The sequence below is a fragment of the Eleutherodactylus coqui genome, chromosome 10 (genome assembly GCF_035609145.1).
Source record: "Eleutherodactylus coqui strain aEleCoq1 chromosome 10, aEleCoq1.hap1, whole genome shotgun sequence".
NCBI lineage: Eukaryota > Metazoa > Chordata > Amphibia > Anura > Eleutherodactylidae > Eleutherodactylus > Eleutherodactylus coqui.
This window is the reverse complement of record NC_089846.1, coordinates 117,696,297-117,768,385: the sequence shown is the minus strand read 5'-3', so window position 1 is coordinate 117,768,385 and position 72,089 is coordinate 117,696,297. Positions and strand designations below refer to the sequence as shown.

General features: G+C 45.7%; 1 protein-coding gene across 1 annotated transcript; it reads left to right on the top strand.

Moving 5' to 3' along the window:
* The first annotated feature begins 59,831 nt into the window (after positions 1 to 59,831).
* Positions 59,832 to 70,636, top strand: VMA21 (vacuolar ATPase assembly factor VMA21). The gene is made up of 3 exons (XM_066579881.1): positions 59,832 to 60,034; positions 68,290 to 68,399; positions 70,143 to 70,636. The coding sequence occupies exons 1-3, from the start codon at positions 59,973 to 59,975 to the stop codon at positions 70,283 to 70,285; spliced, it is 315 nt and encodes a 104-aa protein (XP_066435978.1). The 5' UTR covers positions 59,832 to 59,972; the 3' UTR covers positions 70,286 to 70,636.
* Positions 70,637 to 72,089: the final 1,453 nt, after the last annotated feature.

The following is a 72,089-nucleotide window of genomic DNA, read 5'->3' as shown; positions in this document are numbered from 1 at the left end:
ATGAATCAAAAATTTCAAGATGACAAGTTTTCAATAGACTAAGCAGCCGCTTTGACTCAAGGGGTACACCCAGCAGCAGTACGTTGATGAATTAATGAACAAATTGTACCCATTCTTGATATTACTGCATCGAACATAATTGCCATGATGACTACCACGCTCTTGTCACAGCCACTGATCAACAAGACATCGATTGTTCAGCATATTGTGGGCAGGGATGATATTGTTGGATTAGTTACCCATGACAATTCTCTATTGGCGATGTAATCGAGTAACTGTGGGGTTCCTCCCATGGATAAACCACACTTTAGATCCCCTAGTGAACCTGTCATCTACTCAGTACTTCTTGAATCCATATACGTTGAGCCTGTATTCTGCATCTTCCTCTTTGGCAGGCGGTGTGTGTTAATAAAGATATCTGACTATGCTCCTCTGTGCCACTGGCTCTCAACTTATTCCTAAGCCTGTTGCTTCCCACGGCTATTTTCTCAACATAACTGCGTCATTCCCTACCTTAGATGCACTTAATGATTTCAGAACCCACATCCACTTGACTGATCCAACCTCTATGGCGGTAGGGGCACAATTTGACAAAGTTTCATTAAAACATGAACTGTCAATCCAAGCGAATGAGATATCTACATTACATTCTATTGGGTTTGGGTATGTGACTGGATTTAACCCTTGGACTGTCTTAAAACGAAGTCCACCTCAAGCTGTCCCAGATAGGAGGGTTCTCTTCTCTTTAACAAAGCTTATAGTACCGTAGTTAAGGTGCAGAACTTCCGCATAACAAAGATTCGCTGCAGACCCACCCCAATTCTACCTATAGTAACCCCTTAAGGACATGTCCTATTTTGGGCAAAAAGATACAACAATTTGGGGGGGGGGGGGGATTTTGATCTCCAGTTTTCAAAAGCTATCTTTTTTGCTTCCATCAACACAGCTGTATGAGGGCTTGTTTTTTGCGTGGCAAACTGTAGTTTTTATTTGTGGGTACATAGACTATTGTAAAACGTTAATTTTTTTATGATAGCAGGGAGAGAAAACACATCAATTCTGCCATTTTCTGGTTTCTTTTTTTACAGCGGTAAACATTAGAGATGAGCGAACGTACTCGGTAAGGCCGATTTCGCAATCGAGCACCATGATTTTCGAGTACTTCACTACTCGGGTGAAAAGTACTCGGGGGCGCTGTGGGTGAGCGGGGGGTTGCAGAGGGGAGTGGGGGGGAGAGGGAGAGAGCTCCCACCTGTTCCGCGCTGCTCCCCCCCCCACTCCACCACGCCACGCCCCCCCCACACAGCGCCCCCGAGTACTTTTCACCCGAGTAGTGAAGTACTCGAAAATCGCGGTGCTCGATTGCGAAATCGGCCTTACCGAGTACGTTCGCTCATCTCTAGTAAGCATGCAGCATAAATACATTTTCTGGGGGTCTGAAGCAAACAAAAAAACTTTAAAATTTGTTGACCAGTGTTCTCTTTTGAGTAAACAAATTCTAGAACTCAAATATTTTTGTTTCTCTTTGTGAACACTTCCCAGTATATTGGGGGGGGGGGGGGAAGAATTACTTCTGTTCACTGTTTAGCATAAGTGCTGCATATCCCTTTTTTGCATATAATAGCTGCTGGTTGTGAGCAGAATTGTATACATATATCAAATTCTTCCCCCCCTATATACTTTGCACCCTGCATTGCATCATTTGTTGTTTTTTGAGCAATTTACATTTTATTAGTTTTCATTTCATATTACTTTAGCAATAAACCAACATCAACAACTATCATTTGTCTTGCTGCAATAAAAAGATCTCAGTCTACCAGGAAGACCAATCATGCCAGGTATTAATTGACTCAAAATCAACCTTTCACATTATGTAGATCTATTTTCACAGTGATATGTTCACCCCTTGATTCACATCTGAAAAGACAGTTCTGCTCTAAACTATCACTCAGAATCTAAGATGAAACCCTCTTATAGATTGCAACACTTGATGTTACAGCTCTGCACTTTAATATGCCCTATGAGACTGGCTTTGAAACCATAATATCTGTTCTAAACCCTTTACAGATATAGATGTTAAAACTAGTATTTTTTATTAAATAATTCTAAAAACATGGGCTCACATATAACACTCACAAACGTTGGGACAATACACAAAAATAACAAAAATTGTAGAAGATCGGCCCTGGTTAGTGGCCACAACCAAAACTGGCTTTGCTGCTTCTAGATTGTTTCAAATCCTCTAGGATGTAACAGGTCTTGGAATACCTAAAAAAACAAAACTGGCTTTGCTGCTTCTAGATTGCAATCTGGTACCGCATGAATATAGAAAATGGGTATGTCACTGTTTTACTAGCGGCAAAGCTAATTATCACTAGAAAATGGAAATCCAAAAGCCCTCCTAGCTCCAAAGACTTGATTGAAATACTTATAGATCACTAGGAGTACGAAAAAATCATTGCCAACAATAATGGTGAGCAACATAAATTCAACTCCAGGTGGGCGTTTTGGCTGCTTTTTCTAACAAAATAACACTTGTTTCTCTTTTTTTTCTACGTTCTATTTTGTTTTAGTTAAATAGTTTAATGACCTCTAAATTTTCGACGTAACAATATGTAAAGCAAACAATATTGTTTGTATGAATACATAACTGTATTTCTTTGTATCAATAGTCGCTATACATGCACTTGTATTTGTATGGTATATGTGGAAAACAAAAACTAATAAAAAACAACTTGAACTATTTCATGAAAAACTAAGATTATTATAAAGGGAGGGTCTGAGGTTGAGAGTTATTACCAAAAAAGAAACAAAATATCTGTCTCCGGAACACCAAAGTTACAAGAAAAAAATCTTTCCACCTCCAATGCGCCTCATAACAGCGGGCATGGGGTCATTAAATGAAAGGCTCAGTGAATGGGTGGACAGGGCCCTTCAACATTTGCTTCTTAGAGCCCCTGGCCATTTAAAAGACAGCAAAGATGTTGTCATGCAATTGAGTGGATTTGTATGGGGGGAAAAATTATAAATGGATGACATCATAAATTTATATTATTCATGCATACCACACCACATAGCAATACAAGCAGTCTCACATTTGCATAGTTATAGTAACTTTAGTTTTGAACTGAAGGAATTTATTGCTATGTCCATAGAGTTTGTATTGGAACATAATTATTTTTCTTTCGATGGAAATTAATATTTACAGACTATAGGAACGCCCATGGGCTCCGAATTCTGTCCGCAATTCACTTAGATTTAACCCACAGCACACCTCAGGATTCTTCAAACCAATAAAGAAATGACTAATAAGTCCAAGGGATGCACGCCAACAATTACGGGGTCAGAGCCTCCAGAGACCCCACAAAGATATCTCACAATCTCTCACAAAAAGGTAGTGGCAGCATCCAGGGCGTAGTGCAAAAAATATTTTATTCCTCCAAAAACATGCTACGTTTCGACCCTCATGGGGTCTTTATCAAGCATAAGGATAACATACATAAAACACCACTATATAACAAAACAGTAGTTGTGCCACCACCAATCACCTTTACAGATTCTCATATGTGTGCAATCATCATTACCTTATGGCTCAGCCTCCTGGTCTGGTAACTTTCCGTTAATAGTAGCATGGGGCACATTCTCCACGGCTGTCTCCATGTGCGGTATCTGTTATGCTGGTGGCCGGCGTTTTCACTGACCTACTGCGCATGCGCGGGATATATCAAGTCCCGCGGGCGTTTCTTATGCCCTCAGTACAACGGGACTCATACGTCTCAGTGCTTCTGTGCGAATCTTGATGAGAAATATCGCGAGGGCTCCTTATCCCTAATGGACAAACTCACGGAGCGCTGCACTCTCAAAGCTCTGAGTCCCGTGCAAATGGGCGGAGCTAAGGATCCCTGCTCCAAGTCATAGGGCCATAACAGTGTAAATGTAAGAGCTATGTGTCTCAAGACCGGGAGTGTATTCACAAACGGCACAGATTACATGTCAAGCACAATTGAATTGCATAGGAGCACCCAACTCTCACAGTAGTAAGAAACCTGTTTAAATTAACCCTTTTGTTCTCCTTACACGGTGCAAAAGAATATCAACTATATTTTCAATGCATAATTCAATTTATTCAAGGGAATTTTTATATTGTATAACCATATCCCATTTACATTAAAGTCAAAAACATATCACACCATGAAAGAGAGGTAAAAAGAAACAGGCAAAGAGAACAGAATGGGGGGAAAAAAAGAAATTAAAGGGGACCTTCAGATTTACTCAAAAACAATTCCGGATGTAAGGGAGTATATTTCACATCTTCCCAAAAGGCAGTATCTTTAATCCTACATCGGCCAGGGAATTTTTTTTCCCCTCCTACGTTGAATCATAATACACATGGAGAGAGTCGAAGAAATGCCCCCGTCTGTATCCGACATATTCAAGACCTATGAAGGGAGCCATGGCATTCTGCACTATGGAATCTGTAACGAATAAAACAATATTAATTAAAAACAATCAAATGGCGACGTGGTAGATGTAATAATAATGTCCACTATCCCATATTCCTAAAACCGAGACAGAAGTTAGATGTGTGGCATATAATCATAATCCAAATTGAGGCCTTTCGGTGAAATTGTGTCCAATAGAAAAATCCAACGCAGTTCACATCTCTGCAGCAGAAGAGTTCTGTCACCGCCTCTCTGAAGAGGTGGGACTGAGTCTATGACCCTGAATCTCAGTTGGCTCACTGAATGTTTATGTTCAAAGAAATGTTTAGGAACAGGAAGTTCCTTATTGTGAGTCCGAATTGTACTTTTGTGTTCGTTAATTCTTTCACGAACTTCTCTCGTGGTATGCCCCACGTAACCCAACCCGCATGGGCAGGTAAGTAGGTATACCACGAATGTAGAGCGACAGGAGTACCTCCCTTTAATCTTGAACTTCTTCCCTGTCAAGGGACGTGAAAACTCATCGCCTTTTATCAGATTACTACAACACGCGCATGACAAACACGGAAAGTTGCCTTTTTTAAAAAGGAGCCAAGATTTGTTGGTTCGAGCTTTCTTTCTGTGGAACAAAAGGTTTCACCAGGTAGTCCCTCAAATTCCGGCCTCTGCGATAGGCCATAATTGGGGGGGGATGCAAATTCCCTGATGTCACACCCTGCTTCTATAATGGGCCAGTGTTTTTTTATTATTTTTCTGACTCTTTCGCTGTCGGGGCCAAAGGTGGAGATTAAAGGGATCCTATTATTCTCTCGGCGAATCCTAGTTCTGCGTACTTCTGATCTTGATGTAGCTTTAATCTTCTCGACCGTACTCCTGATAAGGGGTCTAGGGTATCCTCGATCTAGGAATTTTTTTGCCATTTGTTGTAGGCGAGTGTCAATGAATTCGTCATCAGTTACTTTCCGAACTCTCAGGCACTGACTCCAAGGGAGAGACTCGAGGGTCCTTCTGGGATGATTGCTCTCATACCTAAGAATATTATTCCTGTCTGTCGTTTTAACAAATAAGTCAGTACATAATCTTCCTGCTCTCTTAATTACCATAACATCCAGAAATTGGATGCTAGTAATTGAGTAATTCACCGTGAATTTAAGGTCAGTGTCTAAGCTATTGATCTCTTCACAAAATTTTTTTAGCTGCTCGTCATTACCAGTCCATATTAGGAAAATGTCGTCAATGTACCTGTACCATTTGCTGACTAACGGCCAGAGATCGAGTGTACATAATAGTTCCTCTTCAAAAGATCTCATATACGCATTAGTGTATGTTGGCGCGACATACGCGCCCATTGCAGTGCCCTGTCGCTGCCGGTAGTACACCCCCCCGAAACAAAAATAGTTATTGGTGAGGATGTACTCCAGCAGCGACAGGGCAAATGAAACACATTCTGGGGCCCAATCCATCTTTTGTAAAAATCTGTTGATTACATCCAATCCCTTCCCATGGTTAATGGAAGTGTAGAGGGAGACTACATCTAGAGTCACCAAGAGAGCTGACTCACTGATTTCTAGGCCCTCAACTTTATCAAGAAAGTCACCCGTGTCTTTCAAATATGAATTTGCTCCTTCTGCTAGATTTCTAAAAATCTTATCCAAGAATCTGGATATGTTGCAAAAGATGGAGTTACAGCTAGCCACTATAGGTCGGCCCGGTGGATTGGTCAGATCTTAATGTACCTTGGGGAGAACATAAAAGTTTGGGATCTTAGGGTGTTCGATAATGAGGTATTTTGCCAGGCTTGCATCAATTATACCATCTGTCAGTGCTTCATAAATTTTTTTTCTCAGTTCAGTCTGAAATTTAAGCGTTGGATTACCTGATAATTTCTCATAAATAGCTACGTCATCTAATTGTCTATGGACTTCCATTAGATATTTTTCCAGATCCCAAACGACTAGTGCTCCCCCCTTATCTGCGGGTTTAATAATGATTGTATCGTCCTCTATAAGATTTTTCAGTGTCATATATTCTTTTTTGGACAAATTATTTCTTTTAATTCTGGTTTTCCGTTGGGACAAAGCCCTTAGTCTCTGTATGTCCTTCCGTACAAAATCTATAAAGGTTTCGATACAATGATTAGTGACTGGGGGTTGAAAGTAACCTTTATTTCTCAAGCCAGTTTGACTGAGGGTGAACCTTTTGTGAGGCATTGATTGAGTATTGGCTTGTTCAGAGGAGTCCTGTGTAGAAAAATAATATTTAAGTCTGAGGTTTCTATAACATTTCTCCAGATCTAGGTCCAATTGGAACCAGTCCATGTTATTATCTGGGCAAAACGACAGACCCTTTGAAAGCAGTTTGACTTCTAATTCAGTTAGTGACCGAGAAGAGATATTGATTACCAAGTTCTCATCTGGTGTTTCCGGTATTGGTGTGGGGGGCCCTGCCGCGTTGTCGACCTGGTTGTCATCGTCCTTTCGTCCCTTCTTGGATCTCCCATGTTTGATGCCGCCTCTCCGTTTCCGGGTTCTTCTCCTGTTTTTCGTCTGGTTCTTGGCTCCCTCATCTGTTCCAGAAAAGAGGTATCCCGTCTGCCAGTACCTCTAGCGGATTCATCCGTGGAACAGGAGCCTGCTGGAGAAGGGCCATAACGGCGTCTATGTTGTTGCTGGCGTCTGCGTGGGCGTCCCCGATGACTGCCTGTTGCCGGACCTGTAGAGACAACTTGTGGCTTATGCCAATTAAAGATCATACCGCTTGAGTAATCATGTAGATCTCTAAACCATTTTGCCCTCTTTATATCCTCCAGTTCTGTCCTGTATGCTTTCAATGGTGTCTCCAATTTTTCATATTGGGTCTCCCACTCCAAACGTGTTATTTTGTTTAGAATCTCATTCTCAGTGGCCACTAAATGTCTCTTTGCTTTTTCTAATTCCTCATGTAAAAATTAAATATTCAGTAGAATGACGTCAAATGCAAATTTATTTATTATAGCCTCAAATTTATTACAATAAGCTTGATTGCCCTCCATCAGTGTGGGTCTTATATGGGGTCGAAGCCCTCGTGGAATTCTTTTCACCTTAAAGTATTCCTTTAACGTAATTAAATGCAGAGACAGGGTAATTATGCGTCGGCTTTCGACTTCCCATCTACGTATCAGCAAGTACATTGGGGGAGTGCTTAAAAAAGTACCCTCAGCCGATGGAATTGACATCACCCTTTCTGTATCCGCCTCGGAATAGGAAAAGAAAGTGGAGGCTCCAGGTACGCCCTCATCCTGGAAGAAATTCATGCTGTTTCCTGGTCCCTGGGGTGCTCGCAAGTTGTGGCTCTTCATATACCGCAATTCACTTAGATTTAACCCACAGCACACCTCAGGATTCTTCAAACCAATAAAGAAATGACTAATAAGTCCAAGGGATGCACGCCAACAATTACGGGGTCAGAGCCTCCAGAGACCCCACAAAGATATCTCACAATCTCTCACAAAAAGGTAGTGGCAGCATCCAGGGCGTAGTGCAAAAAATATTTTATTCCTCCAAAAACATGCTACGTTTCGACCCTCATGCGGTCTTTATCAAGCATAAGGATAACATACATAAAACACCACTATATAACAAAACAGTAGTTGTGCCACCACCAATCACCTTTACAGATTCTCATATGTGTGCAATCATCATTACCTTATGGCTCAGCCTCCTGGTCTGGTAACTTTCCGTTAATAGTAGCATGGGGCACATTCTCCACGGCTGTCTCCATGTGCGGTATCTGTTATGCTGGTGGCCGGCGTTTTCGCTGACCTACTGCGCATGCGCGGGATATATCAAGTCCCGCGGGCGTTTCTTATGCCCTCAGTACAACGAATTCTGTCCCACATTAGCCAATCTTGTTATGGCATGGTTGGAAGAGAAATATATTTTTTCTGTAAGCAATCCATTTAAGTGTGGTGTGGTATGCACGGTACATAGATGACACCATTATGGTATGGAACACTAAGACTGGAGATGAGTTTTTTTTTTCTAATGATCAGTGTAGTTGGTGTTTTACGAGTAATCGAAACAATATGGAAATCCCATTTTTGGATCTGTGCTTGGTAGGTGACTGTGTAACCAAAAATGTAACCATTTTCCTATACAGAAAAACGAATGCTGGAAACACAAGTTTGCATGCACATAGTTGTCATCCCACAGAGACGATCAAAGCAATACCACTGGGTGAACTAATAAGAGTGAAGCGCACTTGTACCACTCAGGATGATCTCAAGTGTGAAAGTGAGATTTGTGGAAGATTAAAAGATAGAGGGTACAGTAAAAAGTATTGGAAAGAGCTACATATAAAGTATATAAAATCAATAGAGCAGATCTACTAGCAGACATAAAAATAAGAGTTTGAGTGTTTTTTTTTTCAATACCATTCTGCTGTGATTTCTATAACATTAAAAATATCTTTTTTTTATCTTCCTATGTTAAAACAGGATGAAATATTAAGATCAGCTTTGGATAGTGGCACATTAACCCTTTCCAATCCACAGTCTGAGCTCTGAAGACATTATCATTTAAGGTTGTACAGCTCCGATGTTGGAAGACGTCCGTCGGGGTTCTCTTACTGTATATTGCCAGCCTCTCTGCTGTCGGAGCCTATCCAACATGTCACCTCATACAGTACTGGCTTTAGCCAGCAGATAGCGCCGTTGTGTAACAGCAGAAAAAGAGTAAGCCCCTCTAGGAAAACCAGGATACAAATTGGATTGGAAAGGGTTAAGTGTAGGGCCGCGAAAGACGATGTTGATTTTCAGAGGAGGGGGTTTTTTTTTGCTATGGAAGCGCAAGACGCAATTTATGTAAATTTGCCATTAAAACAAACAATGATAGAGTCTAAAATAAAAAAAAATGCATTAACTGTGATACAAAGAATGTAATTTATGCCATCTTATGCATACATTGTCAAAGAAGCTATATAGGATGTACTACAAGAAAATTAAAAAATAGCTGAACATATTCGAGAGATTAATATTTAATAACTTAAGTGGCGCTGGAGCTGTTAGACATTTATTGGAGAATCTTTACGGAAAGTTAGATACCTTCAGGTTTCAAGGTATAGAGTTATTCTATATACCAAAAAGAGGTTATATAAAGAAAAAATTCCCGAATATGGAGGCTTATTGGACACTTAATTTAGACACAAGCAGACCAAGGGGCAAGAATCCTAGAACTGATCTGATGTATATTACATTCAAATGAAATTTAATGTAGGCCAAATATAAGATGGGAATGTTCTGTGTTTGTATAACATTTCTAAGATGTTGTGTGCATATGTATTTGTAGGGTAGAATGTGTCTTTCATATACATATGATACGTTACATGTGCTTTGTGAATGGATGGACATGCACACGTTTGTGTAAAATTACGCATGGAGATAAGAAATTGCACGATATATGTGAGGTTAACCCCTTCCCTCCCCATGACGTAAGGGTACGTCATGGGAGCAGGGTACTTCCTGCAAAATGACGTACCCTTACGTCATAGGGATAGCGCGAGATCATGGCAGTCACTACTAGTCGGCCTCCCCCTGCAACAGAGGGGGTGCGCGCCCCCACTGTTAACCCCTTACCTGCTGCGATCAAAGTCCCTCTGACTTCAGCTGGCTCTCGTGATGTTATCACAGAGAGCCCGGCTGGTTGCTATGGCAACAGGATGCCAGATACGGGTGTCCTGAATTGCCATTACCTAATATGTGATGTCTATATAATTTTCAACAAAAACATCACAAGAAAACACTAGTAATAATTAGTACGATATATGCACTAAAATCAATGTTTGTCTATAGATGATATTTATGCGACACATCTGATAGGGTTTTTTTTGCTATTTTTCTGCGATTCTATACTCACCTGTACCTGACCAGGCCGTTCACCAGACACCACCTCATCTTCCCATGTCTGTCCTGCAGGCTGTATAAGGCAGTGCAGAAGCCGGCAAAGTTCCAGCTTCCGCAACTGCCCCGACCATTGCTGGGCGGCAAGTACAGCCGCAGGGGTCAGCGGTCGACGCGTGACGCCTCACTCCTATGCCGGCTGCGTCTAACCTCCAGAGTCAACGGTGAGTGCGCATGCATCCCCCTGCCCAGCACGCTTGCGCACTCGCAGTCAACTTTCCTTCATATTACTGGGCATCCCTGGCCAGGTCAATTTGTGATATGTCACTAGTGACATAGGCACATTGCCTAGCTGGAGTGCGCATGCGTGCCGGGAAGGGGGAGGCGGGCACATTAAAAATGGGCGGGACTACATTGCTCCCCTCACATTGCTCCAAGACCAGGAAGTACAGTATGTCAGCGCTGTGAGACCGGCGCTGACAGGAACACAGCTAGAAGATTCAACGCGCAGGTGCCAATGGGAGATGAACCCCACAAGCGGGAAGTAAACAAGAAAGGGAAGAAATACAACGGAATTAGCTGAGTTTACTTTGTTTTTTTTAACTATTTTCTTTACACGGGTTAGCATGTACAGCGAGGCAGAACAGGATGCAGGGCACATTTAAAATATGGATTTTGCTGACAGAACCCCTTTAAGTAGATTCTATTTACCATTATGCACTGAAATCTGAAACCAATGTGTGTCTATATATGGTGTTGGAGTAGGGCGGTGGTAGAAGGTGTGTGCGTATGTAATTAATGAATTCATTGAAGGGGGACATGCATTTGATTTTAAAAGCTTTTAACTTGCATTTGTGATGGTGCTATTAAGTTGTGAGAAAAGCAGTTTATCGGCCCGAAACGCGTCTAGCTGTTATCTGTGTGCCCCACTATGTAAAAGAAGAAAATAATCAAGGAAGAAAAATCTTTTGCACTGAGAAATCCGACTTGTTTGTTATGGAGAAAGTGTGTTTATCCACCCTGGGCTGTAAATGGGTAGTCCTTCTTTTAAAAACATTTCATTGGTTTGTCACCCCTTTTTGCCTGCCACAAGTAGGCAGGCAGTGTGTGCAGCCCCTGACTGTAGCAGCCAACATAATGGCCCTTTTGGTGGCCTTTCAACTTGCCTCGGGCAAATGGTGGCAATCTCCATGCCCTCTTCTTTTCCCTTTCCAATATGCTAGACTTTTAGTATTTGCTGCAAGTTGCTGAATAGAGAATCACCATTGACAATCCTGTAAGTGTAAAGCCCTACATTGTCACGGCCCCTTCCTCTGCAAACTATGCAAGTATGGTTTTTATAGAAGCTGTGTGTGCTTTGAGCCTCAGTCAATACATAGTCAAAAGATACATGGTCCAAGCAATGCCATTATTTGGGACCACAACCAAACTGGCCGTGCACAATGGAGCCGGCATACTGGACATCACTAATTTTCGAGGCCCAATTTGGCTACCTAATAAAATAGTATACAATATGTGATATGAAATAGTAGAAAATTGGGCCACAGCTATGCTCTGCCCTTTTATATAACAAGTTGTCTGGAGTACTAGATCACACGGTAGTAGTCATGCTAAATTTCGTGTTATCGCATAATGGTCTGTCACACATGGTGAGCTCGGAGTGCACACTTCATGGGGAGATGCTGATAATTGGCTGAGGCCAATAGTTAACCTCATGTAATGGTTATGGGCATGGCCTACTAGATGATTTTACTTGCCCAATCACAATACGGATGAGAGATTAGTTAATGCAAGATACCGATTGTCTAAATTATAAATTTTTCTGAATATTAGGGCTAACTAGCCAACGAATGCAATTCAAGATTAATTTTTGTTGTTAACTATCCAATGTACAATAGTGCTAGTATGTTTTGTTACATTTAGGTATTCTTGTGCATCAAACACCTGACTACAATTCAGAGCTATAGGAAATCCTGTGTACTGATTGAAGCCTGTGATAGACCTTCCACACTGCGGAGTAATAGTGAAGTAATAGCTCTGGGAGCATCGCTAGTGGGGGTCTGGGGACTAGCAATAACTAGTGGCAGGGTAATAAATGGTATATCATTTGATTTAGCGAGAGCACTTAATGCACATTGTGATAACTGACTCGGAATTTCATGCAACACAGGTGGACACAATATCAAATGAAAAAATCTATAGAAAAATAGATTAATCCAACTAAGAACTGTCTGGAAGGTCTGAAGAAATTATTGGATTGCGGGTAGAAAAAGGGTGTATTGAGTAAAAAGGAAGGCCTATTTCTATGTCCAATGAATCCTGCATTAACCATTTTTTATGGGATACCAAAGCTTCATAAAGTGTAATTTCCCCCACCACTACGCCCCATTGTTGCAGAGATCGATTCACCCTGTGAACGCCTTAGTTCGTGGGTGTATCAATCCCTGCAACCGTTGGTGAGGAGAGTACTGGGCTTCCTGCTGGATAACTGTTCTGTGATACAGCAGTTGTGATATATTAGGTGGCATAAAAATTGTTTTTGGGGGACCTGTGATGTGGTGGATCTGTATTCAAGTATTCCACATTGTGTGGCCATATAGGCAATGGAATACCATCTAGCCCAACATAGTGATTATAGTAGTAATCTAAAAGAGTTATGTGTTTTACCTGTTAAATTTTTGACAGAATTTCTTTTCTTTTAATTAGAGATATTTTGTACAGGTTCCAGGAGTCCCGATGGGCTCCCGCTTCTCGCCAACGGTAGTGAATCTCACAATGAGTTGGTGTATATCAAAGTATATCTTCAATGAGATTAATCCCATGTATGGCCACACAATGTGGTACAGACGATTTATTGATGACATCATCATGACATGCGAAAAAAATATGGAAGAGCATATATTGATGAGAATAGAACAAGTTTCAAAATTCATCAATGCAAACCCGTTTAATTTAAAATTCATATGTACGTATAAAGAAAAGGATACCTCATCTCTGGATTTATGGTTACATGGTAATGAAATGAAGGGAATCATAGAAACAAAATTGTATAGAAAGAGCACAGCAGGTAACACAATTCTTCATGCAGAAAGTGCTCATCCAGAATATGTAATTGAAGCAATACCAATAGGGGAAATGATTATGGCCAAATGGGCGTGTACGACAAAAACCGATTGTAATATAATGAAAAAAGAAATTGAATAAAGACTGAAGGAAAGAGGATATAAAATATTAGAAAATAAAGTAAAGGTTAAACAGAGAAACACTCATAGAAGGGAGTAGAAGTACATGTAATAAGAAGGTAAAACATTTGGTATTCTCCACAGCGTATAGTAACAACTTTAATGAAATTAAAGGGGTTGTCCCGCGAAAGCAAGTGGGGTTATACACTTCTGTATGGCCATATTAATGCACTTTGTAATGTACATTGTGCATTAATTATGAGCCATACAGAAGTCATTCACTTACCTGTTCCGTTGCTAGCGTCCTCCTCTCCATGGTGCCGTCTAATTTCAGCGTCTAATCGCCCGATTAGACGCGCTTGCGCAGTCCGGTCTTCTCCCTGGTGAATGGGGCCGCTCATGCCGGAGAGCTGGTCCTCGTAGCTCCGCCCCGTCACGTGTGCCGATTCCAGCCAATCAGGAGGCTGGAATCGGCAATGGACCGCACAGAGCCCACGGTGCACCATGGGAGAAGACCCGCGGTGCATCGTGGGTGAAGATCCCGGCGGCCATCTTAGTAAGGTAAGTAAGAAGTCGCCGCAGCGCGGGGATTCGGGTAAGTACTAAACGTTTTGTTTTTTTTAACACATGCATCGGGTTTGTCTCGCGCCGAACGGGGGGGCTATTGAATAAAAAAAAAACCTGTTTCGGCGCGGGACAACCCCTTTAAAAGATTAGTTTACAAGTACCTTCCTGTATTATTTCAAGACCAAACGACGGACAACATCTTAAGTGAGGGACTGATGGTTGTGGCAAAAAAGGGAAGAAATCTTGGAAACATTATCTCCAAGCGTCTTCTCACAAAATAATTTAAAAAACAGTCGCTAAAGCATAGGGGTTTTGTGAAATGTGGTGGTACACGATGCAGCGTTTGCCATTTGGCAAAGAAATGTGATAAGTTTGTAGATAGTAGAGGAGAAAAAGAATATGATATCAAAGATTCCGTAAATTGTGACTCTGAAAATGTAGTATATTTAATCTCTTGCTCCTACATTGCTTTTAATATCCAATTGATTCTGGCTTTTAAATAGTCGACTCTGAAATTTTTCTGGCTGGCACTTCCACTTTTTAAAAGCGCATGTTTTGTGACTGACTGCAGAAGTCCAACATTAAAACGATGATCCAGGACAGCTAGTTTAGTTCGTGCAACCATTACATTGTAGAAAAAAAATGTATTCTTTTTGGTCTATATTTTAAAACACTTGCATGGTAGATTTCTAAATCTCCATTATGGACGAAATTGGCCAATTTACGTAAATTTTGGATGAAATTTTTAGTTAAAACTACTGCTTTGATTTTAACATGTGCTGCCCTGTCAGATGCTAAGCAAGCGGTATTATTTGCAAGTGATTCATGATTACAGTGGTGAGAATGGATCTGGTCTTCCCACTCGTCAACGTTCACAATGTGGCTGCATTGTGATGTCTATTTTTCAATAAGTAATTCTGGATTTCCTTTACTGGTTCCAGAACACCACCATAAATGGTATTTAATGCTAGGAACCCAAGGTAAAAATATATAAAATTAAAATCAAGAATGCGCCTCAGGCAATTTGTAATGTACATGCAGACTCTCTTAAAGGTGAAAGGTAGACTCACCTGGTGCTCATAGGCTTCACCTGTTTTGGGGAAATAACTAGAGATGAGCGAACGTACTCGTCCGAGCTTGATATTCGTGCGAATATTAGGGTGTTCGGGATGCTCGTTACTAGAAGCGAGTACCACGCGGTGTTCTGGTTACTTTCACTTTCCTCTCTGAGACGTTAGCGCACTTTTCTGGCCAATTGAAAGACAGGGAAGGCATTACAACTTCCCCCTGTGACGTTCAAGCCCTATACCACCCCCCTGCTGTGAGTGGCTGGGGCGATCAGATGTCACCCGAGTATAAAAATCGGCCCCTCCCGCGGCTCGCCACACATGCCTTGTGACTTAGCTGAGGGAAAGTGCTGCTGCTGGTGCTGCTGTAGGGAAAGCGTTAGGAGTCAGTGTAGGCTTCAAGAACCCCAACGGCCCTTCTCAGGGCCACATCTACTAGTGTGCAGTACTGTGTTAGCACAGTATTTTTTATTTTTTTTGTCCAAAATTGGATCTGCAGAGCATTGCGCCCTGCAATAGGGACAGAAGTGGGGGTTAGGCAGAGAGAGTGTTAGCAGTGAGTGTAGGCTTCAAGAACCCCAACGGTCCTTTCTAGGGCCACTTCTATCCGTGTGCAGTACTGTCCAGGCTGCTGTTAGCAGTGTTGCATATTTTTTTTTTTCTCAAAACCGGCTGTGCAGAGCATTGCACCCTCCATTGATACTACAGGGACAGAATTGTGTAGGCAGGGCCAGAAGACATTTATTATTCATTGAATATACGCAGTGGGTGCTTCCCTTTTCAAAAAAAGAAAAGAAATTATATTTGGCCAGCCTGTGTCAGTCCTAAGGTCTCCGTGTACGTGTGTGCTGCATGGACAACGTACAAAAATCAGACGCAACCAGCTACGCTTTACTGCAGCCTAGCGCCATTGTCTTTCCTGACTGGCAAATACCTGCTCTGCTAGAGTTAATAACTCTGCTACACTATACTTGTGTGACACTTTTTGAGGGCCACACCACAGATATTAAACTTCTTGTTTTTCATTGAATACACGCAGTGGGGTCTTCCCTAGGCTAAAAAGGAAAAAAATTATATTTGGCCTGCCTGTGTCAGTCCTAAGGTCTCCGTGTACGTGTGTGCTGCGTGTACAACGTACAAAAATCAGACGCAACCAGCTACGCTTTACTGCAGCCTAGCGCCATTGTCTTTCCTGACTGGCAAATACCTGCTCTGCTAGAGTTAATAACTCTGCTACACTATACTTGTGTGACACTTTTTGAGGGCCACACCACAGATATTAAACTTCTTGTTTTTCATTGAATATACGCAGTGGGGTCTTACCTTTGCAAAAAAGCGAAAACATTATATTTGGCCTGCAGGCTTGCGCCAATTTATTTCCTGCCTGGGAAATCAAATCACTGGTAATACAGCATGCTGAGGGGTAGGGGTAGGCCTAGAGGACGTGGACGTGGCCGAGGACGCGGAGGGCCAAGTGAGGGTGTGGGCACAGGCCGAGCTCCTGATCCAGGTGTGTCGCAGCCGACTGCTGCGCGATTAGGAGAGAGGCACGTTTCTGGCGTCCCCACATTCATCGCCCAATTAATGGGTCCACGCGGTAGACCTTTATTAGAAAATGAGCAGTGTGAGCAGGTCCTGTCCTGGATGGCAGAAAGTGCTTCGAGTAAGCTATCGTCCACCCAGAGTTCTGCGCCGTCCAGTGCTGAAAATCCGAATCCTCTGTCTGCTGCTCCTCCTTCCTCCCAGCCTCCTCACTCCACTACAATGACACATGCTCAGGAGCGGGAACACTCCCAGGAACTGTTCTCGGGCCCCTGCTTAGATTGGGCAGCAGTGGTTCCTCTCTCACCACAGGAGTTTATCGTCACTGATGCCCAACCATTGGAAAGTTCCCGGGGTCCGGGGGAAGAGGCTGGGGACTTCTGCCAACTGTCTCAAGAACTTTCTGTGGGTGAGGAGGACGATGACGATGAGACACAGTTGTCTTGCAGTGAGGTAGTAGTAAGGGCAGTAAGTCCAAGGGAGCAGCGCACAGAGGATTCGGAGGAAGAGCAGCAGGACGATGAGGTGACTGACCCCACCTGGTGTGCAACGCCTACTCAGGACAGGTCTTCAGAGGGGGAGGCAAGGGCATCAGCAGGGCAGGTTGCAAGAGGCAGTGCGGTGGCCAGGGGTAGAGGCAGGGCCAGACCGAATAATCCACCAAGTGTTTCCCAAAGCACACCCTCGCGCCATGCCACCCTGCAGAGGCCGAGGTGCTCTAAGGTCTGGCAGTTTTTCACAGAGACGCCTGACGACCGACGAACAGTGGTGTGCAACCTTTGTCGCGCCAAGATCAGCCGGGGAGCCACCACCAACAGCCTGACCACCACCAGCATGCGCAGACATATGATGGCCAAGCACCCCACAAGGTGAGACGAAGGCCGTTCACCGCCTCCGGTTTGCACCGCTGCCTCTCCCCCTGTGCCCCAACCTGCCACTGAGATCCAACCTCCCTCTCAGGACACAGGCACAACCGTCTCATGGCCTGCACCCACAGCCTCACCTGCGCTGTCCTCGGCCCCATCCACCAATGTCTCGCACCGCACAGTCCAGCCGTCGCTAGCGCAAGTGTTGGAGCGCAAGCGCAAGTACGCCACCACGCACCCGCACGCTCAATCGTTAACCGTCCACATAGCCAAATTTATCAGCCTTGAGATGCTGCCGTATAGGGTTGTGGAAACGGAGTCCTTCAAAGCTATGATGGTGGCGGCGGCCCCGCGCTACTCAGTTCCCAGTCGCCACTACTTTTCCCGATGTGCCGTCCCAGCCCTGCACGACCACGTCTCCCGCAACATTGTACGCGCCCTCACCAATGCGGTTAGTGGCAAGGTCCACTTAACTACGGACACGTGGACAAGCACAGGCGGGCAGGGCCACTACATCTCCCTGACGGCACATTGGGTGAATTTAGTGGAGGCTGGGACAGAGTCAGAGCCTGGGACCGCTCACGTCCTACCCACCCCCAGAATTGCGGGCCCCAGCTCGGTGGTGGTATCTGCGGCGGTGTATGCTTCTTCCACTAAAGCACCCTCCTCCTCCTCCTCCTCCTCCTCAACCTCTGTCTCGCAATCTAGATGTGTCAGCAGCAGCAGGACGTCGCCAGCAGTCGGTGTCGCGCGGCGTGGCAGCACAGCGGTGGGCAAGCGTCAGCAGGCCGTGCTGAAACTACAGCTTAGGAGATAGGAGGCACACGGCCCACGAATTGCTGCAGGGTCTGACAGAGCAGACGGACCGTTGGCTTGCGCCGCTGAGCCTCCAACCGGGCATGGTCGTGTGTGACAACGGCCGTAACCTGGTGGCGGCTCTGCAGCTCGGCAGCCTCACGCACATGCCATGCCTGGCCCACGTCTTTAATTTGGTGGTTCAGCGCTTTCTGAAAAGCTACCCATGCTTGTCAGACCTGCTCGTAAAGGTGCGCCGGCTCTGCGCACATTTCCGCAAGTCCCACACGGACGCTGCCACCCTGCGCACCCTGCAACATCGCTTTAATCTGCCAGTGCACCGACTGCTGTGCGACGTGCCCACACGGTGGAACTCTACGCTCCACATGTTGGCTAGGCTCTATGAGCAGCGTAGAGCTATAGTGGAATACCAACTCCAACATGGGCGGCGCAGTGGGAGTCAGCCTCCTCAATTCTTTTCAGAAGAGTGGGCCTGGTTGGCAGACATCTGCCAGGTCCTTCGAAACTTTGATCAGTCTACCCAGGTGGTGAGCGGCGATGCTGCAATCATTAGCGTCACCATTCCTCTGCTATGCATCTTGAGAAGTTCCCTGCAAACCATAAAGGCAACCGCTTTGCGCTCGGAAACAGAGCCGGGGGAAGACAGTATGTCGCTGGATAGTCAGAGCACCCTCCTGTCTATATCTCAGCGCGTTCAGGAGGAGGAGGAGGAGGATGAGGAGGATGAGGAGGAGGGGGAAGAGACAGCTTGGCCCACTGCTGACGGTACCCATGCTGCTTGCCTGTCATCATTTCAGCGTGTATGGCCTGAGGAGGAGGAGGATCCTGAAAGTGATCTTCCTAGTGCGGACAGCCATGTGTTGCGTACAGGTACCCTGGCACACATGGCTGACTTCATGTTAGGATGCCTTTCTCGTGACCCTCGCATTCAACGCATTCTGGCCACTACGGATTACTGGGTGTACACACTGCTCGACCCACGCTATAAGGAGAACCTTCCCAGTCTCATTCCCGAAGAGGAAAGGGGTTCGAGAGTGTTGCTATACCACAGGACCCTGGCGGACAAGCTGATGGTAAAATTCCCATCCGACAGCGCTAGTGGCAGAAGGCGCAGTTCCGAGGGCCATGTAGCAGGGGAGGTGCGTAGATCGAGCAGCATGTACAGCCCAGACAGTGCAACAGTCTTTAAGGGCCTGGCCAGCTTTATGGCTCCCCAGCAAGACTGTGTCACCGCTCCCCAGTCAAGGCTGAGTCGGCGGGAGCACTGTAAAAGGATGGTGAGGGAGTACGTAGCCGATCGCACGACCATCCTCGGTGACGCCTCTGCCCCCTACAACTACTGGGTGTCGAAGCTGGACACGTGGCCTGAACTAGCGCTGTATGCCCTGCAGGTGCTTGCTTGTCCTGCGGCTAGCGTCTTGTCGGAGAGGGTGTTTAGTGCGGCTGGGGGAATCATCACAGATAAGCGTACCCGCCTGTCAACCGACAGTGCCGAGAGGCTAACACTCATCAAGATGAACAAAGCCTGGATTTCCCCAGACTTCTCTTCTCCACCAGCGGACAGCAGCGATACCTAAGCAATACGTAGGCTGCACCCGCGGATGGAAGCTACGTTCTCTCTCACCATCCAAAACGGGGACATTTCTGCTTCATCAATCTGTGTCTAATATTCCTCCTCCTCCTCCTGCTCCTCCTCCTGAAACCTCACGTAATCACGCTGAACGGGCAATTTTTCTTAGGGCCACAAGGCTCACTCATAATTTTTCTAAACAATTTTTAGATGTTTCAATGCTCTGAAAAGCGTTGGAACTTTAACTTGAACCAATTTTTCGTTAAACTGGGCTGCCTCCAGGCCTAGTTACCACTTAAGCCACATTAACCAAAGCGATTAATGGGTTTCACCTGCCCTCTTGGTTGGCCATGGCCAATTTTTTTCAGGTACATTAGTACTGTTGATACAGCAATTTTTGTGGGCCCTCGCCTACAGTGTAATCAAATAAATTTTTAGCCCACCTGCATTAAGCACGACATTACTACCTCAGCTGTGTTGGGCAATGCAATGGGATATTTCTATGTACCGCCGGTGGCTTCCTGGCACCCACCCATGCTGTAGGTGCACACGGAGTTTAACCTACATGTGTCCACTTGTAAAGAACCCCAGTCTGACTGGGGCATGCAGTGTGGGCCGAAGCCCACCTGCATTAAGCACGACATTACTACCTCAGCTGTGTTGGGCAATGCAATGGGATATTTTTATGTACCGCCGGTGGGTTCCAGGGAGCCACCCATGCTGTCGGTCGACAGGGACTTCACAATAGGGAGTTGTACCTGCCTGTGTCTATGAATTAAAAAGCCCGGTCTGACTGGGGCATGCAGAGACACCTTGACAGAATGAATAGTGTGTGGCACATAGGTTCCCCATTGCTATGCCCACATGTGCAGCTCCTGATGGCGGTGGCACAGGATTCTATTTCTCATTGCTTCTGTACAGCATTGTGGGCTATCGCCCCGCCCCTTTTAAAGAGGGTCGCTGCCTAGCCGTGCCAACCCTCTGCAGTGTGTGCCTGCGGTTCCTCGTCATGGCAGACGCACTTCCAAATAGACATGAGGGTGGTGTGGCATGAGGGCAGCTGAAGGCTGCGCAGGGACACTTTGGTGTGCGCTGTGGGGGGGAGGGGGGGCGGTTGGGCAGCATGTAACCCAGGAGAAGTGGCAGCGGAGTGTCATCCAGGCAGTGATTGTGCTTTGTTGGAGGTAGTGTGGTGCTTAGCAAAGGTATGCCATGCTAATGAGGCCTTTTCAGAAGTAAAAGTTTTTTTTTTGGGGGGGGGCCCACTCTTGCCGCTATTGTGACTTAATAGTGGGACCTGTGAACTTGAGATGCAGCCCAACATGTAGCCCCTCGCCTGCCCTATCCGTTGCTGTGTCGTTCCCATCACTTTCTTGAATTGCCCAGATTTTCACACATGAAAACCTTAGCGAGCATCGGCGAAATACAAAAATGCTCGGGTCGCCCATTGACTTCAATGGGGTTCGTTACTCGAAACGAACCCTCGAGCATCGCGATAATTTCGTCCCGAGTAACGAGCACCCGAGCATTTTGGTGCTCGCTCATCTCTAGAAATAACCCTCCGGCACCTGATGTCCACGTTGGCTTTAAAACAGTTTTTAACCTCCCCTGGTTTTGCAGTCAGGGAGAGGCGTCCAGAGTCATCCGGGCTTGTGCTTGCATGCACGGTCGGTATAAACAGAACGATGTATTTCAATAAAAAATGTACCCGCGCCATAAAGGAACTCTTTATTTTCGCTACGCGTTTTGAACACATTACAAGTGTCTTTATCAAGCTAAATGCTAATGCAAAACCTTATGAATATATGTGTTCACACACTCTTAATTACTGACAACGAAAAAAAAACCGAACAGCTTTCTTGATTTTAGAAGTTGCCACGCGAAGAAATGGAAGATCAACGTCCCATACAGTCAATTCAAGAGAATACGCAGAAATTGCTCCACCATAGAAACGTTTGACGAACAATCGGAAACCCTATATAAGAGGTTCACAGAGAAGAAATACCCAAGAAGCCTCTGGGACAACTCCCTCAATAGGGCTAAATTTGAAGAACGACTGATTCCTCAAAGCAATAAAGAACTAAAGAGAAACAATAGACCTACAAACTCCACCTTTGACCTACGCTTTATAACAAGATTCAATTCAAAACAGAAAGAACTGAGAGAGGTCCTCAAAAAACACTGGAACATCCTGAAAAGTGACCCCCTTATTATGGACCATTTACCAACGAACCCAAATTTAATCTTTAGAAGAAATAAAACATTAGGCAACATTCTGGCCCCATCCCGTCCTTCAAAAAATTCCAAAAAAAAGCAGAAATCAACATAAAAAGAACCCCATACCTCTTACCAGTTCTATAGGGGTTTATAAATGTGGATCATCAGGGTGTAAATGCTGCACCAACATCTGCCACAGGAGAAAAAATGTCAATACAGGACTTTCCGATACACCTTTTGAAATAAAGCAATACCTAAATTGCGCTTCCGAACACTTAGCCTAGGGTCACACGGGGCGGATTGCCGTCGGAAATCTCGCGGTTTGGCCGCAGCAAAAACCGCGAGATCTCCGCCGGCAGAGCCGCCGCGGTTTAAGCCGCGGCGGCTTTGAAGCGGTCCGGCCGCTTGCTCTTCCGTTGCGGCCGGCGCTCCCATAGAGGAGAGCGCGGCCGCAGCGGAACGAAAAAAAGAATGAGCAGGCTGCTTCTTTTGAAACCGCGGCTGCGGCGGCCGCAGCCGCGGTTTCAACCGGATTTACCGCAGCGGATTAGCCGTCCCGTGTGAACGAGATTTCTGAGAAACCTCGTCCACATGGCTGGCTAATACCGGGCTTAGCGGCCGCGGGCGGTTTTGCCGCGGGCGGATCTGCTGCGGCAAAACCGCGGCAAATCCGCCCTGTGTGACCCCAGCCTTAATCTACCTGATTGAATGTCCCTGTCAGATAAGATATGTTGGTCGCACAATCAACTCACTACGAGCCCGGGTTAACCAACACAGATACAATATAAACAAAAACTTTCTTAAACACATTCTTTCACAATCTATTATTATATTCATTTGATATGGTTGTAATGCATCTTTTTAGCTCCAATTTTACGTAATGTGATGAAATTGACACGTTTATATATATATATATTTTTTTTTTAAACATATATACCTTTTATATATATATTTTTATATGCTTAATCCCTTTTATAATTTGTATAGCTATTGATACATCCATTATCTATATTTATGTACATAAATTATAACAGTGATCTGTATACCTAGTTGCAGTATATTGCAACACACCATGGTGCCAGATACTCCCGTGATGCCTATTACATGTCATCCGGCTCGCCCCCCTTTCCCCTCCTCCCCCTTTCCCCTTTTTAAGCCAAGGGGCTAATTCTCCCAACATTTCATATAAATCCATCACGTGATCTATGTCATCTTATTGCATAGTATAGCTTAATATAGAGTTTACTTGATCAGTCTAAGTGACGTCAGGCACGTCAATACATTCTATGTTATCACTTTCTCATACTTAGTACAGTGGCTCCACAACCGATCATATTACACCAGCAGCGCTACCCCTGTCATGTGACGTCTCCTACGTCATCAGGTCCTGCACCAGCGATATCTGTGTCACGTGATGCCTCTCATTCCATCAGCTCCCGTAATGTCAGCGCTCCCCGTGTCATGTGACGTCTCCTACGTCATCAGGTCCTGCATCAGCGATTTTCGTGCCACGTGATGCTCTTCCTGTCATCAGGTCCTGCAACTGCCCACTAATGTCCCCGCTTCTACACTATAATCACATCACGGCTCCATTTAATATCTCAGCGTCCCCCTATATAACACTGCTGAGCATACATTTACTATCATGTTGTAACTAAACGTCCTCCTTTCTTCTTCCCCTCCCGCCTCCCCCCCCCCCCCTCCACCTCTCCTGACCCATTCCACGTGATTGAATCTGTAACCCGGGAGGGGTGGACCCTTACAACCCTGCTTGCTCTGACACAGATGCAGATCCCACACCTCAAGGTACTTTCTTCCTTATTGCTATATATATATAAATATGCTTATTGTATTTGTTATTTCATGCTTGATAAAGGCTATTGCATAGCCGAAATGCGTTGTGTACATGTTCCAATAAACATTGCCTTCTGAGAACCCAAGAATCCACTCTCTGCACGCCGACCAGGATTTTAGGGGTGTCAACATCACTGACACCCCTACGAAGTAAGTCAGCCTTTTGCCTATTACCTATTTGTCCAAATATACTGGAGCATCAAGGTTTTTTTCTTGTGTATACATTGCTAATTACTGACAACGAGATTATCCTTGGCGTCTTCAAAGCGTGATTCAAGTGGGAGGAATTCCCTTCTCTCTGATGCGTCTTGTCACCTGATGTATCCTGGACCGCATATGCGTTTCAGTTCTTCAATCAACTTTATCAGTCTACTGTGTATATGAACACTCGCTGGCTAGTATGCCATGAGTTTCATTCTATGCGTAGATTCTCGAGTGTGAGGTTTTTTTCTATCGATTTATACTAATCTAATTATTGAATAATAAAGTATGATGAAAGCTATAATGTAATGGATAACTAATTTTAACTGAACATGTCATATAAAAAATGGAATCACAGCAATTCATATAAATCTATCTAAAAAATTATTAAAACCTAGGTGGCTATAATGCATATGTAATAATAATCATTAAAATTTGATAACTAGTTTTATTATTATTTTAGATTTTTTCTAAAACTTCATTTAGGCAGTTCGGTATTAATGTATTAAGTCGATATATCCAATACATCTCCTCCTTTTTTCTGAGTAACACTATAGATTTATGTTTGATAGCTTCTAGTGGAATTCATTTTAACCCTTTGCTTTTACTATTGTGTTTTTCTGCAAAATGTCTAGATAAACTGTTTCGTATAACCCTTTTTTATATTATGCCTATGCTGGTAATTCTGAGATTTAGGCCTTAGTCAGACGGGCGTTTTTTTGCGCGATTTGCGCATGCGTCCGGCGATTTTTTAAAACCATTGCTTTGCAATGGTATCGGACACATGAGCGCTTTTTATGCGCTCGTCCGATAAATTATAGAACAGAAATCGCAGATCGCACCTATCTGCGATCTGCGATTCCTGTTCTCTTCTCTATATGCGCTCAATGGGGCCGGCGGCAGCAGCGCCGACCCCATTGAGAACATATAGAAGACAAATCATTCTTCTCTGCCACAGCTGTAACAGCTGTGGCAGAGAAGAACGATGTTTGCCCATTGAATTCAATGGAGCGGCAATACAGCCGGCTCCATTGAAAGCAATGGGCTGCCGGCATGCGCGGGGTGAATTGTCGGGAAGGGCTGAGCCAATCAGGGGGCAGGTCTGACTCACACCCCCTTCACACCCACTGCAGGTCGGCCGCGGGGAACTCTGACTGCCGGGAGCAGGTGAGTATGTATATATTTTTTATTTTAACACTTTTCTGGATAAATTGCAGGGAAGGGCTTATATATTTAAGCCCTTCCCGACAATTCATCCCACACTCGCCCGCAGAGCATTGCTTTCAATGGAGCCGCTGTATTGCCAGCTCCATTGAATGCAATGCGCTGGACAGCTCCGGCCCGTTTCTAATGAAACGCGGCTAGGAGCAGATTTTCGGGCACCGGTCACGCGATTTGCGGATGCGCATCCGTCATGCGATTCGCAAATCGCGCGGAAAAACGCCCGTCTGACTAAGGCCTTAAACTATTTGTAGTTCTAACGACAGATCGGTATCCACATGTCTATTATATTTTTACTGCTACATGTCATTTTTTGTTTAATGTTTTATTATGTTCTGTTTGTGTGCTATGTGATTGCAACATTTACATTTTTATCCCCCTGTGATGATAGTGGAGTTATTACGGCATATGACACAGTATTCCCATTTATCATTTTTTTGTTCTTGTTCCTTCTAGTTTGTGGATTTGATGGTGCTATTAAGTTTCCTATAGTTTTATTTTTTCTGTATATGATTTTAGCAATTATTTAGCCCAAATATGGGTCATTTTTGAAAATGCTCCAATTGTTAATTAAATTCATAATATCTCTATTGTTGCTACTAAATTTTGTTATAAATGCATTTTTTTTATTTTTTGTTCTGTGTATCCAGTTGTATTGTTATTTTTTAGGTTGGGTTTTTTTCTTTAATGCTTTTTTCTTTTGTTTTTTTCTTTTACTTTTTCACTATTTCTTTGCACTTTAGAATATGCATCTTTTAATAGTTTGGGCTATTTTTTCTCCTCGAACCGTGAAACTATTATTTTTGCTTGTTCCTCAAATATTTCTTTTTTAATACAATTTTTATGGATTCTTTGTAATTGGCTGTAAGGTATGTTATTTTTCCATTGTTTCTGATGACAGCTGTTATAGTCTAACTATTTTTATTGACTTTTTTGAAATGTGTTTTGGTGTTTATTTTATTATTTTCTATATACAAAACTAAATCTAAACATACTATTTCTTTATGCTATCTGTAAAAATTAGATTGCTGTTATTATCATTAAAGGGGTTGTCCCGCGAAACAAAGTGGGGGTATACACTTCTGTATGGCCATATTAATGCACTTTGTAATGTACATCATGCATTAATTATGAGCCATACAGAAGTTATTCACTTACCTGTTCCGTTGCTGGCGTCCCCGTCTCCATGGTGCCGTCTAATTTTCAGCGTCTAATCGCCAGATTACACGCGCTTGCGCAGTCCGGTCTTCTTCTTTTCTGAATGGGGCCGCTCGTGCTGGAGAGCGGCTCCTCGTAGCTCCGCCCCGTCACGTGCCGATTCCAGCCAATCAGGAGGCTGGAATCGGCAATGGACCGCACAGAAGACCTGCGGTCCACCGAGGGTGAAGATCCCGGCGGCCATCTTCACCAGGTAAGTAAGAAGTCACCGGAGCGCGGGGATTCGGGTAAGTACTGTGCGTTTTTTTTTTAAGTCCCTGCATCGGGTTTGTCTCGCGCCGAACGGGGGGGCTATTGAAAAAAAACAAACCCGTTTCGGCGCGGGACAACCCCTTTAAGTTTGGTGATATATAATTCTTTAGATGCAATAAGTTGGAACAGTGCTTTGTTTTGGATGCCGTCATCAATTTTCTACCTAAAGCTTTTGCAACATGTCAAACATCAAATTTGTAACCAATATCAGGGAATTCCTCATGCATTATCCTTTGAATACCGACATGACGATCCATGGCAACTATGGTGACATTCAAATCATCATGAATCAATCAACGATTGTAGTGCTTTCCTAAATGCTGTTGTTTCTAGGGAAACAGAACTGCCCAGCGGTACAAGTTGCTCCACCGTAAATCCAACCATTTTTTTGGTCTTCAGTTCCAAAAAGTATACACTGCATATTTGGCTGAAATCTCTGGGCTATCTGATTGGCTGTCACCCGCAATACAAACACGCTGCTTTTCGAAGGTAGAAATTAGGTTGATTTTATGCTGCACCCAATGATGATGTATAACAGGTAATAAGTATGTATGTTTGTAATGGAAAAAAGTGCTTTTTAAAATGCCGTTAAAATTTAGTATTTTAAACATTTTTTACTTTAGTGAAATTGGCACCGCTAAGTAAAATACTAGATGCTAGCAAAAGATTTCCAGGGGACAGTTTTGGGTCATAGGTTGGCTTCGCCAGAGATTACAGATATGTAGAGATGAGCGAGCGTACTCGGAAAAGCACTACTCGCTCGAGTAATTTGCTTTATCCGAGTATCGCTGTGCTCGTCCCTGAAGATTCGGGTGCCGGCACGGAGCGGGGAGCTGCAGGGGAGAGCGGGGAGGAACGGAGGGGAGATCTTTCTCTCCTTCTCTCCCGCCCGCTCTCCCCTGCTCCCCGCTGCGACTCACCTGTCAGCCGCAGCGGCACCCGAATCTTCAGGGACGAGCACAGCGATACTCGGATAAAGGAAATTACTCGAGCGAGTAGTGCTTTTCCGAGTACGCTCGCTCATCTCTACAGATATGACATTGTTGGCACTGAACTTTTACAAAGATCACTGACCCCTTTTTTAAAAATTTTACATGTTAGTTTCAACAACCAGCAAGGAATCAAAAAAAAAATCAAGTAAAGAACTTTTGAAAACGAAAAATTTTTCAGCAGCAGCATCCGGCTGGGATTGGACTATGCTTTCGAAATCTTGTCTCGGATAATCTAGAGGGTTGTCTGTGCCACAGATTATTTCTAAGGTTTGATCCCAAGTCTCCAGTTCTTCGGAATAAATGAAGTTCAGTGGATTTTAAGAAGCAAGAGTTGACAAACTTACATCGGGTGTGGATTTAAATGTTTTTCCTACTAGAAATTTATGATGAGGTTATGCTAAAATTCTCCGGTTTTGAAATTGAACTTCCAGATGGATCAGCAGTAATAGTTACCTGAAAGCGAAACGGCTTTAAAGGATTGGAAGAGAGTAGGTCAACATTTTTTATTTTTAAAGGGGTAACACTGTTATCTTCATGATTCCCCATTGTTGTAACACTGTTCGTGTTTTTATCTTCTGCTTTGTCTTGGTTGCTTATTTGCATATAATTCCTTTGGGTCTATCAATGACTGACCTTCAATGACCGAACTTTGATTGTAATTTGGAACTTATTAGAGATGAGCGAGCACCAAAATGCTCGGGTGCTCGTTACTCGAGCCGAGCTTTTTGTGATGTTCGAGAGCTCTGTTCGAGTAACGAACCCCATTGAAGTCAATGGAAGACTCGAGCATTTTTCAAGGTCGCCCACACTGCATATGGGAGGATGTGTGATCCTTTTTTTTTCTCTCTCTCTCTCTCTCTCGTCAACTGATCCGGCCTGCCACTCGCTGCTGTAAACTGCAGAGGGTGGGACGTCACAGAAGGAAGTGGTAAAGCCTTTCCTGCATGTTTAGTGGCTAGAAAAATGGCGCTAAACCTGTGGGGAGGGGACATTAAAGTTTCTCGAGCACTGCATGGTGCTCGAGCGAGTAACGACAAGTATGCTCGCTCATCTCTAGAACTTATATATTATGGCTAGTCTTCCATTTTATTCCTGGATTTATTTGACCTCTACACGTTTTTACTGGGAAGCGTGTTTCTATGGTGACTGGCGTGTTATAGATCACACTGAATACCAATACTTTTCGTAATCACTCTTGATGTCTGTATGACTTTTTTTTTTCAATTTTCCCCTTGTTGTCATTATAGTTCTCCTGACTAGATGGATCTGTGTTTGTGCTTATGTCAGCAAGATTTCTTTTGTAATTTAGCACAACTTTGGCATCACCTGCAGAACCCTCACAGCACACTAACATGTATTTCAATTCTACATTGGTCCCTTTCCAGATAAGCATCTGCATTTGTTTCCGGAATAGCAGCAGTTTTATTCTGCGGAGGCTGAGGCGTCTTGTTTACTTCAATTCTATGCCGTTTTCTAGATGGGCGCCCTTTCACCTTATTTTGTTCTGAGGGCTAATATTTCGGTTTCTGATGGAAAAATGCTTGGTAGTGCATTTGATTTTAACTTTTTACAGTTACTAACTGTTATATAACAGTCATCAGTGAAATGTTTACTGCCTATCATTGATACATCTGTAGCCTTTTTTTCAAAAATCTTATTTAGCCGTTAGCCTGTCAGTGAACGTGTGCTGCCTGTAAGAGACATGTTTTTGTTCGCTCAACATCTTTTGGAAAAATATGCAAAATAATCTTCTCTCTCCAACTCCTCCAAGCACTCAAACAACCGGGCACAACACAGAATGGCATTCTTGACGATTTCTATGAGTAGAGATGCTTCAAACAAAAAAAAAGTTGTACTAACTTTATAGTGCTTATTTCTGGACCAACCTTATTCTCTGTCAATGAATTCCAAAATATTTAGTTGACAACGAACATGAATCCTAAAAGCACAGGAGGATAGTTTGCTATCAAATCCCCATCTCACCCAAAATTGATGCACAGGTGTTAGCAGACACCAGCGCATGCACTAATGACGAAAAAAATTGAAAAACATCGTGAATCTCTCATGACAACTAATCTACTATACAGAATACAAAAACCACATAGATGTGTGCATATATAAAGTAAAAGCCCTCACTGACTGGCTCATTCATTGAATGACTGACTAACTGGCCACTAATTCTACAACTTCCCTGTGTCGTACAAGTGTAAAATCTGGCACAAGCATTGCTGAGGTCCGAAATAGAACAGTAAAATAAGTTATACCTAGGGGACCTTCTTATAATAGCTGTGGAATAAAGACAAAACATGTCAAAAACCTGAAGCCCTGCATTTCATTCACACACGAACTACAGCGGTAACTCACTTACCTGGGAGCAGGGGGGGGCTGAAGTAACCACCCAGCCACTACGTATAACACAGAATAACCACTCAGCAGACACTTCAGTGGTTTTGATACACACCTCAGCAGACAGTATCCTATCAGACAGGCGTTTAGAGAAGCCACAAAGCTGACACTGGCTTCTGTACAAACATCCGGACCGGTCCAGAAAAGCCTAACAGCCGCCACGGTCCAAAGTAGACAAACTGCTGCCACATTACAGAGAAGAAAAACAAATGTTTCCCATTAGTGGCACCAGGGGTGACTGTGTACACCATTCTTGTCCCAGTAGTATTAGTGTCTGCATAGCTGCCCCAGTAGTAAGAAGACAGTGTCAAGCACTACAGGCTTACATACACCGCTCATAAGACAATGTCAGACATGAAAGCCTTTGATACATCAGCCGTGCAGATGATGTAAAACTGCTTATTTCACACCCCCCTGGCAACATACGCTAAGGGTATTTTTAACGGTGTCTATTTTCCTGGCAAATGTCGCTTATTTTGTTTTCACCCTTTCCATTCAAATTCCATCTGAAGGCATCAGATATGCACCCAAAACCGAGTAAAAATCAGCAGCAAAATAGCGATGTGGAAACAAACCTTTACTGTACTATTTCTTTCTGAACTCTGTGAATGTAGCAGAGCAAAGTTTGAATGCAGCTCAGCAGACATGATCAGCTTAGATATGTGTGATACGTCTGCTGACCTGCTGTATTTAAGCAAATCCTTTGGAATATGTCTGCTGAGCAGATGTATCTAAGCCGATCAGGTGTGATACATCAGCTCAGTTGCCCCAATAGTAATAGTGATCCCAATTACCCCAGTAGTAATACAGACCCGAATAGTTGCCCCAGTAGTAATAGAGATTCTCAAAGCACAATCGTTAACAATTGCTAAAAGAAGGAAGAATGGATGAACACAGACCTTACACACATTAAAACCGGAAAAAAAATGTTTATCAAATGGAAAAAGGGGGGAATATCTAAAGAAGAATATAATGCGGTCAGCAGAAACTGTAGGGCAAGTGTCAGAAAAGCTGAAGCTGATAATGAATGCAACAGAGGCCAAAAGCAATAAAAAAGCATTTGGGGCATGTCAAAGCCAAAGAAAAGTCAAAGATGCTATTGGATGCTTACAAGATAAAAACGGTGAATTGGTTAAAAATGATGTTGAAAAGGCCAAACTTTTAAATTACTATTTTGTATGAGTTTTCTCTCAGAAAATAGATGGAACATCAACTGATCTTCCCTGTGCTAGTAATAGTGACGGCCAATACTTGTATGACAGTGGGAAGCTACATTACATAGGGGTGCACTTACTTTTGCAATTAGCATTAAATAAATGAGTTGTGGCTAGAGATGAGCGAGCATACTCGCTAAGCGCAATTGCTTGAGAGAGCATTGCCCTTAGCGAGTACCTGCCGGTGCGGGTGACAGGTGAGTTGCGGCAGTCAGCAGGGGGGAGCGGGGGGGGGGGGGAGAGGGAGAGAGATCTCCCCTCCGTTCTTCCTCGCTCTTCCCCGCAGCTCCCTGCACGCCGCGGGCAGGTACTCGCTAAGGGCAATGCTCGCTCAAGCAATTGCCCTTAGTGAGTATGCTCGCTCATCACTAGTTGTGACCCCTTTACTTTTCCTATTTAGGACCTAAAGAATGCTCATGCTAAATTTCATGTTTGTACAACATCGGGAAGTTAGAGAATTAGATTAGGTACATTACATAGGGGTGCCAATACTTTTGCACTTAGCATTAAATAATCAAGTTGTGAACCATTTACTTTTCCTATTTAGGACGTGAAAATATGGTCATGCCAAATTTCATGTTTGTACAACACCGGGAAGTTAGAGAATTAGTGGCGAGTGAGGGCTTTCACCTTATATATATAATCAGCCAGTATTGAAGAAATGTCCAAAAATACACAATGGAACCGCCAAGGGCAAAGCGGTCCTGTGTATTTGGATTAGTATTAGTGATAAATGTGTGTCAATTTAGGTAACTATAGAGCTTGACCAGACTAATACCCATCAGTGATAGTTCTCTCTATCTATGATGCTGCGATAGAAATCTGCTGGTTGCCACATAGAGTACTGATATTCGTGTAAAATTGTGTATACTCTTAGCACAACGGTTGTTGCACACGTAGCTCTGTTCTGCGAATATATTGTTTTATATAACAAGTTCTACGCGTTTCATCATGTATGACTCTTCAGGAACCAAAATTGGTTTCAGAAACAGAACTGCTCATGAGAAATGGACACCAAAAATGGCTCAATATAGCCTAAGACAGGGGTGTCATTTTCACCGAGGGCCGCATCAGGCTTATGGTGACCTTCAAAGGGGCGATTGTAACGCCGCCTGCAGACGGCCGGGTCAGATCCCGCTGCGAGAATTCTCGCAGTGGGACCCGACTCGCTCCCCTGCAGGAAACAGAGCGGTACTTACCTGCTCCCGCGGCTCCAGCTCTGTGATGTGCCGGCTGCCGGGCAGCCGGCGATGCGCAGAGCGGAGCCAGCAGCGCGATTTGCTTTCTGCGCGAGATTTCGTGTGGACAAATTGCATCCGTCTGCATAGGATTGCGTTTTCTAACGCAATCCTATGGCAGCTTCCACAGGCGAAAATTCTGCGGGAAATCCCGCCGCGGAATTTCCAGCCATGTGCATGGGCCGCGCAAATATGTGGTGAATGCGCAGGAAACCTATGTATTCACTGCATATTTGCGCACCATTTCAATGGGCCCACCTGCGTTCATTTTTGCAAACGCAAATATACAGACCTAAGCGATTTTCGATTGCGCGAATACGCAACCAAAATACAATTAAACCCATGTGAACAAGCCCTAATAGTGACCGTCATAGTGGCCCCAGTAAAAATAACAACCCCCACAGTGGCCCAATTAGTAATATTAATCCCCTCAGTAGTAATACCCCCATAGCAACGTTAACCCCCCCCCTCAGTAATAATGAGCCCCCCCCTCAGTAATAGCAATAAGAAGCCCCCCCAGTAACAGTAATAAGCCCCCTCAGTAACAATAATAACCCACCCGTAATAAGCCCCTTCAGTAACAATAATAGGCGCCCCCCCAACCCATATACTTACCTCCTCCCTGCTGTCAGCGCCACTCCTCCTCTTCTCTCGCTGATTCCTAGTAATAAGCCCCCCCAGTAATAAGCCCCTTCAGTAACAATAATAAGCCACCCCCCGTAACAATAATATCCCTCCCCAGTAATAAGCCCTTTCATTAACAATAATAAGCGCCCCCCCCAACTCATCTACTTACCTCCTCCCTGCTGTCAGTGCCGCTCCTCCTCTTCCCGCGCTGATTCCCGGATGCACACTGACGTCAGTGTGTAGCCCGGAACGCTTCCTTCTGAGTCCTCTCCTGCGTAACTAAAGAGCAGGGGACTCGGGGAGGAGGATCCTGGCTGCACACTGACGTCAGTGTGCGCCGGGATCAGAGCTGCCGGCGTGATTACCAGCGGGGAGCTGCGGCACCCCAACTGGTAATTGCTGCAGTGGTGAGCGGCGTCGGCACGCCACGGGCCACATAACACAAGGCAGCAGGCCTTGTGTTTGACACATGTGGCCTAAGAGATGCCCACGTGGGACGAACCTCTACTGCTCTGTACTAGGGCTAGCTATCTAGGTATAGGTGTGGTTAATCTCTGATAGTTGCCACAGGTGCTAAATTAGCTACCAACCTAACCTGTACCTGGGTATCTATGTTTAGATGAGGTTAGCTGAAGTGGCTTTCTATGATGCATGTGGTGCATCAAGACTGCTGGCCCAAAATAACAAAGCAGCAACAGCACAGAGTCTCCTGCCCAGATGGGCAGACCCCCTGCAAACTGAGTGGCTATAAGCCAAAAATACATAGATGGGCAGCGGGGGCAACCACAAATCGACCTATTTGGCACAAGGACAAATTCAAAATGCCAGGACTTTTATTCCCTCAATCCAAAGGACAAGCCACGTCTTATAGATGCCCTGTCTCAAAATTGGAATGTAGACCTGGTTTATGCCTTTTTTCCCCCTTTCCCCTTATCTCTCATATCCTCAGGAAGGTACAGGTCAGCCGAGCAGCGGTAATTCTAGTCACCCCTATGTGGGACAAAAGGCCTTGGTATCCCTTACTGAAAACCCTAGCAATCCAGGGTAAGCTTCGGTTACCAGTCAAACAAGATCTCCTATTCCAGGGTCCACTAACCTACTCAGGAGTCAAGAAGCTGAAGTTAGCAGCCTGGATGCTGAAGGCATAATACTTCGGACAAAGGGCCTCTCATAAAAAATAATTACAACACTGGGTAAAAGTTGCAAACCTGTAACCACAGCTATATACAGCAAAGTGTGGAGGAAATTCTCAGAATACTGTAACCTAGATCTGAAAGAAACACCAAGCGTAGATATACCCATAATTCTTGACTTCCTGCAAGCAGGCCTAGAAAAGGGTTTAAGCCCAAGAACCCTAAAAGTGTAAGTGGCAGCGTTGGGGTCCTGTCTGGATTTTACCGTAGCAGAACATTGTTGGGGCTGACAGACTCCGTTTTTTTCTTCAGGGAAATCAAACTGGGACCTAAACCTGGCCCTAAACAGTTTCTGTAAGCCACCCTTTGAACCACTGTCCCAACTCCCCATAAAATTACACTTAAAGGGGTTGTCCCGCGAAACAAAGTGGGGTTATACACTTCTGTATGGCCATATTAATGCACTTTGTAATATACATCGTGCATTAACCCTTTCCAATCCAATTTGTATTCTGGTTTTCCTAGGGGGCTTACTCTTTTTCTGCTGTTATACAACAGCGCTATATGCTGGCTAAAGACAGTACTGCATGAGGTGACACGTTGGATAGGCTCCAATAGCAGAGAGACTGGCAATATACAGTAAGAGAACCCCGACGGACGTCTTCCAACATCGGAGCTGTACAGCCTTAAATCATAATGTCTTCAGACGTCAGACAGTGGATTGGAGAGGGTTAATTATGAGCCATACAGAAGTTATTCACTTACCTGTTCCGTTGCTGGCGTCCTCGTCTCCATGGTGCCGTCTAATCTTCAGCATCTAATCGCCCGATTAGACGCGCTTGCGCAGTCCGGTCTTCTCCCTTCTGAATGGGGCCGCTCGTGCCAGAGAGCGGCTCCTCGTAGCTCCGCCCCGTCACGTGTGCCGATTCCAGCCAATCAGGAGGCTGGAATCGGCAATGGACCGCACAGAAGACCTGCGGTCCACCGAGGGTGAAGATCCCGGCGGCCATCTTCACAAGGTAAGTAAGAAGTCACCGGAGCGCGGGGATTCGGGTAAGTACTACCCGTTTTTTTTTTTTTTATCCCTGCATCGGGTTTGTCTCGCGCCGAACGGGGGGGCTATTGAAAAAAAAAAAACCCGTTTCGGTGCGGGACAACCCCTTTAAGGTCTCTCTCCTGGTTGCCATAACATCGGCACGGAGAGTGGGAGAATTACAGGTGTTATCTTGTGTTGAACCCTTATATAATAGTGCAAGATGATAGGATCATTTCTAACCTAGACCCTGCTTTCCTTCCAAAGTCGTCTTTAAATTTCACGGAGAATGTCAGGACAGTGTCCGGGATATGGGGGTCCCTGAGATATCCCGCAACCCCTGTCCCTGCCTACTTGCCCCCCTGGGCTAACCCCCAGGGCGACAACTGGGCGACGGTCCCTACCCTCACTAGGGAAGCGGGACACGGGAGACAAACAGACACTGAGACAAGCAACGGTAGAATGGTCAGACAATCCGGGTAGGCAACAAGAGGGTACGCAGTACGGAGGGGTCAGGCAAAAACGTAGTCAAGTCCAAAAGCAGGTGTCAGAAAAGCCGAGGTCACAAGAGCAGTCAGGATAAACGCGGGTGCAGCTGGAGAACCAAACTAACACTGGCAAGGCCTGAGAGGAAAACACACCTATTTAAATGCTGTCAGCGCTCCCGCCCCAGAAGCTGATTGGGGCGGGGAGCCTGACAGCAGCAGGGTTAATCAGGGCGGTGCTGGGGGCACGCCCCCAGTCTCACTGCACAGACAGTTACTAGGGAAGCCAGCCTGGTAGTCAAGCGACTAGAAGCACCAGCTGCCTCCCTAGCAACCCGGCGGCGACCAGTATTACAGCGGCCCGGGGAGATCACAAGAACCGGGGTACCTCTGCGCCGCGCTCCTGTACCCCGGGTGGCCGGACCGGTGGTGCGGGCACGGCGGCCCCGAGAGTTGCCGGTTCTGACAGTACCCCCCCTTCTACGGGGGTACACCGGACCCCCATGGCCAGGTGCGGGCTTAAGCGGGGAAAGCCCTGTGGAATGCCAGGACTAGGCGTGGCGCATGAACGTCCCTGGCAGGGACCCACGTCCTATCCTCAGGGCCAAATCCTTTCCAGTGGACCAGGTACTGCAGCCCACCTCTAACCCGTCGGGCATCCACAAGCCTTTCTACTTCATACTCCAGTTCCCCCTGTACCAGAGAGGGAGGAGGCGGGTTCTGGGTGGGGAGAACTGGAGTCACATACTTTTTAAGCAAGTTCTTGTGAAAAACCTTGTGGACCTTCCAGGGGTCAGGAAGTGCCAACTTATATGACACCGGGTTGATAACCTGAGAAACCGTAAATGGGCCAATGAACCGAGGAGCAAGTTTCAGGGAGGGAACCTTAAGTCTCAGATTCTTAGATGATAATAAAACCTGCTCCCCGACCACAAAAGGTTCAGAGATAGTACGTCTTTTATTTGCGTATTTACGCAGTTTCTCTTGGGAACCCTGAAGGTTCTTACGAACCTGGGCCCAAACTGTGCACAGTTCTTCGGCGGATATGTCGGCGGCCGGATTGTTCGAGACCAAAGGAGTAGAAAGCGAGAACCGGGGATGGAACCCATAGTTACAAAAAAAAGGTGACAGTTGGGTCGACGAGTTACCATGGTTGTTAATAGCAAATTCGGCGAGAGGTAAGTAGTTGGCCCACTGATGCTGGTTATCAGAGACAAACAGTCGCAGATACTGGATAAGTTCTTGGTTCATCCGTTCCGTTTGTCCGTTACTCTCGGGATGGAAAGCGGAGGAAAAGGACAAATTAACGTTTAGATTTTTACAGAAGGCTCGCCAGAAGCGAGCGACGAACTGAACCCCTCTATCAGACACAATATCCTCGGGGATCCCATGTAACCGAACAATCTCCTTGATGAACATCTCAGACAAAAGTTTGGCGTTAGGCAACTTGCCAAGTGGAACAAAATGAGACATTTTGGAGAAACGGTCAACTATTACCCAAATGACCGTATTCCCCAGCGAGGATGGCAGATCAGTAATAAAATCCATGGACAAATGGGACCATGGCCTGGACGGAATGGGCAAGGGCAGAAGAGGCCCCTCAGGACGTCTCCTGAGGTTCTTCCCCCTTGCGCAAACCGGGCACGCGGACACAAATACCCGTACATCCTTGGCCATGTGCGGCCACCAATAGAGTCTGGCCGCTAACTCCAGAGTACCCCTGATACCGGGGTGTCCAGCTAGGACTGAAACATGTGTCTCCTCTAACACTTTCAATCTCAGTGACAACGGGACAAATAATTTGCCTTCCGGAAGGGCTTCAGGAGCAGATTGTTGAGCGGCGTGAATGAGAGGTGAAAGGTCGGAGGAGACAGCAGCGAGGACCACCCCAGGGGAGAGAATGCTCTCAGGCTCCGGCTCGGAAGGTTCCGGAGAACCAAAACTCCTAGACAGGGCATCAGCCTTGACATTCTTAGAACCGGGTCTATAGGTAACAACAAAATTGAACCGAGAGAAAAACAAGGCCCAGCGGGCTTGCCGAGCATTTAACCTCTTAGCGGAATCTAGATAAGTGAGGTTTTTATGGTCAGTGAGTACAGTAATCTGGTGATGGGCTCCTTCCAAAAAATGCCTCCACTCTTCGAAAGCCCACTTAATCGCCAGCAATTCCCGGTTGCCTATATCATAGTTCCGTTCGGTGGACGAAAACTTCCTAGAAAAATAGGCACACGGTCTAAGGTTGGTGAGAGTGGAGGGACCTTGGGACAGTACCGCTCCCACACCAAACTCAGAGGCATCTACCTCCACCACAAAAGGACTGGACAGATCCGGTTGTACTAGGACAGGTGCAGACGAGAACGCCGCCTTTAGGGTATTGAAGGCCCTCAGAGCCTCAGAAGACCAGGTCCTCACATCTGCCCCCTTTCTGGTGAGGTCCGTTAGAGGTTTAGCCACCACGGAGAAGTCTTTAATGAATTTGCGATAGTAGTTGGCGAAGCCGAGGAAGCGTTGAAGGGCTTTCAACGACCCTGGCTGGGCCCACTCCGTGATGGCCTTCACCTTTTCAGGATCCATCTGGAAGTCGCATGGCGTGATGATATACCCCAAAAATGATATCTTTTGTACCCCGAAAACACATTTCTCGAGTTTAGCAAACAGCTTGTTATGTCTGAGTCGAGCTAGCACAGTCTGAACGTGAGTATGGTGACTCGGCAAGTCGGAGGAAAAAATCAAAATGTCGTCTAGATATACAACCACGAACACCCCCATGATATCCTGAAACACTGAGTTCATGTACCCCTGAAAAATGGCGGGGGCGTTACACAATCCAAAAGGCATAACTAGGTATTCAAAATGCCCGAGGGGCGTATTGAAGGCGGTTTTCCACTCATCCCCCTCCCGAATGCGGATGAGGTTGTATGCTCCCCTGAGATCAAGTTTAGAAAACCATCGGGCCCCAGCGACCTGGTTGAGGAGGTCAGGAATGAGTGGAAGAGCATACTGGTTTCGGACTGTGATTTTATTTAGCTCTCTATAGTCAATACAGGGCCGGAGACCCCCATCCTTCTTCTCAACGAAGAAAAACCCGGCACCCACCGGGGATTCTGAGGGCCGGATGTGCCCCTTGGCCAGGCTGTCCTGGATGTAGTCCCTCATGGATTCTCTCTCTGGAACCGTAACGTTATAAATGCGGCCCTTAGGAAGTTTGGCCCCAGGAATCAAGTCTATTTTACAGTCCCATTCCCTATGAGGGGGCAGAGCTTCAGATAATTGTTTGGAGAACACGTCAGAAAACTCGGAGAGGTATTCTGGTAGGGGGCTCCCCTCGCAGGTGGAGATTCCCACCTTCACCGCACAAAGGTGATTGGCACAGCGGGGACCCCACTTTACCAGTTCCAACGTGTCCCAATTTACTACCGGGTTGTGCTCCCGGAGCCAGGGGAGGCCTAGGACGACGTCCACAGACAAATCTCTCATCACTAGAAAGGTGCAGGTTTCCACGTGTAAGGCTCCTATAGTAAACCTTACTTCAGGGGTCACCAGATTAACCACCCCTGCTTGCAACGGAGTGGAGTCCACTCCTGAAACCAGAATCGGAGTTTCTAAACGTAACAAAACCCCGGACAGTTGAGCAACGAAATTAAAGTTAACGAAATTAGCCGCAGCCCCCGAATCAACAAAGGCTTGCCCAGTACGGTGGAAAGCATGAAATTCTAGGGTGCAAGGCACTAACATTTTGGACAACACAGGGAGTACCTTGGCTCCTAGACAGTCCCCCCGACAACTGCCTAGGAGCGGGAGTTCTTCCTGCCGTGGCTTCTTAGCGCAGGTAGCAATGCGGTGACCCGGCTCCCCACAGTAGAAGCAGAGGTTCTTCTTCAGGCGGTGTTCCCGTCGTTGCTCGGGGTTCACGGCTCCCAGCTCTATGGCCTCGGTGGTGGGAGGGTAAAAGGTCGGGTCAGTCGAAGAAGTAGACGTGGGGAGTGGGGTGGTCCGAGCGGCGTGTCTGGCCCTCAAACGTCGGTCGGCTCGAATAGCCAGCGACATGGCTTGCTCCAGGGTTCTAGGCTCTGGGTGGGCCACAAGTAGGTCCTTGAGACCCTCAGACAGACCGGTCAAAAATAAGTCTTTTAGGGCGGCATCGTTCCACCGGGATTCCGTACAATGTTGACGGAATTGGGAACAGTAGTCCTCCGCCATCTTACAACCCTGGCGCAGGGCCAGAAGTTTGGAGACTGCGTAGCCCGCCCGGTCGGGTTCGTCATAAATTTGACCCAGGGCGGAAAAAAAGGCGTCAAGGGATAGTCGGGCTGGAGAGCCAGCTGGTAGCGAGAAAGCCCAATTTTGGGGCTCTCCCCTCAGGCGGGTAATTACGATTCCCACTTTCTGGTATTCAGTACCAGAGGAGTGGGGGCGGAGATCAAAGTAGAGCTTGCAGCTCTCTCTAAATGCAAAAAACTGATCTCTCTCTCCGGAGAAGCAATCCGGAAGCGTGGCTCGAGGTTCTGACATCGTTCCTGGAGCGGACGAGGGCTGCATGGGACCTGCAGCTGCCACTTGTTCCCGTGGCTGCAAGCGGGCTGTTAGGTCCTGGGCAAGGGTCGTAAGGACCTGGACCTGGTTCGCTACAGCCGCCACGGCCTCCATCGAGGGGCTCAAAGTTGCCGGGCGGATGCAAGGGTCTGACCTTAGTTCGGCCAGTGTTACTGTCAGGACAGTGTCCGGGATATGGGGGTCCCTGAGATATCCCGCAACCCCTGTCCCTGCCTACTTGCCCCCCTGGGCTAACCCCCAGGGCGACAACTGGGCGACGGTCCCTACCCTCACTAGGGAAGCGGGACACGGGAGACAAACAGACACTGAGACAAGCAACGGTAGAATGGTCAGACAATCCGGGTAGGCAACAAGAGGGTACGCAGTACGGAGGGGTCAGGCAAAAACGTAGTCAAGTCCAAAAGCAGGTGTCAGAAAAGCCGAGGTCACAAGAGCAGTCAGGATAAACGCGGGTGCAGCTGGAGAACCAAACTAACACTGGCAAGGCCTGAGAGGAAAACACACCTATTTAAATGCTGTCAGCGCTCCCGCCCCAGAAGCTGATTGGGGCGGGGAGCCTGACAGCAGCAGGGTTAATCAGGGCGGTGCTGGGGGCACGCCCCCAGTCTCACTGCACAGACAGTTACTAGGGAAGCCAGCCTGGTAGTCAAGCGACTAGAAGCACCAGCTGCCTCCCTAGCAACCCGGCGGCGACCAGTATTACAGCGGCCCGGGGAGATCACAAGAACCGGGGTACCTCTGCGCCGCGCTCCTGTACCCCGGGTGGCCGGACCGGTGGTGCGGGCACGGCGGCCCCGAGAGTTGCCGGTTCTGACAGAGAACAGGCAATTACCCTACCCTCTTTTTGCCAAGATCCCCGTAACGACAAAGAGAGAGAATTCTAAGGGTACCATAGCAAGATAGATCAGGACACCCATCCAGGAGACATACAAAGCGCAGGGTCTCGATCCTCCTGAAAATATCAAAGCCCACTTTACAATTTGCAAAGCGGCTACCTGTTCCAGTCTGCACACATTTATTAATGTGCAATTTAACAAAGACCTGGCATACGGACGGAAAGTCCTTCAGGCAGTAGCCCCACCTTAAAAATACTTATAATTTGGTATTGCTCCATATGTAATTGGGCCGTCGTGATGACGACCGGCTGTGTGATTTGATGACTTCGATGTCCTGAAATTTAAGACAATTTTCATTGCCATTATGTGTGCTCCATACGTGATCTGCAACTGGGGTAGATTCATGGCGTCTCACATTTCCTATGTGGGCCAGGATCCTACGGCGCAATTGTTGAATGGTCTTCCCGATGTAACTTTTTGGGCACGGGCAGGTGATCATATACACGACGTTCTGGGTTTTACAGTTGACAAAGTCGCGGCAGGAGTAGGTTTTATTGGTTGATGCTCCCGTAAATGAATTTCCTCGCATTATAAAGGGACAGGCTGCACAACCTTGGCAGGGAAAGGAACCATACGGTTTATTTGAGTTAAGCCATGTTCTATTAGTCACTGGGATATAAGTGACTTTTAACGAGATGGTCTCTCAAATTGTGTCCGCGGCGGTACGTGATTGAGGGCGAGATGGTTAAATGATCTTTCAAATCATTGTCCCGTCTGAGAATTTCCCAGTAGTGATTTAGTATATTTCTTACCTGATTGGAGCCTGTGCCATATGTGCCTATGATTCGGGTGCAATGGTCTGTTGGGCGTTCACGTGGTAGTAGGAGGCTTGTTCTGTTTTGTTGAGACGCAAATGAGTTTGCCTGTTTGATTACTTTGTCTGGATAATTCCTGTTCTGGAATCGATTAAAAAGTTTCTTTCTTTCACGAGTCGTCTGAGCAGTTACGGCGTAAGTGTAAGAATTGGCCCTTCGGAATCCCTCTCTTTAGTGGGTGGGGATGGTAGCTATTCCACCCAAGGAGGCTATTTGTCGCTGTCGATTTTCGATGGAGTGATGATGAAATCAGGCCATTCTCGTTTTTCTGTATCAGAAGATCCAGAAATGGTAGGGTGGTGGAATCGATATCTGTCAGTTTAAATCATTCTGATTCAAATCATCAATAAATGCCTGAAGGGAGGCAGTTGTGCCTTTCCAAAATAGGATATCATCTATATAGCGTATCCAGAGTGTAATACTATCCAACCAGATGGCATTCTCGCTTGTGAAGATGACCCTTTCCTCCCACCAGCCCAGGTACAGGTTGGCATATGATGGGGCACATGGCATCCCCATCGCGGTGCCCCTAAGCTGGTGGAAGTACTTGGTGTCAAATAGAAAGAAGTTATGGCTCAAAACAAATTTCAGGAAGTCCAAGACACATTGATTGTGTAGTTGGTAGTGTGATCCTCTGTTGTAAAAAGTATTTAGTAGCCTGTATGCCTCCTTGATGAGGGATCGAACTATATAAAGATTCAATGTCCAGGGTTGCAAAGAAGGTATTAGGACTCACCGAAATGCCATCTAATATGCGTAAAACATCCATGGTGTCTTGAACGAAGGAGCGTAAAGATGAAACAAAGAATCCTAAGATTTTGTCAATGTAAATGCTTAGATTTTGGGTAAGATTATCGACCCCTGATACTATTGGCCTGCCTTTGATGGGATTTGTGCCTTTATGCACTTTCGGTAGTGCATAGAATGTTGCCACTGTGGGCTTCTTGGGAACTATGAACCGATACTCCTTGTCATCTATACACCCTTGGTCTAATGCTTTCAATAATAGTTTCCTGAGATCCCTCAAGAAATCAGTGGGATCGCATGGCAAGATGTTATAAGTGGAGGTATCCTGTAGGATCTGATGACACATTTCAACATATTGTGCTCAATTCATGACTACCATGTTTCCGACTTTATCGGCCAGTTTAATGATCACTTCTTTGTTGCTTTCTAGTTTTTTAAGGGACTGCAGTTCCTTAGAGGTGAGGTTAGGGCGCTTTTTCTGGGAAATCTTTAATGCCTTAAGCTCTTTAAGAACTAATTTCTCAAAATATCTATCTCTGGGCAATTTAGTGATGGTGGGTTTGCTTTACTCAGAGGTTTGAGGTCTGTAAATGGACCAGTCCCCCAAAGGTCTTTGGCCTTCGTCCTCCAGTCCTTGTAGTACTTGGACACCTGGAAGGTCCGATATTTCAAGGCCTAATTCGTTCATTTCTTCTTTATTTTTCAGGGTAAAGAATTTTTTCCACCTGAGTTTGCGAGTGAAGAGGGAGATGTCCGCCCACACGAACGGATCAAATCGGGTCATGGGGACGAAGGACAGCCCCCTCTCCAACAGGCTTTCCTCCTCCTTGGTGAGTATATTATCAGACAGATTGACTATCTGAAGTTTGTCATCTGGATTAATGATATTGCCATTTACATAGACAGAGTTAGTGACCATATTAGGGCCCAATTGTTCTGGATTAGGGCTGAGGGAAGCGGAGTGGGGTATCGTGGATGCCCCCATCGTCATTGAGGGGCTGTAGGATCCCGTCAGCCCCTCAAAAAATATTGAGATATAGGTGGTTCTCAGAATCCCCCTACTTGTGGTCTTCTCTCGCGTCCTCTGTTGCGTGGTGAGTAGCGGCCCCTATTATGTCTTTGTGATAATCTATTAGAAGGTATTGTGTCGCTTTCAGAGTAGTCCTGATCAGAGGAGCTAATGTCTGTCTCAGATCGTGTTTTGGAGTCCACGTAAGCCCTATTCTCTTTGAAGTCTTGTAAGTCACGACTAAATTGTGAGTGTTTCCTTTCTTTAATTTGGTTAGTATATTTTTCTATATTGGAATGAAGCGTTTTTTCCTTGACCACAAATTCTGGATCTGTAAGAAATGTTTTGGCACATTCAATTTGATCCTCGAGTTTTTTTTGATTTGTAGTCAGGGTAGATTTTTCTTCCTCCAATAATAGATGAATAAATTTCAAAGAGGACTTAGTGGACTCATGCTCCCATTTTTTAGGAAATCAGGATTGTGTAATCTCTTAGGGGGCCGCAATGGGTTTCGGAGGCCTCTTGGAACTATTTGGTGTTCCACATATTTTTGTAGCCACTGTGCTTCCCACCAATTGCGGATATATTCGCGGTAATATAGAGTTAAGTCTCTAAAACATCTTTGAATGGAGATTTCCTGAGATTGAGCCCTAAATTCTCTCTCTGAGAACACCGATCCCGCATCTGTAAGCCACTGAGTGGTATTCAAATCCTTGAATAGGAAACCTGCCATGTGGGAGCAGAAACTAGGAATTAGCAGAGGCAGTCAACAGTGTCTATATATTAGAAATATATGTAAAAGCCCTTCACAGATATAGACTAAAATTTAATTCAAGCTTTATTGAGAACCTTTCATTTAAGAAAGCTTAAATGAAATTTTAGTCTATATCTGTGAAGGGCTTTTACATATATTTCTAATATATAGACACTGTTGGCTGCCTCTGCGAATCACTCATTCCAGGTGGATTAAATGAAAAAAAGAAAAAAATTAATGATCTCATAACCACAATCACACCGGATTTTATATTTAATAATACCTACATAAATTGTATAATATATTGGAAAAAAAACTGTATCCAAATCAGAAGCAAAGGTTGTTTTGTAAATCTATCTAGATTACCCATAGGAAGAGGAACCTAATATGATATATCTTTATTTTATACCCAGGGGATCTGTACTTATGCATATATATCATTTTTATGGTATACGTTTTATATTTTAGCGACCAAAGTATCTATATATCGTTAATCAAATTGTATTTGCAAGCAGCATCTGGGGTGTAGTCCATCATAATAATCAAAGCTTCTTGTTAATCCATCTTTATTCTATCAATGCATACAGCAGCGACGTTTCGACTGTGTATCGCCAGTTTTTCTCAAGCCAATGAGAGATGCTAGCATATACACCCTTAATATACAAAACCCAGTGCACCAAATCACCAATCACAGAAATACTTTAAAACATAGGGTGGACCTACCAGTATGTAAGCCAGATCCTCACAGGACCCTGGCCAATCCATAGCAGCTGAACTCGCTGATCACACTGGGCCATCCGGTGGAGTCCACATCCTGAGCACTGCTAGGCGTCTGGCTTGCGTCAAAAGCCGTGCCCCCACTACACTACGTGTGCGCGGACTTCCTACGCAACACTGACAGGGGAGACTGTCAATTACTATGCATCGAACTACGGCTGCGCGAGATCCTGCACACTCTCGCGATCTCTACAGCACGAACCTCACCACCAGATCATCCTTCGCGTACGTGCGGTCTCTGCCTTGAATCCATTCCTATAGTGCATGCGCAGATTGCCTCAGAACTCTACACAAGATCTTCCACCGCACATAAGCGGTGTCCACAGCAACCTCATTACTATAGCGCATGCGCAAGTGCACCAAACCTCCGCAGCTCGTCACACACGTGTATTAATACTACCCATAATGTAAGGATGTGAAGAAGATATTGCGCATACCTCAAAGGATTGAAAAGCAATACTTAACACCCACATGGTTCCCATGGTCCTATGTTGTACTGGACTCCTAGATAGTTATTAACCTTCAACCCATAAATAAAATGAAGCAGATCTTTCGGTTAAATAACAATTTTCATTGCAATTCAAATTTAATCTCGTGTCAAGCATCAATTGACTCAACAAATCCACCCAATGAAAAGGATGCCTCCCGCGTGATCGCGGTCTCAACTTCAGGATCCTATGTAAGGTCCAACAACCTATAAGAACAATAAAAACATATTAGATAAATATCATACAGAACTTAGCCTTTAAACTGTATATATGCACACTGCCCCTACCAGCCCATCAATGTATCTATCTGTACAGAGAGTTGTACTCCAGGTTTAGCCATCTAGGATGGACCGTTTCTAATTCATAAATCCACCTTGCTTCTAATGCTTTTAATTGCCTTTCACGATCTCCGCCCCTGATGTTTTCTGCCACTGAGTCTATAACCCTGAATCTTAATTGACTGACAGTATGACCCGCATTCTGGAAATGTTTCGGAACTGGCAAATCCTTTTTTCCCGTTCTTATAGTGCTCTTGTGTGCAGAAATCCTCTTCTTCACCTCGCTGATGGTCTCGCCAACATAATATAAACCACACGGGCATGAGACTATGTACACCACAATAGTAGAACAGTGTTTTTTAATCCTGTATCTCTTTCCAATATGCGGAAGGGTAAAACTGTCAGCCCTCAAAAGGTTGTTGCAATTCACACAATTGTGTCAAGGAAAATACCCTCTCTTGAGGGGGAACAATACCCGCTGCTGAGTCTCATCGCTACTTACATTACAATTGTGTACTACTTCATCCTTCAAACTGTGGCCTTGACGGTATGACATCATTGGTGGTCTTTGAAATTCCATGATGTTTGGATGACATAGGGCCATTATGTGCCGATGCTTCTGCATAATCCCTCTAATATGACCACTCAATGGTCCAAGAGTCACAACAAAGGGAATACGCTCCAATTTGTTGTTCACCTTAGTACCTCTCAATAAATCCTCCCTGTATGTTTCCAAGGCTTTCTTCCTCTGTTGGCTCACCAATTCCCAGGGATAACCCCTATGTATGAATCTCTCACACATAGCTGTCAGTATACAGAATAAAAAACCCTTTTAGTTCTGCGCTTCAATGGATTGACCTCAGTCTACAAAAAAGGAGGTGAATTTTTCAAAAATTTAGGATTTATTCACATACAAAAGAAAGAGGTAATCCATGCCTTTATTTAAAAGAAAATATACAGATATATACAACGCGTTTCGGCGTCTAGAACGCCTTTGTCAAGCATATATTAAACCTACAATTCTGCTATAAATAGTTTAGAAAACATACCACATCCTTAATGCACATAGGGAACATCTGCTTGAAACCGCCAGCATGGGACGCCAATCGAGCGTAGACAAATAATTGCGTTAGCGGAAGCAATCAGCTGTTGGAACGCACGTAGCGCTCCACAGTTCGGGTCACGTGGCCGCACGAGCAACGTCATTTCCGCGAGGACGCTGTTGCTGGTTCGGAACGCAACCAGCGTTCCACAAATCAACGGCCACGTGATGACGGGCTGACGTGTGGCCTAGTCCACTAACGCGTCCCAGCTACCACTGACAGTTCCTGCATCATTTTTGATAAATACGTAACTGGAGACACAATCACTAAAATTTATCCAGAAATATTACCATCCTATAGACCATTATGTGACCAACAAAGACCCGGAGCTTGCGGTCATGTGACCTCATGATGACGTGAATGTCACATGACCTATCGGGACTATGAACCGCTTCTGGTGATCCCATATTAACTTAACTACACAAACGTGTATATATGAATACCAACTATATGTTGCAATCTACCCACATCACTTGAAATTATGCACAATTAGATACATCGATAACCCACAGAAATGTATTATATTCTAAATACTCATAATTAGGGGATGACTATAAAAATACTCCTCACTACTAAATATGAATTAACCATTACAATAAATATTATATTGAAAATGCTTTTTTATGAAATTTTTTTTCCAAGGTTTCGTTTAGACCATTAGGGATCAAGGAGTCCATACAAAATATCCAGAACATCTCCCGCACTCGAAGGCGGGAAAATGATCTGGAAGTGATGGACTCTAAGGGAACCACTGTCAATTGAGTAAAATCCTTATTATGTAATTCTTTAAAGTGGCGAGAAACACTGTGTTTTATAAAACCGGTAGTGATATTAAACCGGTGTTGATTTATGCGTGTTCTCAAAGGGTTCGTGGTACGGCCAATGTATTGGAGTCCACAAGGGCACTCCAGTAAATAAATGACCCAAGATGAGCCACAATTTAAAAACTGCTTGATGCTAGTTTTTTTTGGTCTCGCTTGATGAAGATTTCTTTTTTACCATTGGGAATTGATATACAGCATTTACAACGGGGTTTATTGCATCTGAAGGCCCCAAATGGGCCTTTATCAGAAGCTTTCTTATTATAAATGTCCGAATGACTTTTCATAGGGTTGGAAGGCGCAAAAATATTTTGAAGCGTCCTATTTTTCCGATATATTATTTTTGGGATGTTTGGTATTTCTTTGAATAATAACGGATCTTTCTTCAGTAATTCCCAATTCTTTTTTATAATATTTTCGATGGTTTTATGCTGTGTGTTAAATTTCGTTAGAAGTAGAAGCTTCTTATTGAACTCCTTGCCAATATTTCCTGAGCTGCTGTTCTCCCCAATATCTCCAGTTTTCCGTATTGGTGTTGTTTCTGATAAGACCTTCTCATAAGCAGAATCTATACGTGTCAAGGGATAACCCTTTTCTTCAAAGCGAGATTTTAAAATCAACGCCAGCTCTTTGAATGTTTCCAGAGATGAGCAGTGTCTCCTTATCCGTTTTAGTTGTCCGTAGGGGATATTAAGTTTCCAACTTTTTTTGTGACAACTGGAGAAACTTAAATAACTATTGGTCAGTTTTTTAAAAATGTGTTTTAGTGTTAATGACACCATCCATTGTAGAAATCACTAGATCTAAAAATACCACTTCCACCAGGTTAATGTTACTTATACACATAGCTGTCAAACGTGGCTCCACCCACTCATCATCAATGATGAGTCTCACCCTGAGACACTGGCTCCAGGATAGAGACTGCACCTTACCTGGCGGATGTTGACGGCGAAAATGGAGTAGATTGTTTTGATCAGTATCTTTAGAGTACAAGTCAGTTTTAAAGACCGTCCCCACTTTCCGTACCAAAACATCCAGAAATTGGACAGTCTCCTGGGAGTGGACCAGAGTAAACTTCAATCTTGGCATGATGTTATTAATCTCCTGATAAAAGGACTCCAATTCACTAGCCGTACCCCTCCAGATGAAGAATACATCATCTATATACCTCCTCCACACCTGGACATGGGTCCAGGAGGGGGAGGTATACATATGATGATCCTCAACGTGGCTCATGAACAGGTTGGTGCATGTTGGGGCCACATTTGACCCCATCGCCGTGCCCGGTTTTTGGCGATAAAAGGTCTTATTGTACAGAAAAAAATTATGTTCAAGCACCATCGTTAGCAAGGAAATAATGAATTCAATACATCTACTAGAGAACTCAGATTTCACTAGATGCTCCCCAATCACTTGTATACTATAGACATGATCAATATTCGTATAAAGTGAAGTAACGTCAAACGATCCAATTAGTGCGTTCTCATCAGGGACGATCCCTCTAGGTTTGTTCAGAAAATCAGAGGTGTCATGTATGTATGACCGTGCACCTGTAGCGAATTGTTGCAATACCCTATCCAAGAACCGTGAGTTGTTATTGAAGAGGGAACCTCTCCCCGATTATAATGGGGTGTCCCGGAGGCGACTTCAAATTCTTATGGATCTTGGGCAGGGGTATATAGCACTGGAACGATCGGGTGGGATGGCGACAAGAAGCTGAATAATTTTCTATCAATGCCCAACTCTAAGGCTTCATTCAGTGCTTCATTAAGTTCTAACATGTATTCATGAGGGGGATCCCCACGTAGGGGCTCATATACAGCAGTGTCGGATAGCTGTGACATTATCTCACTATGGTGCCAATCAGTATCCATAATGACCACAGCACCCCCCTTATCTGCGGCCCGAATTGTAATCCTCTTGTCACTGCTCAAAGATCTGATCGCAGCCAACTCCTTTCTATTCAAATTTCTACTACCAGTGTATTTTGCTTTTTGTGATTCAACTTGGCTATATCGCGCAACACCAATCTAGAGTAGGTAGTTACCGCATGGTCGCTTTCAGGTGGCTGGAAGCGACTCGCGCTACGCAGTCCCGCCCCAACTGACGTAAAACCATCACGGGGGTCAGACTGCGCCTCACCAGCCGCACCCACCCCATCATTAGATGCAAATGGATCCGTAGACGCAATCGTCTGAAAAACGCTCTACAGTCCACATCGAGGTTAAACCAATCAATGTCCTGTGTTGGACAGAATGATAGGCCTTTGGCCAATACCTGCACTTGTGAGTCAATCAGACTTGGTGAAGCAATGTTCACAACTAGGTCCTCTCCCGAGACTGTAGTCGTGTCGTGGCACGAGTCAACATTTGACAAGTTCCTCTTGCGTGCTCTCTGATGTTGCCTGCCCCCTCTCCTTTTCCGTGTCGATATTGATATGTTGTTCTCACAGGAGGGCGTTCTAAAAAACTCGCTCCTTCAGATATGGCACCATCCATGGATTCACTGGTAGAATCTGAACCGGCTGAAGACCAACCAAATCGGGAAACTGCCTGTCTCCCTTCTCTCCTGACTTTGTTGATTATGTCTTCCTTTCTGTTGTGCAGAATCCACAGAGGTCTGCCAATTGAATACGCGGCCCCCCTTGTTATCTTCAGCGTTGCGCGCCCATTTTGTTCTTTTAGTGCTTTCAATGTTTTCCTTATGCGTTTTCAAGGTCTTTTCCAGCCATTCCAGATGCTCTTTCAGCTCATCAGAAGACAAATGGCCACGTGTCTCTTGTTCAACAGCTTGTATGGACTTAAAATTCGCTGCGATCTCCAATTGCAAAAATTCCAAATTAAGAGGAATCAAATCAAATGAACACGTATTAGAGATCTTCACAAATTTTTTACAGAACTCTGCATTCTTAGACATAAGAATGAGACGAGTCCTCATCTGGTCAAGCTTTGCATCGCTGCCCTGAAACTGCTCTAGTGAGTATTCACTCCTATACAGTGTGCTGCAACAACATTTTGAAGTTTTCATCGTTAATAGTATGAATTATTTTATTTGTATGTCATATATATGTGACATACAATATATATATATATATATATATATATATATATATATATATATATATATATATTGTAATAGTGAGGTACTGAGGGGCGTGATAGTGGATGGTCGCTACGTCGCCCCTAGGTTCCGTTATTATGCCTAGTGGGGCTGTAGGAAGTCCATGTCCTGCTGTTAGAGACATGAAAGTCCAGGAGGGCAATGTAATATCCAGCAAGAAGTTACTGGAGATGGGTTCTTTAAAAATCTTTGGGCCTGGATTTTTGGAATGGATGGCAGGTTGGTAGTGGGGCCATCCATTCCACTTCCTCCACTCTGGGTTAAGTGCAAGGTTAAGCAGCACAGGTGCTGAGGCTGGGCTAGGAAGTGTTGAATATAAATAGCAGTGTGCACTGACACAGGGAGAGTCTGGATGGCTGCTGGACCCAGGCAGCCTGATATACCTGCTGGAGGTAAAAGCCCTGCTGTGTGGTGCACCTGCTGAACGTGACCTGTACAGGCAGGGACTGCCTATTATCCTAATGCTGGACTGTTGTTTTCTTGCCTAAAGCTAAGGCTGGATTTGTTTTGATTTTCTGGACTGAAATAAACGCAGGTCACGCCTGTACCTGGACTGTAAATACTTGTCTCCATCTCTGACTGCCGCAACCCGCACTCTACCAAGCTGTCTTCCCACAATATATATTATATACGCTGCTACATTATGAATTTTTAATTCATTAGGTTTTAATTTTTGATTTTGTATCATGATATAATGCATTAATAACGTTTTTATAGACATGAATTGCCTAACATAATCTTTAATAGTAATATTGGTATTACTGTGCTATGGTGCCTATTGAGCGCTTTTCCCTTAATGCCCTTTAGTTACATAAGGGCATATTAGCCCCACTGTATATGGGCAGCATTGCTCTACGGCCCTGTCAAATAAACAACCTGCTAATAAAGTTTTCTTCTAAAACAGCGGGTTGTGCATGCGCGCTCTGGGCTGCACTGTTCCCTTCGTATGGCGGCCATGACATTTCGCTCATGCGGAATAGACTTGGAACACATATTGCTTTCCACACGGTGGCCATGTCGGCTGTAGTATTGCCATGTGATTATGCTGGACGCCACTGTGACATCACACCTGCACCCGGCGTCCAGCTACCATGGCAAGAATCATGCACAAGTGTTTTTACAGGAATTATGTACCGAGTCTAGTTTGTATTATACTTGAGGAAGGCACCGCTGAGCACAGAAACGCCTTGCATTTAGTAAACCTAATCTTAGGGACCATCTGATGCATTCATATACTCGGGATACACAACATGATAGACAAAAGGTTCTAGTTCCACCTAAGAAAGGAAATTTCCCATGTTTGTGGCAACATGAACAAAGGTGATACATTTTATCACCCACTAACCGGTAATATATTCTGAATTAAATCTAGATACACATACAGATCATCTTTCGTGGTCTATGTGATCTTGTGTCCATGTGGTCTCCTCTATGCGGGGGAGACCACTAAGGAGAACAGCTCACGGATCACTAAACACAGAAGCACAATCACAACTAAAAATGTGGAACTTCCCATCCCTAAACATTTTTTAGCCAAGGGGCACAATATTTCTCAACTTAAATACAGAGTCATTCATCACATTCCTGCCAATATCAGGGGAGATGATCGGCTAAAATGACTTAAGAAACTAAATGGATTCATGATCTTGACACACTTGCCCCACATGGTTTGAACCTAGAATGTAATATCCTCCCATTCCTACAGATTTTCTGGCCCTTCGGCCTGTGTTTTATGCCATTGTTGATATTTGTTTAAAATTTTTTTACAATATATAAACAATGTTTTAATATCTTTTTCTGATGCATCATTTCAGGGTATGCAAATCTTTGATTCGTGAGTCAAGTCAACTGCTCTCTTTATTCCTGCACTCTATCGTGAATCTTTAATTCATCTGGTCTCAATGAAATTTGCACTAAATTCAGTCAATGTATAAAAAAATAAGGGTGTACAATAACTTAGTGTGTCTCATTATGAACAGTACAATTTTTGAATTATTATAGATGAAATATGGAGAGATTTGCTCTTCCTTCTAGAATGGATGTATAGATGGTATGATGGGATATATCATAATATACATACAGGTGATTATAGGTTGTGTTCCAAGGCAAATAGTATGGATACATCTTGATTTATATGATTAAAGTTACCCGAGAACTAACATAGGGTATCTTTATGTTTAAAAGGCTTCTTCCCCTTGATAATAAAATATGCAGATGGTTGTAGGGTATGAAAACTGTTAAAAATGAGAAAGTTGAGACTGTTAAGTGTTAATACAGCCTTATGAGGAATGGAATAGAGGATGTCCATAGAGACACGTGTATTATATCGATTTAGGGGTAACCATACTATACCTCTCTATATAAAGAAGAGATACATCCTCTATATGAGAACTAGATGTGATATATATATATATTTGACAATGATGAGGATAACTGTGACTATCCCTTTAGAAATATATTTTTCTTTAAATGAATCTGTGTAAATAATAGGATATAACACTGCGTACTGATGGTAATTGGGTAAGATTATGCTGGCAGGTGAGGCACAGTGACCGTTCCTGAAGGCATGAACCATGCACGCATGCGTGGGATGCCGCTCCCGTACAAGAGTTCATGCATTGTGGGTTATTCTGCCTGCACAAGCACAGTTGGAGTACATGGCAGCCACTTTCTAGGAGCTTGAGTGGTTACTCTATACGGTGGATGGTGTAATCTCGTGTGCCCGACGCATGCGCAATTCACTGACATGGATGCTGGCGGCGCAGACACGGCGGTTCAGAACAATCTTTGTACACATTGATGTTCAGCTGCTGTCCAGCCCGTGGCGCAGGCTGGCCTGGTATACGGTCCAGGCCAGGAACAAAGATGGCATGAATGTATTCACTAGCAAAGAGCAGCAGGATGATTTTAAGTGTAGACTCATAGGGATAACAGAGCGCATGTCCGGTCGTTAGGTGATGGCGTCTGTAGTGATGATCGGAATAACAGGTGATGCAGAAGAGATCGCAAGCACTCTACAGATCGCACACGCACGATGTGTTTGAGACGCTAGATCCATGGTTAACATGATGAAGCAGCATTACAGCATGTAGAGCAACCAGCACCTAATGGATACTTGGGTGTTCAAACATATGGAGCACATGGTTTTTAATTGTGCTTTGTGATTGGTTTTGGGTTACATATCTCTACTTCTACACACAATCTTGAGCTTGACAGGCTAAGACTGAAGTCGAAACGTCGCGGTTTTATATGTCTGTGAAGAAATAAAAATACATCCCTGTGGATGTCTTCTACTTGCACCATTGTTTTGCTGCCCTTCGTATCTCTATAAAATCCTGCTTATCTGGGCTTGGATCCTGCCATTGTGGGGCATGCATTGGAGATCGCTCTTCCAAGGTATTTGGACATGTAGGGAGCGCTGCTGACTAAAGTTAGCATGTAGTCAACCTGTCAGAGTGCTGGCTTGTTTTTTATATTTGTCTTTTATGTTTGTGTTGCTTTGGCTTTCCTTTCTTCTGTAAATCCCCCTATTGAGAATAAATGCTCTGTAAACTTTAAAGTCAGGAGCACAGAGGAGTCTTCAAAGGCCGAATGCACACGAACGGGTCAGATTCCAAGAACTCGCAGCCGGACTGTGGCCCTTACGTACCTGTATGCTGGCTTCATGTGCATTTGGCCTCTGTACTGCGGATGTGGCAGCCGTCGCACCAGCGCAGTACAGTGTGTGACGCCCCGTCGCTAGGCTATGATGTGGATCCTGCGGCCCGTGTGCACGGCTTACTGCGGATGGGCCGCGGAACGGATGACTTCCATTGACATCAATGGAGGCCGTCCGAGCAAGGCTCGCACCAAAATAGAACATGCTGCGATTTTCCCCCCCGCAAGTGGAAAATCGGGGTTGATTTCCACTTGTGGGCAGGGAAAAGTGATTTCACAAGCAGGTCTAAGGGCAGTATTTGCTGTGGGATCTGAAGCTGTGGATCCCGCAGTGCAAATACGCCCGTGTGCATTTGGCTTTATACCGAAACATATGCAGTTTCCTTGCCTATAGGTTCTGAAATCGAAAGAAATGTATTGAATCCTCAGACGAAAACACTTTAGTTCTCAACGGTTTGAATGAAGTCCTGGAAAAAATTTAAATATACATATTTTGAAATGTATTGTACTCTATAACACTAGATTGGCTCCCGATAATATCCTCTTCCAAGTAGGTAGATTTCATGGTTTTAGAGGAGGAGGTTTTTTTCCTTTGCACTTATACCCCCTCCCCCTTCTCGTGGCATTTTGATAATTCTATATAAAAAATACTATGCAATAATTTAGAATCTTGATAGGTTTGGTAATTTTTGTTAAAAATCAGTAATTCAAGAAAAATCTGTATATTACATCTCATATAATCCAATTTTATCTATAGATCGAGCTAGAATGATTACTACATTGTATTTTATATAATCCATATGAGATGACAGACACAAGATGTTTCATTTATTTTTCGTTGCTGGATAAAAATGTTTAAATCGGCATGAAGATTAACGATGATTGTGTATGATCGGCATGAAGATTAACGATGATTGTGTATGATCGGCATGAAGATTAGCTAGGATTGTGTATGATCGGCATGAAGATTAACGATGATTGTGTATGATCGGCATGAAGATTAACGATGATTGTGTATGATCGGCATGAAGATTAACGATGATTGTGTATGATCGGCATGAAGATTAACGATGATTGTGTATGATCGGCATGAAGCCTATATTAATGTATATTATCCAGCTGTAATGAAGATTTAATCCACTTTATTTGATTCTGTTTTTCTCTGCTTCTCTTATGTATGTTAAGGTATTAGCAATTACGAACGGTGCTACAGATGCCGTTTGTATTAATAAAGTTTCAGACAGTCACATGACCGTGATACCAGGCGTGATGACGTCATCGCGCCTATCGGCTGTGCATGGTGACTTCACCATGCCCAAGAGCTCACTCCCCGTAACTCAATGGGACGCAATGAGAGTTCCACTCGGTAACACGTCACAGAGAGTATATCAGGCATGGTGACGTCGTCGTGACGAAGCCATATGCCCACTTTCTCTAACCCAGTGGAGGCCAGTAAACGTTCCACTTGGTAATAACATCACAGACAGGAGACCCTCTGACGTCGCCATGTGGGACTAACAGCACACTCAATGAAAACAAGAACCCTTACCAGCGCAGAGAAACGTTTTTAAAACCTTTTTTCTTTTACTTTAATTATAAATGTATTAGTGTGCATTAATTAGCACATTCCTTGACTTCAGTGGGCAAAAACGCAAAAATTGGATCAATGAACCCTTCCTGTCAGCAGTTCAGAATACGTCAGTACCTCCATCTAATATGCGCCCATAACGATTTCATCACCTGGTGGAATCAATACCCCAATGCATAGCTGCAGTTCTGAAAGCCACAGGAGGTCCAACGCACTATAAGATGGGGGTCTCTATTAAAGTGGCCATTCTGTGTAAACTCTATATAAACCACGTTCATTAAATATCTAACAAGCACAGGACACCATGCATTTCTGTTTTCACAAATTGATAAATATTGTTCATTCTTTTTGTTTATTCCTTTTCTTCATTCTCTCCACCATGTCCCCTGGATGGGTTCAGCTACTGATCATACAGATAGTGCTTAGCGCTCAGCCAATAGCTAAGCACTAGCTGCTATTGGCTAAGCGCTCAGCCAATCAGCACAGCCCTTTCAGGAGGCGGGGATTTTTAAATCCCCGCCTGCTGAAAGTGCTGGACAGCAGCGTTGGGGAGCCAGCCAGATGATGCGTCTGAGCGGCGAGTCATTTAAAAACAAAATTTTTTACCACATATAAACTCTTCTGTGAAAAGCATAAATGTCAAGCCCTTACCCGAAAATCATACTGCAGGGTTTGCTACAAACCACTGCTTTCAATGGGACCGGCAGCAGCGCCGATCCCATTGAAAGCAATGGGATAGCATGCTGCACTGCTGCGACAGAGGATTCGTTCATCGCCACGTGGATGAATGAAACTCCTGCCACAGCTGTGGCAGAAGTCCGTGGCATTCTCTTTTTTTCAATGGGGCTAGCGCTGCTGCCGCTGGTCCCACTGAAAAGACTTGCGATATTCCGGCTTTTTTCTCGTGCTGCGAGAGTTTTCACTTACTCTCGCAGCGCAGTGGAGAAAAAAAATGCCAGTGGGTGTCCGCCCTTATCAATGACATATAAAGCTGTCTACAACTTGTCACCCCCATAGATCTCACCTTGTATCCCAATAGCTCCCAACACGTAACCCTCCGCTCTCACAAGACCTCCTCCCGTAGTGCGCTTCTCACATAATCCCCTCCAGGATTTCTCCCATGCTTCATCTATACTCTAGAACTCGCTATCTCAACGCATCATACTGCGAAAGCTGCAAACAGAACCAGAAAACCCACCTTTAGACAAGTCTACAACCTACAGTAACCCTGCTGCCCCCACCCGATGAGCACCATCTACCGTCTCCCCCCACTTCCCATGCACACTGTAAGTCCTTACGGGCAGGGTCCTCTCTCTCACTGTATCTATTAGTGGAGGCTTACCACCCCAGTATTATATGTGTAACGCTGTTATATATGTGGTAGTATCAGCAGCATCAAGTAGTTTAACCCCTATTCTTCATTTGTACCGCGCCTTGGAATTGATGGCGCTTTAAAAATGATAATAAAAGGGGAGCAGCTTGGGACAATCAAGAAAGCTGACAAGGGGATAAGTCCCACGAGTCCCACTATCTTCCATGGCAGACTTTGGGGGCTGGCCTGCCGTCTCAGGAGGCATGTGCTATGTCGCACATGCGTGTACACCCACCCCTGCTTCAGTCAACAGCATATTAATCTTCCTAAGGCCTCATTCACACAACCGTATACATACGGGTATCCCGCAGCGGTTTACCGCACTGCCGGCAGAGAATGCATATGGCAGCAGGTTACTGCACATGACCGCTTATCTCCCACTCGCTTATCTCGTGCGCAAACTGTCTTTAGTATTGAATGTTTCAGAGCGGGGTTTTATATAAATCAGCGCTGAACGCCATGTATTGCGTTTGAACTAAGTCTGCATACGCGCCCATACAAAAGTATAGGGCTTATGCTGCGTGGTACGCAGAGAAACAGAGCCGGCTGCGAGCTATTCTTCATGCGTGTTTACACGGAAATGTGAGCGCATCAATTAAATTAGATTATTTACTTTCATTGACTCCATTCACCACGTGTCACGGGGCAGTAATACGTGCCAAAATCACGGCTGTGTGAATGAGCACTAAATCACGCCTTATAACCGGTCTCTTCCCCGGCTCTTGCTAGAAGAACAATGCGTCCCTCCAGCGGTGAGTCAGATTATACTTTGTAGGTACAAACAGGCGTGCTATTCGAGGATGATCGTTATCACCGTGTAGAGCGGATATCTGTTCCTTGGTCACTGCAGTCAGAGAGCCCTGGATCTCTGTCCATGGGGTTAAAAAAAGTTGTCTTATATGTACAGCATGCATCATTTTTTTTGGGGGGGGGGGGGGCAGCGTTAGTACTATTACATTGTGAGGACACAGGGGGTGTGACATTTTGCACAAAAAAAGCATGGAATAATGTAGAAAAAAATTGCCACAGGTCGGGCAGCAGAAATTTGTCCTTTTCATCGTTCAGAAGTTAGGAGGTATTGTCATGTCTGGATCGGCAAGTTTCAGGTTCACAGACGGAGTGACAGCAGTGACTGGTAAGACGAGTATTGTAAGACACACTAGTATGGCAGAACCAAGGATATTAAGGCCTAGGGGGATCTCACTGACTAAACGTCCCAAACAAGACTGGTCACTCAAGCAGAGCACCCGCCCTGAAAAGAGCGACCCCACTATGGGAGAGAGAAATTACACCGATTCTACTACGCTGGATAACCTAAATATACAATATACAACCCCCCAATACAAAGAACTAACTTACTAGGAACTTCACTGATAAACCCGGCTACAGCGGGCAGGAACACTAGTAGGGGGGCCTTACTGAATAACTGCAAGCTATGGTGGAACCGAACTGTCCCTTCACACGGGGGAGCAAGAAAGCTGACGAATTTCTTATTCCACTTTGTGTAAAAATACCCTTTAAGTGAACGAGACGGAATGTCTAAGTATAAAATGACAAAAACATGGCCTCCACGTGAGGTGTGCGGGCACCGGAGCCGGCAGCCATCAGCTCCCCCGTCCCCTTGCAGCACTGCCGGCACTACTGACACTACGGAGCTGCGTGCAGCCTGCACACGCTGAGCAGACTGAAGCGCGAGCGCGCGGCACACACGACACAGCTCAGCGCCTGACTCCTCCCACACACGTGACTGGTCACGCGGTCGTGACGTCATCACTAGTCCCTCAGCTCGTTGTTCTTTAGCCTCTTTAGCAAGGACAATAGCAGAGCCGCAGTGAGCGGCGCGCCCCCGTGCGGCCAGTAACATCACACCACTACAGACGGTCGGAAAGCAGAGCTGCACTGAGCGCCGCAGGTCACGTGACTAGGATCACATGACCTCATTCAGCCAGGAAGTGAAGCCGGAGCGGTAACCGACATGGACACATACGATAAAGCGGCTCTGAATGTGGCCCACATGCCCCCTGCGGAGTTCAGGCCGTAAGTGAGGCGGGTGCAGAGGGTGCGGGGCTCAGCATGGGCAATGAGGCTGGTTATTGCACTGTGAAGACTCTTAATAGGGAATGAATGGAGGACAGCGCCCTCTGTAGGGGGATTCTCATGCCTGGGGGTCCTGATAATCATGTACTACTGTTGTGTAGCGGAGGGGGGTCGGTTCTGCTAAGTACAATGTGGGCGCCGGTTGGTCATTACAGCTCTGATCAGCGGCGCCACTGATCGCAGCTGTTAACCCTTTAAATGACCCTGATCAAAGTTCGTGGGTCCTGAACGCCCCCTGCTGGATGAGATTGTAGATTGCCGTGTGGTTGCCATGGCAGCCAGGGGCCCTCTGAAAGTTCTCAGGCTGCCATTGCAGACTTCCTATCAAGCCATGCATGCGGCGTGGCCTGATTGCCGGTCAGATCGCGGTATGATGTAATACTACTATTGCCGGTCAGACCGCGGCCGGCCGGCGAGAGAGAAAAATACACCAGAAGCGACGCGGACGGCCGGCGAGAGAGAAAAATACACCAGAAGCGACGCAGACGGCCGGCAAGAGAGAAAAATACACCAGAAGCGACGCGGACGGCGAGAGAGAAAAATACACCAGAAGCAACGCGAACGGCCGGCGAGAGAGAAAAATACACCAGAAGCGACCCGGGCGGCCGGCGAGAGAGAAAAATACACCAGAAGCGACGCGGACGACCGGCGAGAGAGAAAAATACACCAGAAGCGACGCGGACGGCCGGCGAGAGAGAAAAATACACCAGAAGCGACGTGGACGGCGAGAGAGAAAAATACACCAGAAGCGACGTGGACGGCGAGAGAGAAAAATACACCAGAAGCGACCCGGGCGGCCGGCGAGAGAGAAAAATACACCAGAAGCGACGCGGACGACCGGCGAGAGAGAAAAATACACCAGAAGCGACGCGGACGGCGAGAGAGAAAAATACACCAGAAGCGACGCGGACGGCCGGCGATAGAGAAAAATACACCAGAAGCGACGCGGACGGCGAGAGAGAAAAATACACCAGAAGCGACGTGGACGGCGAGAGAGAAAAATACACCAGAAGCGAAGAGGCCGGCGATAGAGAAAAATACACCAGAAGCGACGCGGATGGCCGGCGATAGAGAAAAATACACCAGAAGCGACGTGGACGGCGAGAGAGAAAAATACACCAGAAGCGAAGAGGCCGGCGATAGAGAAAAATACACCAGAAGCGACGCGGACGGCCGACGATAGAGAAAAATATACCAGAAGCGACGCGGACGGACGGCGAGAGAGAAAAATACACCAGAAGCGACGCAGGACGGACGGCGAGAGAGAAAAATACGCCAGAAGCGACGCGGACGGCCGGCGAGAGAGAAAAATACACCAGAAGCGAAGCGTCCGGCGATAGAGAAAAATACACCGGAAGCGACGCGGACGGCCGGCGATTAGAGAAAAATACACCGGAAGCGACGCGGACGGCCGGCGATTAGAGAAAAATACACCAGAAGCGACGCGGACGGCCGGCGATAGAGAAAAATGCACCAGAAGCGAAGCGGCCGGCGATAGAGAAAAATACACCTGAAGCGACGCGGACGGCCGGCGATGTAGAAAAATACACCAGAAGCGACGCGGACGGCCGGCGATAGAGAAAAATACACCTGAAGCGACGCGGACGGCCGGCGATAGAGAAAAATACACCAGAAGCGACGCAGACGGCCGGCGATAGAGAAAAATACACCAGAAGCGACGCGGACGGCCGGCGATAGAGAAAAATACACCTGAAGCGACGCGGACGGCCGGCGATAGAGAAAAATACACCAGAAGCGACGCGGACGGCCGGCGATCTAAAAAATTACACCAGAAGCGACGCAGACGGCCGGCGATCTAGAAAAATACACCAGAAGCGACGCGGACGGCCGGCGAGAGAGAAAAATACACCAGAAGCGACGCGGACGGCCGGCGATAGAGAAAAATACACCTGAAGCGACGCTGACGGCCGGCGATAGAAAAAAATACACCAGAAGCGACGCGGACGGCCGGCGATCTAGAAAAATACACCAGAAGCGACGCGGACGGACGGCGAGAGAGAAAAATACACCAGAAGCGACGCGGACGGCCGGCGATAGAAAAAAATACACCAGAAGCGACGCGGACGGCCGGCGATCTAAAAAATTACACCAGAAGCGACGCAGACGGCCGGCGATCTAGAAAAATACACCAGAAGCGAAGCGTCCGGCGATAGAGAAAAATACACCGGAAGCGACGCGGACGGCCGGCGATTAGAGAAAAATACACCAGAAGCGACGCGGACGGCCGGCGATAGAGAAAAATGCACCAGAAGCGAAGCGGCCGGCGATAGAGAAAAATACACCTGAAGCGACGCGGACGGCCGGCGATGTAGAAAAATACACCAGAAGCGACGCGGACGGCCGGCGATAGAGAAAAATACACCTGAAGCGACGCGGACGGCCGGCGATCTAGAAAAATACACCAGAAGCGACGCGGACGGACGGCGAGAGAGAAAAATACACCAGAAGCGACGTGGACGGCCGGCGATAGAGAAAAATACACCTGAAGCGACGCGGACGGCCGGCGATCTAAAAAATTACACCAGAAGCGACGCAGACGGCCGGCGATCTAGAAAAATACACCAGAAGCGACGCGAACGGCCGGCGATGTAAAAAAAATATGCCAGAAGCGACGCGGACGGCCGGCGATCTAGAAAAATACACCAGAAGCGACGCGGACGGACGGCGAGAGAGAAAAATACACCAGAAGCGACGCGGACGGCCGGCGATAGAGAAAAATACACCTGAAGCGACGCGGACGGCCGGCGATAGAGAAAAATACACCTGAAGCGACGCGGACGGCCGGCGATAGAAAAAAATACACCAGAAGCGACGCGGACGGCCGGCGATCGAAAAAAAATACACCAGAAGCGACGTGGACGGCCGGCGATCTAAAAAATTACACCAGAAGCGACGCAGACGGCCGGCGATGTAAAAAAAATACGCCAGAAGCGACGCGGACGGCCGGCGATAGAAAAAAATACACCAGAAGCGACGCGGACGGCCGGCGATCGAAAAAAATACACCAGAAGCGACGCGAACGGCCGGCGATGTAAAAAAAATACACCTGAAGCGACGCGGACGGACGGCGAGAGAGAAAAATACACCAGAAGCGACGCGGACGGCCGGCGATAGAGAAAAATACACCTGAAGCGACGCTGACGGCCGGGGATAGAAAAAAATACACCAGAAGCGACGCGGACGGCCGGCGATCTAGAAAAATACACCAGAAGCGACGCGGACGGACGTCGAGAGAGAAAAATACACCAGAAGCGACGTGGACGGCCGGCGATAGAGAAAAATACACCTGAAGCGACGCGGACGGCCGGCGATCTAAAAAATTACACCAGAAGCGACGCAGACGGCCGGCGATCTAGAAAAATACACCAGAAGCGACGCGAACGGCCGGCGATGTAAAAAAAATATGCCAGAAGCGACGCGGACGGCCGGCGATCTAGAAAAATACACCAGAAGCGACGCGGACGGACGGCGAGAGAGAAAAATACACCAGAAGCGACGCGGACGGCCGGCGATAGAGAAAAATACACCTGAAGCGACGCGGACGGCCGGCGATAGAGAAAAATACACCTGAAGCGACGCGGACGGCCGGCGATAGAAAAAAATACACCAGAAGCGACGCGGACGGCCGGCGATCGAAAAAAAATACACCAGAAGCGACGTGGACGGCCGGCGATCTAAAAAATTACACCAGAAGCGACGCAGACGGCCGGCGATCTAGAAAAATACACCAGAAGCGACGCGAACGGCCGGCGATGTAAAAAAAATACGCCAGAAGCGACGCGGACGGCCGGCGATAGAGAAAAATACACCTGAAGCGACGCGAACGTCCGGCGATAGAGAAAAATACACCTGAAGCGACGCGAACGGCCGGCGATGTAAAAAAAATACGCCAGAAGCGACGCGGACGGCCGGCGATAGAGAAAAATACACCTGAAGCGACGCGGACGGCCGGCGATAGAGAAAAATACACCAGAAGCGACGCGAACGTCCGGCGATAGAGAAAAATACACCTGAAGCGACGCGGACGGCCGGCGATTAGAGAAATAAGAGAGAGGATTTTTTTTAACGTGGCAGAAAACGTGAAAATGTAACAAAATAAGGGGGCCGCGTCCTTAAGGGGTTGTACCAAAAATAACTTAGCAGCTTGTCCACAGGACTGGTAGGGTCTCACTCTGAGACCCCCATTGATCCTGAGTAGGGGGTCACTGTGGGCTCAGGACACCCACAGTGACGTCAGATGGAATGGAGCGGCGGTCACACCTACGAGGCACCGTCCCATTAGTTTTCGGTGGGGCTGAGTACAAGCGCTCGGGTGTCTTCGAGGTACTCGTTGACCATGAATGGTGTCTTTGCTCTCCGAGTAGTCCTCTCATTATAAAAGTCTAACGAGTTCACTACTTAGCGCGCCGCTAATTGCATTGAGCGACGGCTTCCAGCACTAACATAGGGGGGAACGACGGGGAAGGTAAGTATGAAGGCGTTGGGGATTCCGTTTTCGTACTTGAATGGACCCCATCATCTATAATGGGGTCTGTCTGCTTGCCATCCAGCTGCCCAGATTTCGAATATTTCAAGCCACATCTGTGATGGAACCTGCAATGAAGATGTGCAACCGGCGTAAGGCTTCCACCCCCGGACTCAGCGGGTCACCTACTTTCAGGCCATAAGCTTAACTGATAGGGCTGCCAGTAGGTGACGGAGTCTCTTTAGTCCGGGCTCACAGGATCGTATTGGCATTGTGTATTACGTGCGCATATTACGCAGTGATGGAGTCCATGACAGTACCTGATTCTCATTGGTCCGCTCACACTTGCATATAGTTATTGCATATATTCTGTGCATAATAAAAGTACCCAGCGCGTTCTATTTTCCCGTGTATTACGCATCTACAGCCCTAATGTTTTTTATGGGTACGTTCAGAACTCCGTATATACGAAATGTTATTGCGTATGTACGGCGTGTTTTATGCATGTTGCTAGCAAATATAAGAGGAAAGTTAAAAAAAAACAGAAAGTCCATGTATGACGGCGTGCATAAAGTACGCAGTTCATGCTCAGGTATTCGCTACAATACGCAGAGATATACAGTTCCCTACGCCGGTAGAACGCTGTGATTTTTCCGCAGCGTCATGTGACCCGGCCTTAAAGTTTTGTCTGATACGTTATTTTTCTTTCCCCTTTCAATAAAAATAGTCGCCCCATCCGCAGTCCGCACGCCGATGCTGTATAAGTCAGCGGTGTCCCAGCAGCCGCCATGATCCTTACGGGCTGCGGACGTCTTTGCTGGAATGTTTAGGCAATAACCCTGAAGTGCCGCTGGCTCGGCCCGGTGTGGTGTAAACAGTAGAACCAGTACAGTCCAGTGTGGATTTCAGAGGAACTGGTTTTTAATGGGTTGGGAAAACATAAATACAGTCAATACCGGCCACCATTGAATTCTATGTCTAGATTATACATAGGGGAAGATATATATATACAGTGTCTTATTTTCGGAGAAATACGAAATTTTATATATAATGTAGGATGCCAGAATAAAGGAAAAACTTTGATAAAAAAAAACTGCCCATTGTCTATATACACGCAATTACATAAAAGGGCAATTCTTACATGTTGTCTGTCCTGCAGCAATATAGGCCATCGCAGCCAGCCTGTGTATGCCCGTACAGCTGTAGGGGGTCTTGTGTTCCTCTAAGCTCCATTCACACCTCAATTAAAATTTCAGTTTTTCTGTTTCATCAAAGCGAGAGAAAAAAACGTATTTCACCCTTTCAATGGAGTGGGAGAAATCTGCAGCAAATTGGCGATGCGTGAACAAAACCATGTGAGGTCAACGAGTCCAGCAGGAGGTGTACCTGTTGGGTGTAACTAAGTTCCAGATGGAAGAATAAGAGTTATGGTGGGGCCACACCTGCACGCGGGGCTCCACTTTCCTGCTCCAATGGGGAAGCCGAAAGGGGAATCCCTGAGGATGAACAGCGGCTAACAGACCCTATTAACTATAAGGCCTCATGTCCACGGGGAAAATCAGGCCCGCCGCCGATTCTCCATGCAGAATCCCGCAGCGGGTCCCTCCTTTCCCGCGGACATGAGGCTAAAAAAAAAAAAATAAACTCACCTGTCCGGACGCTGCGGATCTTCCCTCCATCGCGGCCGGATCTTCATTCTTTGGCCCGGCGGATGTGCTCGGCACGCCAGCAGTGTGCCGCACGCATGCACCGGGCACTCCATTTTTTTTTTTTTTTTTCGGAACTCCTGCTCTCCCGCGCTACCACGCCGGAGAGCAGAAATTCAGGTAGGGTCTCCCGCGGATCCGGATGGCTTCCATAGGCTTCAATAGAAGCCTGCAGGAGACCCGCACTAAAATGGAGCATGCAGCGGGTGATTTCCTGCAAACCCAATCCACACCCCAGGGGAAAATGACATCCGCAGGTATTTAACTACCTGCGGGTGTCCAATGCATCCCTATGGGACGCGGATCCGCATGCGGGAAAAACGCTGCAGATTTTTAATCACATTTAACCAGTGGACACGAGGCCTAATGGGATCCGCCCGCTTTCCGCTCAGCTGCCTGGCTTTTGGATGGAAAAAAAAAGTCCTGCATGCATCGCTTTTTCTTCAGTTTTTTTTTTTTTTTTTTTTTTTTAGCCAGATCTGTGCGGGATCCTCCGAGCGGAGGCTGCGATGTAGACGTGAAAACGTCCGTAACCACAGAAAACATAAAAATTCTTTTTTTCACCACGCTTCTTGTCAATCTCATGTTGCAATTTCTTAAAGCAGCGCCGAAGGTAGAGTTTTATACGACAATGCTGGTAAAAAACAAGCGTATCTCAGCCGCATTTATGTGTTCGGGATACGGATGGTTGTCCCGGCCTGACCGAAGCGTATCCTGACCTGCAATACGAGCCGTGATGCTTGGCAGTCCTGGTTAGCAGACCTGCGCTCAGGCTGGAGCACCTGTATTGCGGTTGCATATATGTGACCGGTATACGCTCGTCTGTCGGCGGTCTGGGGCTTCTTTCAGATGTGTCATTTTGAAGGCAAAACTGGGAGTGGATGTAAAAAAAAAAAAAAGTAGTATCTTTCCAATATAATTCCCTGCTTTACAGCCCCCTCCTGACATTGGCTACACAATGAAATACTATAAATAAGGCAGCATAATGCAAAAATAGGAAATGACTGATCAACAGAGGAGGATTAATAACTGCTCACCCAATCTGTCCAACTGATCTGAAGTCTAAACGCTGAAGAATGAAAGAACCAAGAAGTATCTACGAGTCGCTGTACATACACTAACTCGGAAGGAGTATTGAGCGACTCCAACCCGTGGAATCCTGTTTCAGGTTGAATTTTGCTAAAAGTTTGGCTCAGCACAAAGCTGAATGGAACTCGAAAGTTCTACCCAAAACAGGGCTCTACTGGCCGAACAACCGTCCTGACAGCTGGCATATAACGCTGTCCAAGCTAGAGTGTTGCATGACACTCTATGGCCCACAGACAGTGTTACCATATTTCCCCGAAAATAAGACACTGTCTTATATTAATTTTTGCCCCAAAAAGGGCACAGTGTCTTATTTTCAAGGGGGGGTCGATGAGCCAATCACAGCCATTCAGTGATTTCATTCACTGTGAGACGAAGAGGACGCAGCGCCGCCTAGACCATCGGGATGCCGCGGACCAGGTGAGTATTGTTTTTTTTCATTTTTATTGGGCACTTCAGCTAGGTCCTATTTTTGGGGGAGGCCTTATATTTCAATCCTTCCCCGAAAACCCGATAGGTCCTACCCTGATAGTAAGATCTATTTTCGCGGAAACACGTTATACACCAGTTTTAGGGGGTTTTGGTCAATTCACGATTCGGTCTGAACCGAACCAAACTTTTTTCAAAAGTTCGGCGAATCAGCCAAGCAGAACTTTTCTAAAGTTCACTCATCGCCATTCATAAGATACATGAGATGTGAATATTTATCCTACTTCAGATCCGCTAAATGGTTATTTCCACTGTACGGGGTTGGAGACGAGCTAGCGGGGGTACAGGGGCGGTTGTTTTGTCATCCTTACTTCTATTCTGTTCAGTGATAACAGATCTGGGGGCTGAATGCCGTTCCATAGTCCTCATGTGTACGGAGTTACTATGACGAAGCGTTTGGGTTGACTCTACTTTCTTTTACCTTGCAGAAATGACACTTCACTCGTTTCCACCCTGAAGACCCTCCTATTCTTCACCATCTTAATGATTATGCTTCCAATTGGCCTCTACTTTTCCTCTAAGGTTTATGTGTTTGAAGGTCAGTACGCTCATTATGATTTCCCTTTGTTACATATTGTTAGAACGTCTACAAACTGTAAATTAGCGCCAGCTTTGGTTGGTGTAATTTTTTTTGTAATGTACAGAATAGGCGATTCTAAGCATTTTTGCCATATGTTTTATTAGCCCGTGTGCAGTTAGCCTTAGGGTGTATTCCGACGACCGTATATCTGCTCGGTTTTCACGCCAAGCTGATATATGGTGTCCTCATCTGCAGGGGGTGTGGGATGGAAGAGCCAGGAGCAGGAACTAAGCTCCTGCCCCCTCTCTGCCTCCTCTCCGCCCCTCTGCACTATTTGCAATGGACAAGGGCGGGGCTAAGTTGAGAGAATTAGCCCCGCCCCTGCCCTGCCTCTCCCCATTGCAAATAGTGCGGGGAGGCAGAGAGGGGACGGGAGCTCAGCACTGCTCCTGGCTCTTCCAGGCTCCCCCCCTGCAGAGAAAGATGACGTATATCGGCTGGGCGTGAAAACCCAGCCGATATACGTTCGTCTGAATCCAGCCTTAGGGCAGGCTCATGCAAGCGTAATTTCATTGCGCAGTACGTGCGGGTAATACGCGTTGAATGAAGTCAATGAAAGTACATCGATTTTGATTGATCCATTCATACTTGCGTGTAAAAAAGAAGGCAGCGTGTTCTACGTTACTGCGTGATAGAACAGTATTGTTCTCTATGGGTGTGTATGAGAACATGGTACATACGCAATTGCATGGTGTAGGTGCGGTGATTATGCGCTTGTTGCTAGGGAACAATGTAAGGAAAGTAAAAAAAAAAAAACAGCAGGAAGCCGGTGTATGACAGTGCGTGAGACACAATCGCTGTGATCGCAGTTCAACACGGCGGTAAAATGCTGCGTTTTATACACAGCGTCGTACCATATACTCGTGTGAGCCTGGCCTTAGGCTAACTTCACATGGGCTTTGAATCCCGCCCCCATATCGCGCTCGCCATACCTGTGAAATCCCCAAGGATGCGAGTCGTTTTCACGTGAAAACCGCTTCGCATCACTACGGGGATGCAGGGATCCTGCGGCTCGACTGTCACAGCCATGGCAGAGGATCGCGGAGTCCTCCCATTGCTTTCACAGGGGCCGGCGATGCTGCCACCTGCCCCTTCGAAAACGATGGGGCTGCAATGCAAGAACACACACAAGATAGAATATGCCGCGATTCGTTTCCCCCATAGTATCACATCGCAGTTCTACGCAGGAAAACCTCGCTCATGTGTATGACCCTATTCAAAAGAATGGAGTTCTTATTTGCACATCTCACAACGCACAAATTTCACACAATTTTGACGCCCGTGTGAAGCCGGCCTTGGAACCTTCTTCAAAAAAAAGCTAATAACAGCAGGCTGCACTGCTGGGACCCTCAGCAATCCGTTTAATTCACATGGGACCCTGCAGAAATTGTATCCCTACAGCGCCTCCACAGGAGACATGAAGCATTACACAGTTCTCATTGTAATCAGTGGTTGTCCATGTAGTGCAAGGTCCTCCAGAGCGGTACACTATGAAGCCATTCTCCGCTATAGTCCCAAAATTAGACTGTCCTAAGAAGGTATTCGAAAATGGGTTTTCTGACCCAGAAAACCACTTAAAAAATGTCTATTTTCTTTGTATGGGTCATATACAGCACACCTTATATAGAAGAAATATGAGCGATTCAGTCAATGTTGGCATAAGTCTTTTTTTTTCACTAACCCAATGCTTCTTGTTTCTAGGTGTGTACGGGATGTCCAACAAGGACAGCTACTTCTATGCTGCCATCGTGGCTGTGATCGCTGTCCATGTGGTTTTGGCCATGTTTGTCTATGTGGCGTGGAATGAAGGTTCTCGGCAATGGCGTGACGGAAAACAAGACTGAGACCTGCCGGCGCGGCTCAGGATAAGGACTCTCTGTACGCGGGATCTCATGCGGGCTCTCGCACCATGCATGGATCTCATGTACATTTTCATGTTGTACTTAAGTTATAGGGCAATGAACTTTCATTTTTTAAATTCCATTTCATAAACCCGGGTTGTTCTTATAATGTTATGTTTGAATGAAACAGTCAATCTTCATGGGTAAGATACGTTATCGGTGACCCCTCCTGCGCCACACAAATGTATGGAAGTCTGTGCAAAATGGTTCAAGAACCAATACAAAGTTAGGTTACTGAGACTGGGGGGGTTTAGCTTTGTTTGGAAAAAGTTTTCAATAAATCACATCTCTTTACGTGCTGATTGGTCTATTTTACCTAGTTTCTCCTGTGCTGCTTGCTTATTAAAGGGACACTGTCGCCATTAATAGCTGTATGAAGTAAGTTATGGTGCTGTTCGGGGAGGTGACAAGAAGCCGGGGGATTTCTTTGATCACACTCAGTCTGAAAAATCTGACTCTCTTCAGACCGTTGTGCATGTGATCTCCCATAGAAGTCTATTTGAGAGTGCGCACCTAGCGGTCTGTAAAGAGTCAGATTATCAGGCACTGCATGGACTTCACCGGACGACCGTGTCGGGAGCGGGTGAGTATGAAAAAAACATCCACTTCCTACTCGCCCCCTCCCCTAAAGACACCGTACCTTAGTTTATGATGCTGTTCGATGGTGACCGTGTCCCTTTAATTTTTGTTCCACTGCTCACCATTTCCTTATTTCCAACTTTTAGTGCTTAAAAGGAATATCCAGACGTTGATTTTTCACTTGCATATACTGTATACTGTATGCACATATTCATGTAGAGGGGCGGCCATGTTGCCTGAGTTGCAGTTAATATCATTTAGAGATATGCTTTACAGCAACATCATTGCCATGGGAACCTGTAGAACCTATAGAGATGTTCATTGACTTCTATACAGAATGTTGGCCCCTGTAAAAGTCGTTGCAAAGGGAGGGGGAGGAGGTGAGCTGTGACCATCCCCTTTTGTGAATAGTGGATCATGTGTAATGTATATGCAGGTCTTACCTGTCATTGTAGGCATGACTGTGATAAATGAGATATTGGAAATGGATGATAGATTAGCTACATTTCCAATAGGTAGCGCTGTGGAGGGTTATTCCATCGCTCATTTGCATGGTCTTCTCCCAGAGAGCATTGCATGGCCTATATAAGATTCCCTATACCCTTGTAGTGCTCTCCATAAGGAGAAATATTACTCCCACCCCAATCCAGACTCAAGATTACTGCTTAGAGGTTTTTTATATAGAACAGGATTTCTCAGCCCATTATTAGACTTAGGGCGGTGTCACATGACTGTTTTTGCGCACATGCAAAATCTCCACACGGTAAACACAGTGAATAGAACCCATTAATGGTGCGTGCAACCAAGCGTTAATCTGTGGTTTTTAATTTATGCCAAATTCATATTGAAATCTTTTTTTTTTTTTTTTCTAATGAAGAGTTTGGGCCTCCCTGTTCCTTGTTCTTACTTTAACCCTTTCCAATCCACTGTCTGACGTCTTCAGACATTCTGATTGAAGCTTGTACAGCTCAGATGTCACAAGACGTCCGGCAGGGTATTCTTACTGTTTATTACTGGCCGTTCTGTTGTCGGGGGCCTTTCAAGCATGTCCCATACCGCAGTACTGGCTCTAGCCAGCAGATGGCACCATTGTATAATAGCAGAAAGAGAAAGCCCCCTAGGAAACCCTGAATCCAAAATTGGATTGCAAAGGGTTAAGGTAAGAAAC

Coding starts and splice junctions, on each gene's coding strand:
- VMA21 (XM_066579881.1), top strand. CDS start 59,973: ATGGACACATACGATAAAGCGGCTCTGAATGTGGCCCACATGCCCCCT. Junction 60,035..68,289: donor CCCCCTGCGGAGTTCAGGCC/GTAAGTGAGGCG, acceptor TTTACCTTGCAG/AAATGACACTTCACTCGTTT. Junction 68,400..70,142: donor TAAGGTTTATGTGTTTGAAG/GTCAGTACGCTC, acceptor TCTTGTTTCTAG/GTGTGTACGGGATGTCCAAC.